The sequence below is a fragment of the Heptranchias perlo genome, chromosome 14 (genome assembly GCF_035084215.1).
Source record: "Heptranchias perlo isolate sHepPer1 chromosome 14, sHepPer1.hap1, whole genome shotgun sequence".
Taxonomy (NCBI): Eukaryota; Metazoa; Chordata; class Chondrichthyes; order Hexanchiformes; family Hexanchidae; genus Heptranchias; species Heptranchias perlo.
Window position 1 is genome coordinate 47,110,757 of NC_090338.1, and position 72,089 is coordinate 47,182,845.

General features: G+C 41.5%; 1 protein-coding gene across 3 annotated transcripts; it reads left to right on the top strand.

The window, feature by feature from the left end:
* Window positions 1–23,765: 23,765 nt before the first annotated feature.
* Window positions 23,766–41,577, top strand: slc26a2 (solute carrier family 26 member 2). Of its 3 annotated transcripts, none has more exons than XM_067996398.1 (3): window positions 23,766–23,902; window positions 32,961–33,587; window positions 39,411–41,577. In XM_067996398.1, exons 2-3 carry the CDS (start codon window positions 32,973–32,975, stop codon window positions 40,938–40,940), a joined length of 2,145 nt encoding a protein of 714 aa, XP_067852499.1. In that variant the 5' UTR covers window positions 23,766–23,902; window positions 32,961–32,972; the 3' UTR covers window positions 40,941–41,577. The 3 variants fall into 3 exon arrangements, with proteins under 3 accessions (XP_067852499.1, XP_067852501.1, XP_067852500.1); XM_067996400.1 differs by lacking the exon at window positions 23,766–23,902 and adding an exon at window positions 24,070–24,146; XM_067996399.1 differs by lacking the exon at window positions 23,766–23,902 and adding an exon at window positions 31,816–31,903.
* The last annotated feature ends 30,512 nt before the right edge of the window (window positions 41,578–72,089 follow it).

Here is a 72,089-nt window from a genome sequence, read left to right on the forward strand (position 1 = left end):
ATGAACAGTCCTGGATCGTGTGGAGGTGCTCGTATTGCTATATGGGTGCAATCGATTACACCCTGCACCCGTGGGAATCCAGCCATTGCGTGGAATCCCACTGTCCTCTCCGTGTGGCTGAGTTCATTCATGGGGAAGTTGATATAGTGCGAGGCCCTGCGAAACAAGCCGTCGGTGACCTGCCTTATGCACTTGTGCAGATGACTGAGAGACCCCGGCGATGTCCTCGGTGGCACCCTGGAAGAATCCGGTGGCGAAGAAGTTGAGGGCAGTGGTGACTTTGACAGTGACAGGTAAGAAGATGCTGCTCGGGCCAGCCGGGAGCAGCTCGACATGAACGAGGCTGCAGATGTCCGCGACTACCTGGCGACTGAGTCTGAGCCTCCGTATGTACTGCTCTTCAGAGAGGTCCAGGAAGCTGATCCTCGGTCCGTAGACCATGGCGAGGGTAGTGCCTCCTGCGACACCACTCTCTCTGTTTTTGCCCTCCGTGCTGTTGTGCAGGTCCGTGTGGTGCAGCACTGTGTTGTGGAGCTCCACGTGGCGGAGGTGGATGGCGTGCCTGGCGAGGCTGGTGATGTTGCTCGTCCTCAGATGTAGTGGTGAATGCAGCTATGGCGCCCCCCCCCCCCCCCATCCTGACGGTGTGAGGTTGAGTGGGTCTGCAAAGTAGGTGAATGTGTTTGCACGGCAGAGTTTAGGGTATAAATTAAAAATTTTGAGTGGAAAGACAAAGGTTTTGCAGCCAAAACTCTGTCTGAAGTGACAGTGCCCTGCTGCAATAAATGAGGTATTACCCCCAACTGTCAAATAATCCTTTGCATCTCCCACTGGCTGCTGGCTGAAACACGTCTGCTCCAACAAGGAATGTTTCCCACAGCACGGGAAACACACTGAGGATACTTGAAAATTGCACCCCTGCCAAAATCTCCTGTCAATGAGGTCAGTCAAGGACCTCAACTATCTAAATAAGTATGTGAATTGTCATCACGCCGGCTTTAATTGCCAGCGGGATGACAATTCTGTCATTGGGGAACCTGGAAGTGGGCGGGTTGGAGCCGGGCTCCGGACCCTCTCCGGGATTCCCCCATTTTACGGGCCCCCCCCGTCCCCAACGCACCCGCTTGGCCATCCGAAAATCGACCTTGTGGTGTCAGTATGTTTTACCGCTGTGCTTCCTGCTAGTGCTGGTGGATTGTGTGCCATGTCTAGCGACTAACCTACTGCTTCTTCAAAGTGATTTACCTGTGAATGAAGTAAGTGATGACTGGCTGCAGGGTTTCAGTGACAGGCGGCTGGGATTCTGGTGGCCCTATACTTTTTTTGCACTATTTCTTACAACGGCCCTGCAACTGATTCAGTCACATCTGCTGCTGCTTTAGATGACTGGTCCTGACTGCCTTATGACATATCTACTGTCACTTTCACAGGAATACTGGGTAGGCTGGATGTGGCATTGCCCTGAGAGATAGTCTCATCCATGCCTACTCCAGTCATACCACTGCTATTGGGAATACGTCAGCATGTCCACTGATCTGTATGGAACAGAACCTGAACAACAATGAAGATTGTGAATCTCTGCCTCAATGTTCTCTCAATACAATCTTGCAGCATGTTGAAGCCAGATAAGGAACCCTCTTTTACATTTGAGTCCGAGGCCTCTACAACAGCAATCTGATCATTAGCAGTGATACTCTCACTGTGCTTAAGATCTGCATCTCTAAGGGTTCTGCTGCAGATCACACAGGAGTTGTCATACACTCCATGGTAGAGTGCAATGTAGAAAACGCTTCATCCATGACTGCAGAGATCTAGCTAGTGGACTCCTGCATACTCTTCACCAGACCTTACACAGGCACATGTGATTCATGTGGACAATTCTGCTCAGACAGCAAGTTCTTTTTATAAGCAGGTCCTGTGATGCCTGAATCTTTAAGCTCTGCAACAGAGTCAGGAACCATGCTGGCCTTTTCAGCAACATGTACCTGCTCTTCAGCTGCCACCACCACTTGCTCCACCTCACATGTGCACTCAGGCTCATTGGGGTAGATCTTGACTTTGTGCGATAGTGTAAAATGGGCGATAGCGAGTTACAGGGTTGTAAAATACTGGTTTCATACTGATACAAAAGACTTTTGAGTTAATGAACATTAAAACTGTAGTAATCGGTTTCTAGGCTGTTCATCTTCTATCTGCGTAGACCAATTTTAAAACTTTGGATAAGTGAGATATTGATTGGGATCCATTCCTTACAAACTCTGACTCATCAGACTTAAGAGATGTGAACTGAACCACACAATCCCCTCATAAAAGTACAAACTGAACCTGGAACAGCTCCAAGTTTGTGATCCTCAAAAAGATGAACCTTGCAATTTTTCCACAAAAGAAAATCAAAATTTTATCTGAGTCATTCTCAGGGAGGAGAGTCATTCTCAGGGAGTCTAAGGCAAGTCATGGCAGCACAGCTCGCACCCGTGATATGCTCCTCCTGCACTATGTGGGAAGTCATGGACACTACCAGTGTCCCTGGCGACCATGTGTGCAGGAAGTGTGTCCAGTTGCAGCTACTGGCTAACCGTCTTTCGGAGCTGGAGCTGCAGGTGCATTCACTGTGGAGCATCCGCAATGCTGAGACTATCGTGGATAGCACGTTCAGTGAGGTGGTCACACCGCAGGTAAAGATTACGCAGGCAGAAAGGAAATGGGTGACCGCCAGGCAGAGTAAAAGGACTAGGCAGGTAGAGCAGGAGTCCCCTGGGGCCATCTCCCTCTCAAACAGATATTCTGCTTTAGATACTGTTGGGGGAGATGGCTTATCAGGGGAAAGCAGCAAGAGCCAGGTTCGGGGCACCACATGTGGCTCTGCTGCACAGGAGGGGAGGAAGAAGAGTGGCAGGGCTATAGTGATAGGGGATTCAATTGTAAGGGGAACAGATAGGCGTTTCTGCGGCCGCAAACGTGACTCCAGGATGGTATGTTGCCTCCCTGGTGCTAGGGTCAAGGATGTCACGGAGCGGCTGCAGGGGGAGGGTGAACAGCCAGTAGTCGTGGTCCATATTGGTACCAACGACATAGGTAAAAAAAGGGATGAGGTCCTGCAAGGTGAATTTAAGGAGTTAGGAGATAAATTAAAAAGCTGGACTTCAAAGGTAGTGATCTCAGGATTACTACCAGTGCCACGTGCTAGTGAGTATAGGAACAGGAGAATAGACAGGATGAATGTGTGGCTGCAGGGATGGTGTAGGAGGGAGGGATTTAGATTCCTGGGACATTGGGACCGGTTCTGGGGAAGGTGGGACCTGTACAAGCGTGAGGGGTTACACCCGAGCAGGACCGGGACCAATGTCCTCGCAGGGGTGTTTGCTAGTGCTGTTGGGGAAGGTTTAAACTAGAGTGGCAGGGGGATGGGAACCTGAGCAGGGAGTCAGAAGGGAATAAAGTTGAGAGCAGCAAGAGAGGGGAAGACCCAGGGGAAATCTACAATACAAATAGTACAAACAGTTGTTCAAGAACAAGTGAAAGGAAAAAGCGTAGAGCAGCGGAAAGAAAGTGTACTTTAGGCACGACAGATAAAATAAAAACTAGAAGGCGTAAGGCGATTAACCCAGCATCAAAGCTGTGGCAGGGGGTTGGGAACCTGATCAGGGAAACAGAGGAAAGCGTGTCAGGAAGGGACAAAAGGTATGGAGTAAGAGGTAAAGTGTAAAAAAAGGAAAAAGCAGGAACTAAGTGTCACAAAACATATTTGAAAGTTCTTTATCTGAATGCACATAGCATTTGTAACAAAATGGATGAGTTAACGGCACAAATAACTACGTATGGGTATGATCTTGTGGCTATTACAGAAACATGGCTGCGGGGTGACAACGACTGGGAATTAAATATGCCAGGGTATTTAACAACCAGGAAGGACAGGCAGGAAGGAAGGGGAGGTGGGGTGGCTATGTTAATAAAGGAAGGAATCACTGTAATACTGAGAAATTATATTGGGACAAAGGATCAAGATAATGAAACAGTTTGGGTAGAGATAAGGAATAAGGGGAAAAAAACACTAGTGGGCGTAGTATATAGGCCTCCTAATAGTTGCAACTCTGCTGGAAGAAGTATTAATCAGGAAATAGTCGGGGCATGTAATAAGGGAACAGGTATAATTATGGTGGATTTTAACTATCATATTAACTGGACAAATCAAATTGGGCAGGGTAGCCTTGAGGAAGAGTTTATTGAGTGTATTAGGGATGGATTTCTTGAGCAGTATGTAACTGATCCTACAAGGGGGCAAGCAACCTTGGACCTTGTACTGTGTAATGAGCCAGGAATAATTAATAATGTCCTAGTTAAGGATCCCCTTGGAATGAGTGACCATAACATGGTTACATTCCATATCCAATTAGAGGGTGAGAAGGTTGGTTCTCAAACAAGCGTACTGAGCTTGAATAAAGGAGACTATGATGGTATGAGAGCGGAATTGATTAAAGTGGACTGGGAAAATAGATTAAAGGGTAAGACGGTACATGAGCAGTGGTGTTCATTCAAGGAGTTATTTTACAACTTTCAAAAAATATATATTCCACTGAGGAAAAAAGGGTGTAAAAGAAATGACAGCCATCCGTGGCTAAGTAAAGAAATTAAGGATAGTATCCGACTAAAAACAAGGACATATAAGGTGGCCAAACTTAGTGGGAGGATAGAAGATTGGGAAGTCTTCAAAAGACAGCAAAAAGTAACGAAAGGATTGATTAAGAAAGGGAAGATAGATTATGAAAATAAATTAGCAAAAAATATAAAAACAGATAGCAAGAGTTTCTATAGTTATATAAAAAGAAAAAGGGTGACTAAGGCAAACGTAGGTCCCTTAGAGGATGAGACTGAGAAATTAATGGTGGGAAACATGGAGATGGCAAAAATGCTGAACAAATATTTTGTTTCAGTCTTTACAGTAGAGGACACTAAGAATATCCCAACACTGGACAAACAGGGGGCTCTAGTGGGGAGGAGCTAAATACGATTAAAATCACTAAGGAATTTGTACTCAGTAAATTAATGGGACTCAAGGCGGATAAATCCCCTGGACGTGATGGTTTACATCCTAGGGTCTTGAGGGAAGTGGCAGTAGGGATTGTGGATGCTTTGGTAATAATTTTCCAAAATTCTCTGGACTCGGCAAAGGTCCCGGCAGATTGGAAAACTGCCAATGTAACACCCTTATTTAAAAAGGGTAGTAGGCAGAAGGCTGGAAATTATAGACCAGTTAGCCTAACATCTGTAGTGGGTAAAATTTTGGAGTCTATTATTAAGGAGACAGTAGCAGAACATTTGGATAAACATAATTTAATAGGACAAAATCAGCATGGCTTTATGAAGGGGAAGTCATGTCTGACAAATTTGCTTGAGTTCTTTGAGGACATAATATACAGGGTGGATAAAGGGGAACGAGTGGACGTAGTGTATTTAGACTTCCAGAAGACATTCGACAAGGTGCCACATAAAAGATTATTGCTCAAGATAAAGAATCACTGGATTGGGGGTAATATTCTGGCATGGGTGGAGGATTGGTTATCTAACAGGAAGCAGAGAGTTGGGATAAATGGTTCATTCTCGGACTGGCAACCAATAGCCAGTGGTGTTCCGCAGGGGTCGGTGCTGGGTCCCCAACTCTTTACAATCTATATTAACGATTTGGAGGAGGGGACCGAGTGTAACATATCAAAGTTTGCAGATGATACAAAGATGGGAGGGAAAGTAGAGAGTGAGGAGGGCATAAAAAACCTACAAGGGGATATAGACAGGCTGGGTGAGTGGGCGGAGATTTGACAGATGCAATACAATATTGGAAAATGTGAGGTTATGCACTTTGGCAGGAAAAATCAGAGAGCAATTTATTATCTTAATGGCGAGAAACTGGAAAGTACTGCAGTACAAAGGGATCTGGGGGTCCTAGTGCAAGAAAATCAAAAAGTTAGTATGCAAGTGCAGCAGGTGATCAAGAAGGCCAACGGAATGTTGGCTTTTATTGCTAGGGGGATAGAATATAAAAACAGGGAGGTATTGCTGCAGTTATATAAGGTATTGGTGAGACCGCACCTGGAATACTGCATACAGTTTTGGTGTCCATACTTAAGAAAAGACGTACTTGCTCTCGAGGCAGTACAAAGAAGGTTCACTCGGTTAATCCTGGGGATGAGGGGGTGGACATATGAGGAGAGGTTGAGTAGATTGGGATTCTACTCATTGGAGTTCAGAAGAATGAGAGGAGTTCTTATTGAAACATATAAGATTGTGAAGGGGCTTGATCGGGTGGATGCAGTGAGGATGTTCCCAAGGATGGGTGAAACTAGAACTAGGGGGCATAATCTTAGAATAAGGGGCTATTCTTTCAAAACTGAGATGAGGAGAAACTTCTTCACTCAGAGGGTGGTAGGTCTGTGGAATTTGCTGCCCCTGGAAGCTGTGGAAGCTACATCATTAAATAAATTTAAAACAGAAATAGACAGTTTCCTCGAAGTAAAGGGAATTCGGGGTTATGGGGAGCGGGCAGGAAATTGGACATGAATTTAGATTTGAGGTTAGGCTCAGATCAGCCATGATCTTATTGAATGGCGGAGCAGGCTCGAGGGGCCGATTGGCCTACTCCTGCTTCTATTTCTTATGTTCTCATGTAGGAGAAAAACTTGTAATTTCACAGTACTGAATACAGTATGTTCAATGTCAGTTACAATTTAAAAAAAATAAAATGTATTTTATTTTTGGCTGTATAAATTGCGTTTCATAGCTGTCCACCTTTATATATTAAGACTCTGATGAACCTTCATTTGTAACATACCATATGAAACACCATTAATGCAATACGTTCCTTGTTCCAATACACCATTTCTTTGAATCCTAAATGTAACCTTATATAGGGAATCTACTATGTTTAAGACATTTGCCCCTTCATCTTGCTGATTGGACAAAATGAAGTGTACTGCACTTTAAATATAAGGAATCTTACAACGCCAGGTTATAGTCCAACAGTTTTATTTGAAAATCACAAGCTTTCGGAGCTTTTCTCCTTCGTCAGGTGTGTGAATAAATAAGCTGCTGTTCTGAGTGTGACAAGGCAATGCATTCACGTGCTGTAAAAGGAACCATGAATCACAGTGCTTTTCCTATACGCTCATTTATAAGCCAAAAAGACACGTCATATTTTGTCTGACTCTTGATAAGTTGTGAAACTGTAAAGGCTCTTGTTGGAAAATGGCCTTGAATTCAGGGCTTGTGGCCAACATAAACCACCACTCTGACTGAGCAGTTTATAATTTTCTCATGCCAAGAAAACCAGTGTCTACCACATCTACATTATATTTGACTTAATTCACTGTATTCAATATCTACCCTGTTGCTAACCTTTACTTTTTAACCAAGTTTACAATGGTTTAATGCTTAAGATGGAGAGTAATTTCTCCAAGTCATAGCTTTCCAGTTATATTAGCTATATTCACTGTATTCAGTGTCTATCCTGTAACATACTTCTTCTTGTAAAATAGACTATTCAATTTTTTTAAAATACATTTATATTGCAATCATTCCATAAACCATGCATTCTCTTACATTTACCTAACATTTAATGCCGCATAAATTAAAAGCAAAAGAAATCTTTGTAGTGACGATTATACTTAGATTGCCACAAATTCTAGAACCGGGGACAAGGGCTCGAGCTTAGAAGAGGGTAGGTGCACAGACAATTTTGATTTAACAACTTTACACAAAGGGTGGACAGTATGTATAATGGACTGCCCAGTTAGGCAGTGGAGGCAGATAGTGTGGAAATCTTTAAGGGAGAATTAGATTGATATTTCAGGGAGGGATGATGGAAAGGTATTAGTTTTTTGAGACTGGCCAAATGGACTTTTCCAGTCCTATACTTTCCGATGAGATTATGGAGCTCAAATGTTAGAGAAGTCATTTCAAAATTAGAATATACTGACAAATTTCTGATTAAAATATATACAGTAATTTCAGAGATCAGAAGATCAGATTCAGTTACAGTCAGTGGACAATTTCTGATGCCAGTGAACTGATTCTTCCTCCTCCATTCCCTGCAATAGCAACAGCATCAAAAACAGCAAGGCACAAAAGAAAGGTATTTGAGGCAAAGCTACATTAAAAATATCTTACATTTCTCACTCAGAATAGCTCAAAATGATCGCCCCTACAACCACCCTGGCTGAGATCAGCTGACTTAAATATTTGACCTACCCTGTCTGTCTAATAACGTTTGTTTGCATATTTATGCTAAGCGCCACTGCTTTGAATTCACAGGAATTTAATTAACCCATCACCTTGAACAGGGTGGTCCTGGAGGTGGTGCAGCCGACCTCCAATCACAATGGTGGGCAGCTACTTTTTGGGGATGATGGGTATCTTTACATCTTCACTGGTGATGGAGGCCACACCAGAGACCCCTTCAGGAAGTTTGGAAATGCTCAGAATAAGTAAATCAAAACTAGCAGCTCTCCGGTGGCATTACTCAAAGTAATCTAGGGCACAGTTATATCATTTAGCGGCTAGCCTAAGCCTATCCCTTTAAGGCCATTGCTCTAAACAGGCAAATTCAGGGAATTGTAGCTACTGGTAAACTAGTAGGGTCAATCACAGGTCAGGGTAGCTGTTTCTAAATTTCAGGCTGTAGGGAAAGCAATGGCTTTCTCTTTCCCAAGATTGTTTTGTATCTGTTTTGTGACACCTGATGCGTGACAGTAGGAGGGAGTTGCAAAATTTTTCAGTACAGAAATTAGTTTTTCCCATGGTGTTGCTCACATTAAAAAGTCCACTGGTGGCCACTCAAGAAAAGGTCCAAAAATTTAGGGAATTTGTGTGGGGCCAGGAGGAACAGGAGTGCTCCTACTGACTCCACAAAAAAATCTGTGGCCTGCTGCCAGCCCATGCTTGATTCTCAGTGCGGGAGTCGGCTAATTTCCTGCCCTCCCACAACCAGGACACTGCAGAGTTACAGGTGCAGCTAAACTACAATATGGCCTGTGTTGACTTTTAAGAATATGTGAAAAAGTCTCCAGAGTTGCCAGAAGCAGCAAGAAGCCAACTTAAGTACAGGCTTTAGAAGAAAGAAACAGACACTCAACTACAGAAAATCCAACCTTTATAAGTTAAATGCAATGACATTTGCAAATGACTAGCAAATGTCACATGACCAAATGTAATGTGATCAAACCTTCAGGATTACGTCCAACCATAGTTATCTGAGTTTGTTTTCAAGTTGATAATTACCTAAAGAAAAACCATGACAAATCCCTACTTTTTTGTGAGGTTTAATAGTTTTTATTTCTAAATTCTGTACCCTCCCTCAATTATGCTGTGCTCCCCAGCTCAAAATGTAACTATGCTAAACATCATAAACAGAGTCAAGATTACCTGTGAACAATGCCAAGGGAAGTCAGCTATTGCAAGTTAAATCTTTGTTACTTGTTATTAAAATCAGGCCAATTCTGATATACAGCTGTGTGAATTAGTTATATACCGTGAATTAAGAAAAGTTTGCTTCATTGATAAAATGAATAATTGAAGAAGTATGAAAAATTAATTGAATTGTAATGGCTTAGAAGAAAAAGTTAGATTTTAAGATTTGAAGAAATTGAATTTTTCAAAATAGCTACGGACTGAAGTGTATGGGTCTAACAACATTTCCAAACATACTGCTAATATGTTTAATGGTCTAATTTACAGTACAAAAAAACCAAGAAGTCTTATTGTTCTCAGTGCCAAGATGTCTGCAAAGCAAATGGGTTTGCCAATCCCTTCATCATTGCTACAGTGCTGGACTTTGGAAATGTACATTGGCGAGGGGCTGGTTAGGACAATCTTTGGAGGGGGGTGTCTGAAAGTTGGATTGTTATCCTTCAGGGCACACCACTGAGAATAAATGGCTATAATTAATGTAGACAATTTTAAACGGGGTCTCTTCCTTTCTCCTTCAGTTAGTAACAGAGTGCAAGACTTTCAGAAACCAGTCAGGTGCATCGTGCCACACAAGAGATGTCTGTGTGATTCTTCCATATTTCCATCAATAATATCTTGAGTGTAATTCTACCACTTAAGAACCCCCAAATCGCAATCTAATGTCTGCTAGGAGTGATCTCACATCCAGTAATTGAAATGGAGATTTTAACATCACTTCCAAATCACTATTTGCTTCAATCTGCAGATTACCTAGGATTTCTGAGATTAGGGTCTAGGTGGCCTGATTTAAAATGTTATACTGCCTGTGCCAACAAATACTTTTATACTGCTGTGTAGCTTCTTTCTGGTGCATCAATAAATTGCTTCTCTTTTATCCAACTGTATCAAACAGTACATTCAAACTTGGTAACAAAATAAGGGTTTGCCTTGACCTATAAAGATACATTGTAGGCTCAGGAGATTTGTTACAGAAACACAATGGTGTAGATTTTCAACCAGGCCAGAAACAGACACTGTGGATCAGCCACCCATTATAGAAACCGCACTATTTTTATTTCCATTGAAATCACCCCTTTATCTCAATTATCTCTTCCTAGATTTATAATGCAAACAGGAATATACAAAATTTTTTAAAGTAAAATTTTATACAGCAACTTTTAGTAAGTTCCCAATCTTAAATATAGCAATAAAATATTGATTAGAAAGATTCCTTTATCAGAATAAAGACATGCCAGTGATAATTTACAATGGGTTTAGTGCTTTTTTAAATTGGTATTTTTGCATGATTAATGCTAGTGTAGGTACAGCTGGTAATCCAGAATACTTAAGCAGTTTTGTCACCTTGGGCCTACACTCCCTGGAGTTTAGAAGAATGAGAGGTGATCTCATTCTGAGGGGGCTTGACAGGGTAGATGCTGAGAGGTTGTTTCCCCTGGCTGGAGAGTCTAGAACTAGAGGACATAGTCACAGGATACGGGGTCGGCCATTTAAGACTGAGATGAGGAGGAATTTCTTCACTCAGAGGGTTGTGAATCTTTGGAATTCTCTCTACCCCAGAGGGCTGTGGATGCTGAGTTGAATATATTCAAGGCTGAGATAGATAGATTTTTGGACTCTAGGGGAATCAAGGGATATGGGGATCGGCAGAAAAGTGGAGTTGAGGTTGAAGATCAGCCATGATCTGATTGAATGGTGGAGCAGACTCAAGGGGAATATGACCTACTCCTGCTTCTATTTCTTATGTTCTTACTTTAGCTGTTTTAATTCTGCTGCCTTACACTTTTGCATTTTAATATGAAGTGTATCATATCATTAGAACTCACTTGCCGGGAAATTCCTCGGATATGCTCCCACTTCGCTGGCATTAATTTGCCATAAGAGTGGCAAAAAGCCCGTTTATGCAAGTAAACAGGGTTTCCACAACATCTCTGACAAAGTAAGGTCAGCGAAAAGTGAGCAGATCCGAGGATTTTCCTGGTCACTATGATAGTGTAAGCAACTTCACTGAAAGGAAAACTACAGACATCTCCTCTCTTCAGAGAGGGGAGCAATCGTCCGCAGATGGAACTAGTATGGGTCTGTGGTCAGGTTGTTTGGGGGTGGTACAAGGAGTAATGATTAGTTGGGTTGATTTGGAGGAGGTAAAATATAAGTTTTTTTGTGCAAACATTGAAGATTTAGGAGTATGGATGTCATCATTAATTTTTGTGTTCTATTTAAGATAAGGCCAAGCAAGCAGCAACACAAAATCCAAGCAGGGCAAAATTAACTTTCTCAGAAACCTGATGTGCACTAGGCAATAAAGTGATTTTTTTAAGGCCAAGACAAGTTTTTACAACATGGCTATTTATTTCCTAGATTACAACAGTGACCAAACTTCAAATGTAGTTTATTGGCTGTAAAGCTCTTTGGGACATCCTGAGATCGTGAAAGACGCAACATAAATGTAAGTCTTTTTTCTTTTATTTCTTCTAAATATCAGGGGGCCCCAAGGGCACATGAGGACTTCAATGCAGGTACAAAGAAAATGGACAGTCTCCAGAGCTGCAGAACTTGGGGCAACGACCCTTTTAACAGATTTGTGAGAGTTGGAGTGGGGAGGGGGGGCGACACTGACTTACTGCTATATGTATTTATTTGTTTCTCTATGGCAATGGGGACCCCAAGGCTTATGAGGACATCCAAAAATAAATTTATGCTGCACAGAGGCACAGACCAGTTGGCAATCAACTTTTTTTGTTAACTGAACGAAACACATTTATACTGAGGAATATTGAAAATACCTACAAGCTGGAATGGTTTGCAGATGTCCGAGTTTCAAAAAAGAGCTGAATCAGGAATCAACCTGAGAAAGTTAAGGGGAGTGCTACAGCGCTACCAATGGAAAAAATATGTTTTGCAGGCATTATCTGTTAATGAGTTAGCTGGCATCCTCCTCTTTCGTTTGTTACAACGCCTCCCACCCCCCAGTTTGTAGAAGTTTGTTTTAGATCAATAAGAACATATCTAATTCTTGAAGCTTAGCACCAAAATACAATGAAAAGGTTACGATTTTACATCAATTACACAATATCCCCAAGTGCAGTAATTAATATTTTAAGATTCCTGGTCTTGTCTGAAAAATCCTACGCATCCTTGTTACAACACCAACAATTACATAAATGTTTCACATTTTTAGAATATATTTTGACCAAGGCCAAGGCAGGAATGGTTCACAAACCACAAAGTCAATTTCCTCATAAAATCGGATTAAAAATTGCAACAGACCAAATGAATCTGTTGAGACTTGTACAGAAATTTCCTCAGAGCTCAGTTCCCAATCCAAAATCAAAAGAGTGGAAGAATTGTATGCTGTTCTGGGTACCCTATTATCAAAAGTATATTAAAGCCATGGAAAAGGTAGAGCAAAGATTCACTAAAGTATGAAGAATAAAAGGTTCTATTTATGATGAAAGACATGAAAAATTGGACTCTTTTCACTGGAACAGAGAAGAGTAAATGGAGACCAAACAGAGATTTTCAAGATTCTGAAATGTTTTGAGAGGTTAGATAATGAAAGATTCTTTCCATTGGTTGGTTTGGGAATTGGAAACAAGAGGTATATACTCAGGATTATCACTAGTAAAGATGGAAGTTAGGAGAATTTTTTTTCACATAGAGTGTTATTGGAACAAGTAATGTTAGACTATAACACCATTTAAAAGAAATTTAGATACGTATTTGAAAAGGAAGAATATAAAACGACATGGGGAAAGGACAGGGAAATGGGATTGGTGTAGATAGGTTGAGTTAAAAAGCTGGCACTGGCACAGGCATGATAGACCGAATGATGCTATAACTGAAGAAGTCAGAACCTTGTTAAGAGCAGGACCAGAAGTGATCCCATATGGGTGCTAAGTATTCGACAACAAACAGACTGCATCATGGAACAGTAGCACACAAGTTTGATCGTTGCTCTGCTACTTTCCACCTCTTAGCCATATTACTATAGGGAAACTGAACAAAGGCAGACATTTTGCTTCAGGGAGAGAGACAAAAACTAATGGAAGAGTCCTTCTTAGGCCACTTGTACAAACGTCCTGATGACTAGTTCTGATTTGTACTTGTGAACGACTGAGTAGGTTACCCACCTACTGTGAGGTGGCACTTAATACTTGGCTCGGGGAGGCCATGGAAAAAAATGGGGAAACAAGAGAGAGAGTTAGCCCTTAAAAGAAAAGGTTTAAGTAAGAAATAGAATCAGGAACCAGGTAGCACCCCTTCATACGGAACAACCAATCCAGACCAACAAATTATGTAAAACAAGACGTAGAAATCCTCACTCAGGAGAAAATATCTAACAGAGATGGAATTAGCATCCCTCAACCCAGAGCCAGGGCCGTAGTAACGCCCATGCCCAGGGGCCCCGTGAATACAGCTCACCATAAACTTAAACATTGCTGCCTGCCGGTGGCGTTAGTGGCACTGCACGGCAGGCAGCGGCTGGAATTTGGGGGGTGAGGGCTGTTTAGTTAGCTGACTGTAGAAAGCACCTGTGCCATGGGGGCCACATGTGGTGCCAGAGTGAAAAGAAGAAGCCCTGTGAGCAGTCGGAGCCTCACAGCAGGGTGGGAAGATGCCGAAGAAACCAATGAGCAAAGTGGGAAGAAGAATTCGTAATACGGCCCTGCCCAGAGCAGGAGATTACGGCAGATGGTAGATTATACATCCACGACTCAGGAGGTAGGGAATACACGACGGCAGTGTTAACCAGATAAGAATAAAGTATTGCCATGAACAAGGTCCCCGGCACCCTTCCTCCAGCACTTTCCTTGTCTGTCGCATAGTGAAAACAGTAACTAAGAGTGTTTCACTTTATTAACAGGTTATTATTGTCAAACATCCAAAGAAACTTAGCAATGGTCTTAGTACAACCCAGAAATAAATCCATCTACTGTTAGAAAAAAAAGGCTGCCCATGTCTGAGAGAACCAGAGGCATGACTCCACCATGGCAAAACCTGAAGAATAGATTCTCTATCTGTCCACACCAGCCCCAATCACATCAGATTAGCATGTGCCTACAAAGGAGATTCAATTATTTTCACCAAAAGTTTCAGAATCTTCAAAAGAAAGGTTTATTTGAAGTATATATGAATTACAAGCTTGATGAGAGGGTGTGGAAAAATTACTGATGCAAAACTAGTTCTTTATTTATCCTGTTATATCTTGTTATTGGTGCTTGAGGGAAACCCTGATTTTTTTCTGCTCAAAGTTGGTCTAGTTTCATATTAGTTTGAAAAAGAGAGTAGGCCGGATCCAGCTTTCAAAGAAGTGTCAGGGCACCAAATGAAACTTACATACTAGACTAGAAGGCATGTGAAAATAATGAATTTCTGATTTTTTTTCCCATCTACAGTCAAGGGCCTAGAAAAAGGATTCGGTATCAAGACACCCAGCTTGGCATGTCCTTCAATTCAATCTATGTAGTCTTTTAGAGAAAAAATAAAAATGTGTACGTATAATTTGGTGTTCCAGACAGAAGAAAATATTTTGAAGGTGCTCCCAAGTAAGTGGATCCACGTTAATGTACATGGGTATAAGAATGCCATTCTGTAGATACTGGCTACAGAAATAGTCAACTGCCCAATAAAACTATGCGTGCTATCTCCAGGTCAATCTTGAGTAAATCTTCAGTTTTCTGTACATGTGACGCCAGCTGACTCTTGTTTCTTTTGGAGCAAGGCAGCTCACTTCCAATTGTTAGTGTAAATAGAGGACACATGAAGTTTAGTCATTGCATCCACACAAATAGACCGACCTGATAATTCACAACATACAAGATTACAGCTGAATTACGAACAGTACCACACCCTACACCTCCTCATCATATATTCAGTTTATTAAGTAATTAAATAAGTACTCATTAAGTAAGTAATTACATTCCAAAACTTAGATGTAAATTTTAATTTTAAAGACAAGTAAATACATGGATTGTGGAATGATTCTGGTGACATCGCTGAAGTTTTTCACAGTTGTTTCTGTTCCCATGAAATATAAAAATATTCAGATATGCATCATTATATGTGGTATAATCAATGGCTTTTGATTTTTGTACATCAGAGTACTGCCGCACTAAGGACATAAATCCAGCTATGTGGATACTTCCACTGGTCCTATTACCTTCATGGTCCAGATGAGAATGGGGACAAGCTATATGTGAAGCATGAACCCATGCCCCATCATTCTTTGATGCAGAGCACTGATACATCAGTGCTACTCTGCTAAGATCTCCAGAGTAGAATATTTACAATTTTATGGAATGGTTGAACTATTAATATTTTCCATGATTCTTGTATAGTAGTTTTGGTGGATTGAACCAAATTATAATCTGTGTTTTTCACAGTAATGGACCAATTATATTGTTAATGTGAATGTTGATTGAAAGTAGAGATCCATACATCTACAATAACACCTGTTTTTGCTAAGTAGCGAAATACAGACTTTTTTTTGCCTGTTGAGGAGTTAAAATGAAATCTAAAATTTGTTTTACTGTTGGGGCTAAATAAATCAGGTACTTTAGCTGGGAGAAAAATATACAGAAGATGAAAATAAATAAATCTTTTTAAAAATTTTAATCTACAAGGTAACAGGGTAACAGTTTTAAGCAAATTCAAGTTAACATTAAGGTAACCATGTTTAAACATTGATATTCATTGATTCTTAGCTCTTTTCTTCGTTAGAAGTTAAAATGTTCTTTTATTTTACTTGGGAGTAAAATAATAATACTTGCATTCATATAGTCTCTTTTCATATTGAAATTCCTCAGCACGTTTAACATATTGAATTGCTGAGTGCAATGACTATTATGCAGACCAACATGAATGTTGGTCTGCATCATAGTCATGATGTGGAGATGCCGGTGATGGACTGGGGTGGACAAATGTAAGCAATCTTACAACACCAGGTTATAGTCCAACAGTTTTATTTGAAAATCACAAGCTTTCGGAGCTTACCTCCTTTGTCAGGTGAGTGAGCAAAGGGTTCTAAAATCGCATAGCATATATTAGGCTGGGAGACGGTCACAGCAATCAAAGTTGGTGTTCAGACAGATTAGCCACGGAAAACATTACATCCCAGTATACTGAATACACAATGGGTCAGATTACACAGACAAAGAGAGAAAGAGACCCGAAAGGCAGAGAGAGAGAGAGAATGTCCAGTTGTATTAGAAACAGATAACTTTTTGTTCCACTGGTGGGGTTACGTGTAGCGTGACATGAACCTAAGATCCCGGTTGAGGCCGTCCTCATGGGTGCGGAACTTGGCTATCAATTTCTGCTCGACGATTTTGCGTTGTCGTGTGTCTCGAAGGCTGCCTTGGAGAACGCTTACCCGAAGATCGGTGGCTGAATGTCCTTGACTGCTGAAGTGTTCCTCGACTGGGAGGGAACCCTCCTGTCTGGCGATTGTTGCGCGGTGTCCGTTCATCCGTTGTCGCAGTGTCTGCATGGTCTCGCCAATGTACCATGCTCCGGGGCATCCTTTCCTGCAACGTATGAGGTAGACAACGTTGGCCGAGTCACAGGAGTATGAACCATGTACCTGGTGGGTGGTGTCCTCTCGTGTGATGGTGGTATCTGTGTCGATGATCTGGCATGTGTTGCAGAGGTTGCCATGGCAGGGTTGTGTGGTGTCGTGGACGCTGTTCTCCTGAAGGCTGGGTAATTTGCTGCGAACGATGGTCTGTTTGAGGTTGGGTGGCTGTTTGAAGGCGAGTAGTGGAGGCGTGGGGATGGCCTTAGCGAGGTGTTCGTCGTCATCGATGATATGTTGAAGGCTGCGGAGAACAAGGCGTAGTTTCTCCGCTCCGGGGAAGTACTGGACGATGAAGGGTATTCTGTTGGTTGCATCCCGTGTTAGTCTTCTGAGGAGGTCTATGCGATTCTTCGCTGTGGCCCGTCGGAACTGTCGATCGACGAGTCGAGCGTCATATCCCGTTCTTACGAGGGCGTCTTTCAGCGTCTGTAGGTGTCCATCGCGTTCCTCCTCGTCTGAGCAGATCCTGTGTATTCGCAGGGCCTGTCCATAGGGGATGGCCTCTTTGACGTGGTTAGGGTGGAAGCTGGAAAAGTGGAGCATCGTGAGGTTGTCCGTGGGCTTGCGGTAGAGTGAGGTGCTGAGGTGCCCGTCTTTGATGGAGATTCGTGTGTCCAAGAAAGAAACCGATTCTGAGGAGTAGTCCATGGTGAGTTTGATGGTGGGATGGAACTTGTTGATGTTATCGTGTAGTCTCTTCAGTGATTCTTCGCCGTGGGTCCATAGGACCCATGGACCCACGGCGAAGAATCACTGAAGAGACTACATGAACGGGATATGACGCTCGACTCGTCGATCGACAGTTCCGACGGGCCACAGTGAAGAATTGCATAGACTTCCTAAGAAGACAAACACGGGACGCAACCAACAGAGTACCCTTTGTCGTCCAGTACTTCCCTGGAGCGGAGAAACTACGCCTTGTTCTCCGCAGCCTTCAACATGTCATCGATGACGACGCACACCTCGCTAAGGCCATCCCCACGCCTCCACTACTCGCCTTCAAACAGCCACCCAACCTCAAACAGACCATCGTTCGCAGCAAATTACCCAGCTTTCAGGAGAACAGTGTCCACGACACCACACAACCCTGCCATGGCAACCTCTGCAACACATGCCAGATCATCGACACAGATACCACCATCACACGAGAGGACACCACCCACCAGGTACATAGTTCATACTCCTGTGACTCGGCCAACGTTGTCTACCTCATACATTGCAGGAAAGGATGCCCCGGAGCATGGTACATTGGCGAGACCATGCAGACACAGTGACAACGGATGAACGGACACCGCGCAACAATCGCCAGACAGGAGGGTTCCCTCCCAGTCGAGGAACACTTCAGCAGTCAAGGACATTCAGCCACCGATCTTCGGGTAAGCGTTCTCCAAGGCGGCCTTCGAGACACACGACAACGCAAAATCGTCGAGCAGAAATTGATAGCCAAGTTCCGCACCCATGAGGACGGCCTCAACCGGGATCTTGGGTTCATGTCACGCTACACGTAACCCCACCAGCGGAAAAAAAAGTTATCTGTTTCTAATACAACTGGACATTCTCTCTCTCTCTCTCTGCCTTTCGGGTCTCTTTCTCTCTTTGTCTGTGTAATCTGACCCATTGTGTATTCAGTATACTGGGATGTAATGTTTTCCGTGGCTAACCTGTCTGAACACCAACGACACCTTTGATTGCTGTGACCGTCCCCCAGCCTAATATATGCTATGCGATTTTAGAACCCTTTGCTCACTCACCTGACGAAGGAGGTAAGCTCCAAAAGCTTGTGATTTTCAAATAAAACTGTTGGACTATAACCTGGTGTTGTAAGATTGCTTACATTTGCATCATAGTCTGTAGCACCAACAAGGTTACACCTATATAACAGCTAACTGCCAATGTGTGAAAATATTAAATTACACTTTATTACCAATCAAAGGTAAAAATGTCTCCCACAGGCTAAAAATGGCAGGCAATGCAGATTGCATGTCACAGTGGGTTAGAACATTGTCCCTTCATCTTTGGGGCATTGGCATGAATTCAGTTCAATCTGAACTGTCCTTCTCTTTATTGGCTTTAAATTTTTTAACCTTGTCCACAGTGTAAAATCTATTATATACTGTTGTGATCTGTGACTTCTTGTACAGTCAGTACTAAAATGAAAGATGCTTTTAACACCTGCCACACCATATCCTGTGTTTAATGCACCAGCAAAGAAAGAAAGCAGTGACAATCTACTTAGTTATGGATCAGAGGCTACTTCTTATGAAGAATTACCTTCCCTCAACAAAAAACTATTGAAGCTCAACGTGTAACTGGTATGTGCTATTTGACATCACTGGAAAGGAAGGCCAATTCTAAATAACTTCTCTAAGAAGTAGAACAATGCGTTGCCTGATTAGAATGAATGAAGAAAAAACTTGCATTTATACAGCACCTTTCACAACTTGAGGATGCCCAAAAGTACTTTACAGCCAGTGAAGTACTTTTTGAAGTGTAGTCACTGTTGCAATGCAGCAACCAATTCGCACACTAACAGCAATGAGATGTTGGTTGAGGGATAAATATTGGCCAGGACACCCCCCACCCCTCTTTAAATAGTGCCATGGGATCTTTTACATCCACCTGAGAGGGCAGATGGGGTCTCAGTTTAATGTCTCATCCAAAAGACGGCCCCTCCACCAGTGCAGCACTCCCTCAGTATTGAGGTATTACATTACTGATATGAAGCACCAGCCTGGATTATGTGCTCAAGTCTCCGGAGTGTGGCTTGAACCCATAGCCTTCAGACTCAGAGGTAAGAGTGCTGCCACTGAGCCAAACCTGAAACTTGATAGCATCCTCTTTTAAATTTGTGTGGCTCTGCCTCTTATCCTCCTCGCAAGACCCCTCATCCTGGTACATTCATATTAGTAGGACTTCAATAATTGAATTCAACCCATCGCTGCAGTGTGATCCTTACAAAGTGCCCTTATTTCCATAATGATAGCTACTATGAGGACAGAGCTGATAAAACATGCTGCAGATGGTTGAAGTTTGCATTCTATTGAATGCTCCCATTCTACTTTTTTATCTAATGTCAAAACTGAGAATACACTAGGTAAATAATCCCAGTGTTACTAACAGAATTATATAATGAAGTTACTGGGGGAACTTGAGAAAGAGACACATAATTTAATCTGTTTCAATGATTAGATCTTCTCTGATGTAGAAGAGTCTCCTCATTCTCTCAACAACCCCCAGGCTGACACATACAGGAATAAAAACAGAACATGCTGGAAACACTCAGCAGATCAGGTCGCATGAGTGGAGAAAAGAGACTTGTTAATGTTTCAGGTGTGGACCCTTCAGCACAACTGGAAGATATTACATATGAACAGCATTTTAAAAAGAACGGAACGTGGGGAAGGGAAGAACAAACACACACACACACTAGGGCTGGCAACACTGATAGGTTTGATCACATGACGGCTTGCCTGCCATTTGCAAATGTTATTGCATTTACCGTATAAAGGTTGGGTCCCCTGTAGTTGAGTGTCTTTACTTGCAGTTTCTTTCTTAAACCTGTACACAAGTTGGCTTCTTGGAGATTATAACAATCCCGAGCTATTTTCCTGGGTCAGGATAATTTTGGATGAAGGATGGGCTCTAGCTGGAATTCCTACCAGCAAGAGGGAGCCTGCCGCTACATCATTGGAAGAGGCAACTGGGGCTTTAAAGGACTCCAAAGAGGAGTCCAAAAATTCTTTTTAGGCCTCTGTTGAGACTGAGGACTAAAAAAGATCAGAGCTGGATTAAGAATTCGTGGGGCCCTGGGGACCAAGAACATTCAGGGCCCCTCCACACCTCTCGCACACATCCCTCCCCACCCCCCACCCCCAATCCATTAAAACAGAAATGTGTGGTAAAATGCATGAAAAAAGGCCCTAGAATGTTTACACACTGCATTAATAATAAAGAACATCAGCAGTAGAAGGATGATCGATGGCATGATGGAAGAGACAGGTTTTGAAGTGGGGTGAGAAAGCCAGGCTGAGGGGCTGGGGAGAAAGTACATTAAAAACAATGAGTTAAAATCATTTCAAAAGTTACTGTAATTTGTAGTGTATTTCTAAAACAGCACTTCTAAACTACCTTGGGTCCATTTTTGTTCTTATTAAACCTGTCTAGAAGATTCATAAAAATCTAGAGTGGATTATTTAACAGACAGCTCTGAGACTATGGGGGTAATTTTCGTGTTCACTGGCCGCTTGGGCAGTAATCCAGACAGCTTCTATAATGGACGGGCGATCTGCTGTGCCAGTTTACTGCTTAGATGGTGAAGGCGAAAACTACCCTTTGTGTTTAACGAGAACTTTTCTTTACATTTCCCTCCTTTTAAATTTCCTTATCTCCCTCCAGCACTTGTGGGCAACCACCAGGCTTCTGCTCTGCACTTTACTGGTAGCTCAGGTTAGATTGGGAACACATCATGTAGGAAACTGCAGTATCACATGTATTCTGAAGAAAACTTAATGCATGATGATTTGGGGCTTTGGGCGTGTGAGCCATCAATACATCAAAAATACACTTCAACAGAAAAGAAAAGATTGCATTTCTATAGCAGGTTATCACAACTCCGAAAGAAAACTTTGTAGGAGTTTCTCTTGTTATGTAAGCAAACACAGCAGGCAATTTTGTACACAGCACATTCCCACAAGCAGCCGTGACATGAGCAGTTAGTTCTGTTTTTGGGTTGGTTGAGGGACGAACGTTAGTCAGGATGCTGGGAAAATTTCTTGTTCAAACAGTGTTAGTGAGATCTTTAACATCCACCCAAAGTGAGAGAAAGGACCATCTGAACAATGGCACCTCAACTTAGATTCTGTGCTACACATTGTGAAGTGAACCTTGAACCCACAATCTTCTGATGCAGAGGCAAGAGTGTTATCAACTGAACGAAGTTGACAGAAGTAACAGATCCGCCAAATTTAAAAGAAGTTAAAAAATCTTGAAGTAAGCACAGTTTTGGAAACTTTGGGGGCAGTTTTTGTCTCGCTATTGCCTTATTTACACCTAAATTTGGAGTCGTAGCAGGACCAATATCACGTGGAGGATTGACCCTCCAATTTACCGCTGGTTGTCCACCCATTTCTATTTTCGTGCTGACCTTGATTTAGAGTCAGAGTTTTCACCGGAACAGGCAGGGGCCTCTTTGATATATATAAATCGGAGTCAAATAGTGCAATTAACACCCCAACGCTACTTTCGTCTCGACCCGAATTGTTACCACCAGTTACTCAACCCGCCCCCAAACCATTGGCAGTACAAATCTGAAGGCAGCTATTTCCAGCGGTACTTAAATAGATCCTCAGCTCCAGCAAAGGAAAGCTCGAGGCAGGTCTGGCACTATTTTTTATTGAGGCGCTTCTGTGTTTTCAGCATTAAAGGTTTCTAATATTTGATCTCCTAGCTGCTAAAGGCGACAAAAATATCGCTACCATTATAAACTGCTACTCCCTTTCGGGTGCTGCTGTAGGCCCGTCAAGATCGATCGGCTTGCTTGATTTCCCACTCCCCCAACGAGCAAGCTGCAATTAAGGTGCACGATTAACGCCGGCAGCTTGCCAATTCAATATTGATGTTGCTCGACCACGAAAATTGATCAGGCATCAGGTGGGATACGCCCGAATCCAAAATTGCCCCCATTGAATGAGTGAAATCTTTAATTTATCACCTCAGTGTAATACCCATAGTGCTATCCAACCTATTGTGCAGGTAGGTCTCCCCTCGTAAGAGTCTCCATACACACCACTGAGCAGGTGTTCAGTTATCAATGTATGTCACCACATTTTCAAAGATAGTTTTATTACTACATAATTGTGCCTCTAAACGCAAAAAACCTAACGCTCCTTCTAAAGTTGTCAACATCGGTTAATTGATATTTATGACTGGCAATAGATTGCAAACTTATTTAAGCATATAGAGCTGCGTTTATTTTTGACTGTTCAATGACATGCACAAAAATAGATGACATTTCTTAACCAAAATGTGTAATGTACTGGTTACAGTGACATTAGGCAAGTGTCCTTGGAGGGAAACAAGTTAGACTCTCAACCAAAAGCAAAATACTGCGGATGCTGGAAATCTGAAATAAAAACAGAAAATGCTGGAGAAGCTCAGCAAGTCAGGCAGCTCTCAATTTTGCCGTTAAATGCAGGCGACAGTTTCTGACATGCATACATGTTGGGATTCAAATATTTCAAAATACACAGTGTGTATATCAAAGAATTCCCCAAAAAAAACAAATCAGTTAAGAAAATAACACCCATCATCAGCAGGGTTTGGATTTACAGTAATTTGACCAATCAGGGCGGTCCGCACAGAGCTTGGAGCGGCAGTAAGTGGGCGGGGCCCTGACCAATATGGGGCGGTCCTCACACAGGTCCGCGCAGTGGTTGGTTCTGCAGTAAGTGGGCGGGGCCCTGACCAATATGGGGCGGTCCTCACACAGGTCCGTGCAGTGGTTGGTTCTGCAGTAAGTGGGCTGGGCCCTGACCAATATGGGGCGGTCCTCACACAGGTCCGTGCAGTGGTTGGTTCTGCAGTAAGTGGGCTGGGCCCTGACCAATATGGGGCGGTCCTCACACAGGTCCGCGCAGTGGTTGGTTCTGCAGTAAGTGGGCGGGGCCCTGATCCACCGTCATCCCAGGAACTGCGCTCGGTCCCCGGCTTCTGCCAATGACGTTGCCTGGCGCGGGTTACGTGGCCAATGAAGCGCCGGATGACACTCTGTAACTGGGAGAAGTTTTGTTACAGTTTGTCTTATTATATTACTTTAGCGGCTTATGTGAGAGTGCAATTAACCGTTAAGCATTAACAGGAGCCTGTCAGTAGGTAAGTGAGTTCATTCTGTAGCAAAGAAAGAGCAGTTTAGTGAGTTTGCTGTATTGAAACTGCCTCAGCTGTACTAGGAGGCGTCTCCTGTTTCCACGTTGTTGTTACGCAAAAGTTTCATTGTTTCTATTTTTATGTGATCTAATGCACCTCTGTGGCTTTTAAAGTGGATTATTAGCTACAATTTCTGTTTCGCAGAGGGTCATTTCTGTCTTTTGAAAGATAAAGGCAATTTAGACTGCCGGTATGTCCCTAAATTTGAATCCACTGCTTGGTAATGTGACATTTAACAGTAGATTTTTTTTGTGAGGTGGCTGAAACATATAGGGAAACTGCGAGACAGTGATACTTGATGTCTGAAATTGACCTCTTACGTGGTTCTTATTTGTGGTTTCTTTTACTAGAAAGTGGATGGAAGTTCCGAATTAAATTTGTGGGCGCTTGTGGGAATTTGAAACTGACTGGGGGAGAAGGAAATCAAAAGTTACTTTGCGGTTGTATTTAAAATTGAAATAAAAACAGCATTAAAAATGCTGGAAAAAAAACCTCAACCGGTCAGGTAGCATCTGTGGAGAGAGAAACAGAGTTAATGTTTCAGGTCGATGACCCGTCGGCGTTTCCTTTGTAAATCAGTAGAAACGAGTTTTGCAAATTATGGCCCTTCTCGATTGAGAACTTTAGTAACTGGCAGAGTGCTGTATCTATATGCTGTACTACTCTTTCAACAAATTAATTGCTGAAGTTAATGCAGTTTTGTCGTCGCATGCATTCTTGAGTAAATAGAAACGTTGTGGATTAGCAGCCCAAATGGTGCTTAGTTTTTAAAGGATATAATGCAATTGCTGATCTTCCATAGGGTGGAACTATAAGTTTGTATAAGCAAGGATTTTTAACTAGATCCGTATTATAGGAGTCTGGTTTGAACTGAATGCTTATTGGACAAGGAGAATAGCGCCCTACAGTATGTACTATACATTGCAAATAATGGTAGTTAAATTGGCTCTTGTTGATGTTGTACAACTCCAGGAGTTGTAAATTCCTGGAACAGCTAGAAATCGCCCGCGCTTGAAAGTCTGCTATGTTGTCGATAGATGTTTGTATTCCATACATTTTATTTAATGCAAACTTTTTTGTTTTTAATGGTGCTAAATTTTAATAACGCTGTCGAGGTAGACATGTCATATCAATAATCACCTTTTGCTTTCAGACCTGGTAATGCCCCTTTAACATCTCTAGCCTGTATGTAGAGCAGAAGAACATAAACTTATGCCGTTAAAGCAACTGTTGTGTAATACTGTAAAGGACAACTGATCATAGTTAGATAAAACCAGACTAGACCAGTAGTGTCTATTGGGATTTGGGGGGGGGGGGGGGGGGAGACTTTTGAAGCACCTGATTAGTGTATAGAATATTTCAATCCTGATTTGCTTGTAATAGTACATCTTAATCAAATAACTACAGTCTTTAACTTTCTTTAGTTGCACGTGTTTGGGAAGACTGATGGGACATCAAAGGATATAATCTCAATATTTACGTTGTCATGTCACTTGGTGTTTACTGTAAGTTTGCTTTGCACAACTGTTGCTAATTCACAAATGTGGTTATAATTCTATCCTACACATTGTGAACCATTTGCTAACATTTTGGGATTTTCACAGTCCAAACTTTAGATCAGATGTTATGAGTTAATTTTTAGATTAATTGTTTTCAAACAGTGGGCCTGGATCGCACAAGACAAGGTAGCAGAGACATGCTTAGATGCATGATTCAGCAGTGCAATCATAAGCTAACAAGGTGATAATTCTGTGTCCGTGGGGTGCAGGACCCATCTGAAGCAGTGTTTTCTGCCAGCTTCTCTGGAGACAATAGTACCAGAGTGGCAACATAATACTGCTGCAAGTAGGATGAAGTCTGCACTTTCCCAAGCACTGCCCCATATGGAACATTTCACCCATTAGGGAAGGTCTGGTGAGCAAAGAATAGTCAAAATTGCGACTTTCAAGCAATTGGGCGTGTCCAATTGTTTGTCTGTTGCCACTGATATGATGGAAACAGCCTGCAATATAAATGGGGCTGCATCCACAGTACTGGGAACCAAGGCTGTTAGGTTTGTTGCTTCTTAAATGGGTTCTGTAATACAGTTAGAGCATTATTTTATGGTATGAAGTAAATTAAAGTAGCATTTCAACCTTCTACAGAATGAATTGACTGAGACTGCAACAACACCATAACTATTCACAGTTCCAAGAATATATTACAGCCTTGTGATGATTTATAGTCAACTGTTATTGTGTATAATATATACAACTGCCATAGTTTTGATAATTTCAGTCAGTTAGATGATTTGTAATTGCATTACTTGTGTTCTAGAGACTGACTGACTGTAGAACTTGTTAGTAAGATAGCTCCTTTTGATGTACAATGTCTGATAAACCTAAGTAACCCACAATTAAACTTTTCCTCCTGTAGCTGGATGCTAAAGATGAGTGTCCGCTTGGCTCAGCTGGTAGACTCTTGGTTCTAGGCCAAAAGACTGGTTTCAAGCCCCATACCAGGACTTGAGCACATAATCTAGGCGTATTGAGGGCGTAATGCATTGTCGAATGAGCAATTAAGTCAAGGCTCCAAACCGCCTGTTTTGATGGTTCAGGTATGGTATAGATCTTACGGCACAAGTTAAAGAGCAGGAAAAATTCTCTGGCCCACATTCTTCCCTTAACCAACAGCACCAAAAGCAGAATTAACTGGTCATCCATCTCATTATTATTTTTGGGTCCTTGCTATTTATAAATTGTCTGCTGTGTTCATCTATATAACAATAGTGACTGCATTTCAAAATAATTAACTGCTTGTAAAGTGCTTTATGATTAGGTAAAACCATTCACTGCACCAGGATCATCCTTGACAGTAAAGATCCTCCCCCTCCCACCATGGCTTCTTTGCTGCACTACTGACCATCTCCTTAAATCCCTGTCTCCTGCCTCCCAACAACAAGTATGAGGAGCTAAGGACTTCTCTGTCACTAAGATTGAAACCCTCATCCATGCCTTTGTCAGTACAATTTTGAGTTTTCACATGATCTATACCATAATCTAAGTAGTTTCATTTGTGAAGAAAAGTTTTTTTTTGCTTGTAATTCCTTTACCAACTTAGTGTCACTACATATAAGATTCTTTTTTATATATTAAAAACTGGGGTCATAGAAAATGTCAGCAAGGTTTGTAACTGGACATCTGTGAATCTCGTTACTAGAGTACAGTTAGCAAGAACATTACAAGCCCATATTATTACTCATCATAAAAGATTCAAGAAAAGTTTAATAAATTGGAGTTATTCTGTGAATGCAATGGCTCTTTTACATTAAAGTCCATTATCTCAGAATTGTCACTCTCAAAAGTGTTTGCTTATATATATTACTGAGTGCTGTGTAATATTGCATATATCATTTTATAGATTGAACTTGTTTCATGGTTATTAGTCCATTCCTATGTTGTTTCTTTCATTGATTTTCTTAATAACTTGCTGCCAGTTTGATAAAATGTTATGTCCCTATGTAAAACTGTCCCATTAAGTAGGTCAAATGCATTACGCAGAAACCAGTGTTGGAGCTGGATATAAAATGATCAACTGATCTGAAAAGAATGACTTTGAATTTGGCACCTAAATCATTAGGTTACGAAGGGGGAGAATTTAGGAACATCTCCAATATACGAAACACATCATCAGATTGTAGTAACAATGTAAATTCCTACATTACAACAGTGACTACACCGCAGAAAAAAAGTACTTCATTGGCTGTAATGTGCTTTGGGATATCCCGAGGTTGTAAAAGGCACTATATAAATGCAAGTCAGTCTTTCTTGCTTTCTTTTTATTGTTAACTTTACTGGTGTGTGTCCAAAATTCATTCAACATTACCGAAAGTTCTTGGCTTGAGTATTTTGAGGAGCAAATATAACTTGGACTGTGATGGATTTTTATCCCCAGCCAAGAACATTTGGTATTCTGGACATGTGCCAGTATTTCTAAGTTAATGTTTTACATTATTACTGCCATCTCTTAGCACTGCATGTACAATGTGTTGACTGTCGTTTTGTAAGCAAACAGAACAACCATTTTACACAAAGTAGCATCCTACTAACAGCAATTAGATGAATATGGTGACGTTCATTGAGGGAGAAATGTTGGTCAGGACCCTGGGTGTCCTCTTTGCTATTATTTGAATTGTTCCATGAGATCTTTACCACCCATCTGAACCATTAGAATGTGGCTTTGGTCCAAAGGATAGGTTCTCCAACAATGCAGCACTCTGGTTATTGCACCAGAGTGTAAGACTTGATTTATGTTCCCGGATCCTGGATGAGAACTTGAATCTACAAGTTTCCGACTCAGAGGAGAGTCCTACCTACCAACTGAACCAAGTTGTCACCTGCATTTCAGATCTCTGCATTTTAAGCACAGAAAATGGCCTTATTTCTACGTGTCTCAATGTTTGGATTTTATGGGGCATAACTTAAAAGATTATACTGTTCTGTTACTCGAGTACAGTAAAACAATCAATTGTTTCAGTTCAATCAGAGCTTTTTCCCCAGAATAATTTCATTCAATTGAGTCAAATTCCTATCATCTAAAGTCAATAAGCATATAATCTTTCATACAGTAGTTTTAATTACATTCCCTAAATTAGCCTCTAATTTGATAATTATGCAGATCTGATTTCTTGGCCAAATGACAGCTGGTTAAACATCTTCCACAAGTGGGCATTGATTCAGTTTTTTTTTTACATTTATTAAAAAATTAAAAGGGTTGTGTAAGGGTTTCAGCGGCAGAGGGGCTTAGGTAGGGGCAGAGGCAGGCAATGTTGCAGCAGTGTAATTCACCGATCTTAATGATGTATATGGGCTGTGAAGTTTAAAGTTCAGTCCCGGGTCAAATAGGACATCAAGAATGCAAATGGTCTGGTTCAGCCTGAAGCATGTGGCCTGGCAGGTGAAGGAGTCAGTGGTAAGGGTGCAGAGTTCGTGGTGAGGGTCAAAAACCATGGCTTTGGTCTTCCTGATGATCAGCTTTAGAAAGTTGTGACTCATCCAGGAGTTGATACCAGATTAGCAGCTGAGGGGTTGAGAGAAGAGGTAGAACTAGGTATCATCACTGTACATATGAAAGTTGATCTGTGCCTGTAGATGATGTTGCTAAGGGGCAACATGTCCATCAGCAACAAGAAAGGGCATTCAGAAGTAGTGATGCAGGGAAGGAGAGAGAAGCAATTGCTAGAGAAGCACTGGCTCTGTTTAGATCGTTGTAAATGGAACCATGAAAGGGTAGTTCCAGTGGACTGGCCAGTAGGGGAGGAGCATGGTGTGGTCAACTGTATCAATCACTGTGGGAAGGTTGAGGAGGGTTAATACATCATTGTTGCAGTCACAAATGATGTCACTCTTAACCGGCTAGGGTTTTTTCAGTGCTTTAAGTGGGACAGAAGCTGAACTAGTGAGATTCAAGCAGGAAGCTTCAGAAGAGATGGGCACAGAACTGGTATGGAACAACACATTTGAGAATCTGAGGAAAAGTAGGTTGGAGATGGGGCAGTAGTTGCAGAGGATAATGGGTCAAGGGTGAGCTTTTTATGGAGAAGGGTGATAAGTGACTTTGAGAGAGAGGGGCAGTGCCTGAGGAAAGGGTACAGTTGGCTATATTAGCTAGTGCGGAGGCCATGAAGGCAGTTGAGTGGGAAGGGGATCAAGGGAAGAGGAAATGGATCATGTGGGTCGAGAAAGCATGAGGGGGTGGGCAAGAAACTGGAGAGATGGATGAGAATGGGTGGGATGAAGTGGCCTCAACCTTGGAGACAAAGAAAACTATGTGCTCCCCACATTTAGTGTCTGAAGTAAGAGTGGGGGAAAGGAGTTTAAAAAGTTGGTTTGACATGGGTGGAAAAAAGTATAACAGTGGCAACGGAGAGCGAAACAGTGCAATACTTGATTTGGTTGAGCCAGATCTGGCAATTGATGACTAGACCAGTTGTCAGCTGGAATAGAAGTGGTTAGGTATGCTCAAACTTGTGTAACTTAAGGGAGGGTAAACCAGGGTTGCACCAGGAGGAGAGAAAGGGGTGGGAGATTGATTTTCTGGGATCAAGGCTATCCAAGGCAAGGGAGTAGTTAAGTAGGTTGACAGTGGCAGAGATGTCATGACAGATGGAGGACAAGATGGAGTGGGAATTTGTGTGGGAGCTAAAGAGGTTTTTTTTCCCCCCAGTGGGCGGGTGATGAAAATAGAGGGATTGGAGGAGGGTAAGGGGTTGTAGGTAGAGGATAAAGATAAAGTAGACAAGGAACCAGAGATTGCCTTGTCAGTGATCGAGGCCTCCAGTGTAGAGAAGCAATGAGTGATGACTAGGTTGGATGAGGGAGTTTAGGCTTGACAAGATGATGAAGTCATTGGAATAGAAGTGGTTAGGGAAGTTGAAGTGTAGGTTGAAAGGACAATTTAAAAAAAACAAAAATAAAGATTTTTAGCTCCAAATAAGTTTGGTGTATGCTATTCAAGTAGGATTGCAAATTTTTTCCAAAATGGGGCAGGTCTCTGGTAAGGGTGGGCCTATGACTTTAGATCTTGGGGCAGGTTTTTCATCTTTTGTGTTTGGGCAGAATGCATAGAGGAAAATCGGAGTGAATAGCGATGTTTACAGCCTGATTTTTTTTTTCTGTTTTGTTAACATAAATGGATGGAAGATCTGTGCGCTTTGGTACAGATATACAGTCCTCCCCACCCAATTTTCCTCTTTGTACCCTGCCCAGGCAATCATTTACGCTCAAGTGTAAAGAAGGTAATCTGCTCCAAGAACTCCCTCCTACATCTAGCCTGAATCTTTACTGTTTATAATTTATTGGCAACCATAACAACTAATGCTTATACATAATACACATAAGAACTGACAATTTCTATAATCGAAATTCTTTTGGTCTGCTTCATATTTGAGAAATTTCTGGACAGCCCACTCAAGAACTGGATGGGTATTAACCCTAATCTTCACCCAGGAGATTTGGCACAGCTAAGCATGTAGATGTCTCCATAGACAACTTCAATATGTCTCTCTTTGGTTAACCTTGTTTAGTTCACTGTGAAAGATACTTAAAATATGCGTGAAGGAATTGCTCCCCTTCTTGGCATGTGGCAAAGACTAGAAAACTCCAGTCATGAACAAATGAATAAGAGCAGCATCTAGGACTCCAGTTCAGTTTTCACCAATTAAACCAGTGGGCTACTTGGTAAAGATTGTAGATTTAAAAAATGTCCTTGATGAACCTTTTGAAGTTGATGTTGGCTTTGGTCCCAGAATAGTGTGCATCACATTTAGATTACTTAAGCACCTTTATGTCTGCAGTAAGACGTGTTGCATTTTGAACTTTATTTGAAGGAACATGTTTAATTTGGACAAAAGAAATAACCTTTTAAAGGTTTATCGTGGCTCATGTTGAGTTACAAAAAAAATCTCAATACTAGCAGATCTCAGTGAGTCAGAGGATGTGTTGTTTCATAACAATGTGGACGTTATCAGGAAAATCTGATGGGGAAAGTGTTATGGAACGTCAGTATGACACTTAGTGTGCACTATACACATAGCTTTTAGTATATATAATTCAGCTTCTTTCTGGTTGTTGTACAACTGAAGTTAATAAAAAAAAAAATCTTTGAATGCAGGAAATGGTGGGCATTGATAATGTTTGGCATCTCGGAAACCTGGCTGTAATTTGCACTTGTTTTTCGAAATGGAGCATTGTTGCGAAAGAGACAGCAACTCCAGGAATGAAATGCGGCTTTGCTTAAATATCCTTTAACTAGTGTGTGCTAGGAAACTGGAATTGTATCCTTGTTGTGAAATTCTGCTAGATTAAATAGACACTTCCCACTCTCCCTCACAGAAATCACAAGCTGGAGATGATTGGTCCTCTGTTGTAAAGTTTGGATAACCGCAGAGCAAAGAAAGCAGATTTGACTGTAATCCATTTTCACTTTTTTACTTTTTTTAACCACATTTTTAAATTATTCAAAAAAGACTTTTAAAATTTGTCTTCTTGAGACTCATGAGGAGAGGGGTATGGTAAGGGGAAGTAGTAACATCTATGTTGGGATAGTAATCTGTATAGTGGTAATGACCCAAGGATCGTAATATTTTCTAGATAAATGGTTATATACTTTGTCCTTGAAGTGTTTTTTCATAACCTTTAAAAAGATTATATACATATTGTCCATGAGCACTCTTGCTTATGTGCACTTTCTGTAAAAATAGAGCAGCAGTTAGATGGCCTGGTTTGTGGAGGGATTGGCATTTTGTATGTGATATGATTAATGCTGTTATATGCTACATGGTTGGCCTATTGCGCACAGCATATTCAATTGTACTTAAGTGAATATTGCTCAATTACTAGTAGAAGGCCACAAATTAGTTTCTATTTATATCTACTGTATTTACTACTGTTCAATGAATACCTATCATGTTTACTACTCAAATTTCACAATCTTCTGTATAGTTACAGTGTTAAATATTTTAAAGTATCCTTGCAGAGAGAAAAAAAATTACTTGTATGTATTTTGCTCATTATTTGCAAACTACAAAATGTACTGTCAAATTATTAACTATTAGTATGCAAATCATTACTTATGTTGGCTTTTAAAGTCTTTGAAGGGCATATTGCAAAACACAGTAGTTGTTCCTGGTGAGTGTTACAGATTTATTTTGTAGCGCATTCACATATCCATTTGCTCCTTTTTTTGTTGCAGGAATAGTCAGACTAGTTCAGATAAGTAAAATATTTCTATACAGCAATGCTATCTAAAAGAAATTCCAGGAAAGGAACAAGCCTTCCTGATAAATGATTCAAAGCTATGTAATACCACTTATGATATTGCTTGTGATGCTATTTTGACCAATCTTGATAGAGTACTTCAATAATGTTGGATTTTACTACAGATGTCATTTAGCTAAGTATATATGTTGAGATTCAGTTCATCAGTGAATGTAACAAAGACTAACCAACTTCATATTTTTGTTTAGACAACCTGCAGGATGACCTCTGCAGATGCTAATAACGCTGAATGCACATTGGTGCCCAGTAGCCCAACCTCTCTTGACACAAAGAAAAGGAAATATTCTCCAATTATTTTAGAAGAGCAAGAAAAGAAACCATTAGATGTGAAGAAGATTGCAGTGAAAAGGTTGAAGAAGCATTGCTCTTGCACCCCAACAAAAGCAAAAGACTTTATTGTTGACTTTTTTCCTGTCATACGATGGTTTCCAAAGTACAAATGGAAGGAATGGATTTTGGGAGATGTTATGTCTGGGTTAATTGTAGGCATCCTACTAGTCCCTCAGTCAATAGCCTATTCGTTGCTTGCAGGGCAGGAGCCAATATATGGGCTATATACCTCATTCTTTGCCTGCCTCATCTACTTTCTGATGGGAACATCAAGGCATATCTCAGTTGGTATCTTTGGTGTGCTTTGCTTAATGATTGGCCAGGTGGTGGATCGAGAGCTGCAGTTTGCTGGGTTTGACCTCACTGATGATACTAACAGCACTGCCCAGTCAGAAATGTTCAACCAGTCTGCAGGTGTTTGTGGCAGAAGCTGCTTTGCCATTCGTATTGGCTCAACGCTGACTTTCGTGGCTGGAGTCTATCAGGTAAGGTCAACCTTTATAAACCCTAAACCAACGTGTGCTGTATGCACAATACAAAGATGAAGTTATGGGCCTGGAATTTCTTCCATGGGCGCAACCAAAAAAGATCGAAGCGATTTCAGCGTATTGTACTTGGTCGCGTACTTGCGCTCAAAAGTCTGCAATCTTTTAAACCACATAATTGGTTTGTACCTAGGTTATGCAAATATGGAGGAAGTTCAAGGCCATTATATTAGTAAAATGATTAAACTAAGGATGAAAGTATTCAGATGTAAAAACCTCTAGGCCCAACTCTGGAGAGGCCCCGAGAAGTCCAACATTGTCTGTTTCACTTACCTCCTCTCCTCCCGCCCCCCCTCACCCAATCTAATGTAAACAAGAAGTCAAATTAGACTTCAAGCTGAATTTTTGTGTAGTTTAGGTTACTTCTCTAGTTTTTAGGGGATAAATGGAGACACTTGAGGTAGTGCTTGCTTTTCTTAGCCCACACACACATAATTTGAAATTGATATATTTCAGGTGTTGAATGATTCAAAAAGCAGACACAAATAACCTATGTACAGCCATATCTGAATTCCACTCAAAGTTTAAGCATTTGCTTACATTACTTCATGCTTCTGTACCTTGGCTGCTGCACGCCTTCCAGTTATCTATCGATTTCAGATAAGATCAGGCAATTCAAACTTTTTTTTAAATAGGAAAAGAAAGTGTAACAGTGAAATGTGCTTTAAAACCAACTTAGTTTTAAAATTATGATTAAAATGCTTCTTTTGGAATTTTGGAAGATCATAACCAATGCTTCAACTATCTCTGCTGCCATCTCTTTTAGAACCCTAGGATGTAAGCCATCAGGTCAGGGGATTTGATGGCTTTTAGTCCCATTAGTTTGTCCAGTACTTCTTCTCAAGTGATATTAATTGTTTTAAGTTCCTCACTTTCATTTACCCTTTGGTACCCCACTATTTTTGGTATGCTTTTTGTGTCTTCTACTGTGAAGACGGATACAAAATATTTGTTTACCGCATCTGCCATTTCCTGATTTTCCCCATTATAATTTCTCCTGTCTCAGCCTCTATGGGACCCATGTTTACTTTTGCTACTCTCTTCCTTTTTACATACTTGTAGAAGCTCCTACAATCAGTTTTTATATTTCTTGCTAGTTTACTTCCATATTCTATTTTCTCCCTTCTCACCAATTTATTGAATGGCTGAGCAGGCTCAAGGAGCCGTTTGGCCTACTCCCGCTCCAATTTCTTATGTTCTTATAATGAACTTTTTACTTATACGTAAGCAGATCTCCTGTGTTGTTACTTGCATTGAGTCAGCAGATATGCTGTTTTATAACAGTAGGGGTATTTATGCCCTTAGCCGATAACATCAGGGCCACTGCTTTAGTGACTCGAAAAATCAAATTTCCTTTTTATTACATGGCATTCTTGGCCCTTTTGGCATCATGGCCCGCAGTCCTGTCCACTATTTATTGAAAACTGTAAATGAACTTTTAATTTATATCTGTTCTTTTCCTTTGTATTTTATGTTTATCCCTTACCAGTTTTAAAGCTTAGTATGCACAGCAAAATGTACCATTTTGGATTTGATATCTGGTATTTAGTGCTGGGTAGGGAGAATGGTGGTTAGCTGCAGTGGGGTGGCTACCCTTTTGGTAGCATTGAGAAATGGCCCCGGGCTTTGGTAGCATTAGGAAATGGCCCTGGGCTTTAGTAGCACTGGGAAATGGCCCTGGGCTTTAGTAGCATTGGGAAATGGCCCTGGGCTTTGGTATCACCCAGGGATGAGGATCCTGGTGCTTCACAGCTGGAATGGAGCTACTGGGATTTGGCAACATGGGCAGATCTTTTGGTCTGGCATCATAACTGGAGGGGGAAACTGAGATTTGGAAGAACTAGGGTTTTGGCTCACTGGTGGGATTCCTAGGGCTCGATATTACCAGGGCTGCGGCGGGGGGGGGCTATTGGGCGCGTGGGTAACGTGCCCGGCGAAATCAGTCTGCCCCGCCCGCGATCGCAGCTTAATTGGATCCACTTACCTGGTCCTCCGGGTTCCCCAATGCTGAGCTGCACATCAGGCGGGCTGCGCATGCGCAGTAAGGTCTGTCAGCTGGAGGAGCTCTATTTAAAGGGGCAGTCCTCCACTAACTGACGCTGCAACAAATAGGAATAATTACAGCATGGAGCAGCCCAGGGGGATGGCTGCTCCCAGTTTAATGATGCCTCACTCCAGGTATCATTAGATGGGGTGAGGAGGAGGGGGAGGACAGAGATCCTCCCCCTGGCGGGCGGGAGGAAGCGGCCTGCCTCTGCCACCAGGAAGGCCTGGCTCGAAGTGGCAGAGGAGGTCACCTGCACCACCAACATATCGCCCACCTGCATACAGTGCAGGAGGCGCTCCAATGACCCAAGTAGATCAGCCAAAGTGAGTACACTTACTCATTTCCCTACACTCCATCTGCCACATCACCGCCCCCACCCCACATCTCCTTCTGCACTGCCAACACTACTCTGTCACATCACCCCTCACACCCACTCAAACCTCATCCTCATCTTACCTGCACTTACTCACCTCGCCAGTACTCATCCCGCCACTACCACTCAACCCAATCCTCATACAATCTCATGGCTCTATCTCATACTCACCCTCTCATGCATCTCTTTCACGGTCAGCCTCACTCAACCTGCCACTACCTGTGCTGTAGCCGCAGGGCATGCATCACATATGTGCAGTAGGAAGCGTAAGGCAAACGTGTTGTGAGCATGAAGGGGATGCACAAGAGTGTTTGAGGGTTTGTCATGGTTTTTACTTGTATTGAATTTCTGAGCAACTTACATTACATATTATATTGGCACCGCTACTGCCACGTCTTTGCGAATCTTGACTGGTTTGTGCAATAATGCCCTTTCCTGAGGATCACAATGAAGACCCACACCTGATGCCACCCATTGTGTCACTGCAGAGTGGGTGTAGGTGTATTTGCGGGGCTCTTTCGTGCAGACGACTGAGAGACGTCGGCAATGTCCCCGGTGGCACCCTGGAAGGATGCGGAGGAGAAGTTGTTGAGGGCAGTGGTGACTTTGACAGCGACAGGTAAGAAGATGGTGCTCGGGCCAGCCGGGGGCAGCTCGGCATCAATGATGCTGCAGATGTCCACGACTAAATGTCGAGTGACTCTGAGCCTCCATGTGCACTGCTGCTCAGAGAGGTCCAGGAAGCTGAGGCTCGGTCTGTGGACCCTGTGGCGAGGGTAGTGCCTTCTGCGACGCATCTCTCTCTGCAGTTGCCCTCCCTGCTGCTGTGCAGGTGGATGTGTCACAGCACTGTGTGGTGGAGATCCATGTGTCAGAGGTGGACGGCTTGGCCAGCGAGGCTGGTGATGCTGTTCGCCCTCCGAGGAGGTCATGACTGCAGCCATGGCGGCCCCCATCCAGAAGATGTACATCTGAGGGAGTCCGCAAGGTAGGTAAATGTGTCTGGACCCCGGGGTAAGTGTGCAAGTTGGTGAATTTGATTGTTAGGAGGAGGGTGCTGGAGGCCAAACTTTGTCCAAAGTGACAGAGTGGCCTCCTGCAATGAGTGAGGGTCTCTTTTCCCCCCCACCCCCCCGCACCTTTCAAATGGACCTTTGCAGCTGCCATAGGCTGATAGCTGCAACACGTCCATTTCAACTGGGAGTTTTTCCCCCAGTACGGGAAACAGTCCCAGTTGTTTCTAAAATCCCACCCCTCCTCACATATTCCTTTAATCAGGTCTGTTAATGACCTGAAATACCAAGATAAATACTGTCAAATGGCACCCCGCTGGCTTTAATTGCCTGTGGGAGTCCCACATACGGGGGCTGCGTGCGCACGTCGGCACGTCTGTGGGGAACCCGGAAGTGGGCGGGTTAGATCTGGGCTCCCGACCCGCTCCGGGATTCCCCGATTTTCGGAGCCCCCCTGCCAGGAACGCACCCGATAGCGGGTGCTAAAATGGAGCCCCTAGTGTCCTTCAGCAGTTGAGAGGGAGGGTATGGACCTAACTCTTCATTTAGCCTATCATAGAATTACCTTGAAATTACAACATTGAAACAGATCTTTCGGCTCAACCAGTCCATGTTGATGTTTTATCCTCCACATGAACAGTAGTCTTAATCCCATGTGACTGCTCTGTTCCCATATCCCTATATCTCCTTTGCATTCACTTATCTATCTAACTTATTTTTAAAAGTTGACATGATCTATTTTTCAATCACTAACTTTGGTGGTGCATTCCACAGTCTCTCAACCCCCTGTGTATAAAAAAAAGTTTCTCCCTTAAATCTTTTACATTTAATCTTGTATCCATGACCCCCTTGTTCTAGACCCTTCAACCACTGGTAACAGTCTGTTTCTATCTATTCTGTCCCATGCATCCATAATTTTAAACACACTATGAAATTGCACTGTAATCTCCTCTTTCTAACAAAAACAGCCTCAAGATTTCGAGGCTTTCTTTGTATTTGTATTTCCTCAGACCAGGCAGCATCCTAGTGAATCTGCAGTATACCCTCTCTATTGCCTCAACATCCTTTCTACAGTGTGGAGCCCATAACTGCACACAGTGCTCCAACTGTGGTGTTACCAAGATTTAATATTGATTCAACATTCTCTACTTTTATATTCTTACCATTAAGCCCAGCATTCCGCTAGCTTTTAAATGACCATGTTCGCTTATACTGCGGCTTTTAATTTCTTACGAACCTGAACTCCCAAAGCCCTCTGCTCTTTCGCATCACCTAGCCTCCCCCCATTCAAAGTATAAGTATTACTTTTTTTAACCAAAATTACCACTTCACATTTACTGACATTGAATTCCATCTGAACATAAATCTTAATCTTTAGTTTCGATGGTTGTTCGTTTTAAATTTATGATTCTAGTTGTGTGCTTTTAACGATGTCTGCATTGCTGGCAAGGCCAACATTCATTGCTCATCACTAGTTGCTATGGCTTTGCTAGGCCACTTCAAAAGGCAGTTAAGAGTCAACCACATTGGTGTAGGACTGGAGTCACATATAGGCTAGATTGGGGTAAGGACAGCAGATTTCCTTCCCTGAAGGACATTTGTAGGATACCCAAAAAATTGGTTGCCTGTAATTCCACTCATTGTTTTTCATAAGTCCACATATGGATTTGGAGAAAATACCACCAGGGCATTGTTTTGTACGACCATATTTGTGACTGCGGGATTCCTGTAAAACGCAGTTCAGGATAAACTGATCACAATCAATGAAGCCTTGGGACAGGCAGTGATTGTCATTGTACTGTTCTGGTGCTGGACAACAATAATACTGTTTGGATTGGACTCTACATTCTTACTTTTACAATCAAATAAAAGGCTTGGCTAGTAGTCCTAATTATAGTCTCAATTCCTTGTTTCAGGGAAATTTTAATACATTATTGTTTAACGAAGGTCACATTTCCTTGGCCCCATATAGAAGACCAGTACGCTTCAATATGTTCTGCTGAAGGGTCCACACCTGAAATATCAATTTGTCTGTTCTTTCCACAGATGCTAACTGAGCTCTGGACACTTGCAGCATTTTCTGTTTTTGTTTCATTTCCAGCATCTGGGTTATTTTTTTCTTTGTTTATACACTTCAATAAGGAGGTTTTAACAAAATATGACACTTAATTATTTAATTCAACAGTGTTACATTTAGACTCTTAGAGTACGTAATGTGTGCAAATGAAGGTGTTTGAACGTCAACCATTGTGAGAATGTAGAAACCCACACCTTTTTCAATCTCTACGACTTTTGTATTATTTACAATTGTTTTTTGAAACTGTTTGCAGGTGGCCATGGGCATCTTCCAAGTGGGCTTTATATCGGTGTACCTGTCTGATTCGTTACTTAGTGGATTTGCCACTGGAGCTTCGTTTACTATACTCACCTCACAAGTTAAGTACCTTCTTGGGATCAGTATCCCACGTGCCCATGGTCCTGGTTCACTTGTGAAAACCTGGGTGTACATCTTTAAAAATATCCATAATACTAATATCTGTGATCTTGTAACCAGCATTTTGTGCCTTCTGGTTCTAGTGCCTTTAAAAGAAATAAATGAATGTTATAAATCCAAGTTGAAAGCACCAATTCCTGGCGAGCTTCTGGTTGTAGTTGTTGCTACTTTGGTCTCGCATTATGGACGTTTGAATGCAAAGTTTAATTCTACTGTTGCTGGAAACATTCCCACTGGATTTATGGTTCCCACCCCTCCAGACTGGACCATAATATCTCGAATTGCTACTGATGCCCTTCCAATTGCTATCATTGGTTTTGCAATTACAGTTTCTCTCTCAGAAATGTTTGCCAAGAAACATGGATATACAGTGAGAGCCAATCAAGAAATGTTTGCCATTGGTTTCTGTAACATTCTGCCGGCATTTTTTCATTGCTTTACAACCAGCGCAGCCCTCGCAAAAACTCTTGTGAAAGAGTCCACTGGTTGCAAGACACAATTATCAAGTATAGTGACTGCTTTAGTGCTCCTCCTTGTCCTACTTGTGATTGCACCTCTTTTCCACTCGCTTCAGAAATGCGTCTTGGGTGTCGTAACTATTGTAAATCTCAGGGGCGCTTTAAGAAAATTTATTGACTTGCCTAAAATGTGGAAGGTGAGCAAGGTGGACACTGCCATATGGTTTGTTACAATGATATCGTCAGCCTTCGTCAGCACAGAGTTAGGACTATTGATTGGGGTTAGCTTTTCTGTGATCTGTGTCATCGTGCGAACACAAGTGCCAAGAGCCACTATGCTTGGCCATTTGGAGGGGACAGAAATCTATGAAGACTTGGGAAGATATAAAAATCTTAAAAATTTACCTGGTATCAAAATATTTAGATTTGAGGCTCCGTTGTACTATGCAAACAAAGAGATCTTCAAGGCAGCCCTTTATAAACAGACAGGAGTTAACCCCACCCTAGTAATAGTAGCAAAGAGAAAAGCAGGAAGGAAAATAAATCAGGAAATGAAACACAAAGTTATTGCAAATTCTTGTGCTTCCAATAAGACTGAGGTTACACTGCAGCTGTCGCAGCAGCAGTTTGAATTCCATACTGTTATCATTGATTGCTCAGTTATTCAATTCTTGGACACTGTAGGTATAGCTACAGTGAAGGAAGTCTTTAAAGATTACAGACAGATTGGAATCCCGATTCTCCTCTCAAGCTGCAATGCCTCTGTAATTGATAGTCTTCGCAAAGGAAGCTATTTTGAAAATGGTAACATCAACACATTGGTATTTTACAGTGTTCATGATGCCGTCATGTTTGCTTCAAACGTACACCAAAAGAATGGTGACTATGAAGCAAACAGCCTGTGTTAATGTTCAACTGTGACCCTGGGACAAAATACAAGAAAACTGCTACAGCATCAGCTTGAGAAACTTGAATGTGTTGTTTCAAAGTAGTCTGAAATAATTTCTCCATTTTAACTCAACTAATTTTTTATGCATTTGTTTTATGCTTTTATACATAAATGTGTTTCTGTACATTTCTAATCATGGTGTTTATTATGAGATGGAATTTAGAACTTGTAGAGATTTATAAGCATCATCATTAATAGTATTTGTTTAAATTAACTTCACTTGGATTTCATTTTTTAATGAAAGATGCTCCTGGTTCTTAAACACTTAGTGTGGGAGAAGTTTAATTTTGAACAAATTTTTATAAACATTTTTCTGGAGGCTACTTAGTTGAGAAATGGGTTTTGCAAAAGATGTTTTACAAAAAAAAATTCCTTCATGCAATCACTAGATCTGCCTTTCATAGCCGGTTAAAGATGGAGCTGATTAAATTGTATTTTACCTTTTAACTGAAAATGTGCTTTTGGCTTTATTTTACTGGAAATGTTTTATTTGAGGATGGAATATTTAGTTTCAATTTTACTTGGTTTTACTGATTATACGCTATATCTAGGTGCAGTAGCAAACATAATGGGCTCAATCTTCAAAGTAAAAAATGGGTGGGTTGGGGGCAGGGGGGGGACATTAAAAATTGCCACCATTTCAGACCCACCCCCAACCCACCCATTTCCAGTTTTCACCAGGGCAGGAAAAGGGGCGGGCGACCAACCTGCTCCCGGGGGCGGGGCGGGCCTTAAAACCTTTTTAAGGAGGCTTCAGGCCTCCATTTTTCTCCAATTCCCAATTTCAGTTCCGGGAGGCTGAGATTCCTGGGCCTTTTTGTTTTACGCCTCATGAGGAGGAGGAGCAGGAATGCGCCCCCCCACCCCCCGCACACAAAGACTTATCTGAAGACATCCTCTCCCTGGCTGGTTTCCCGTTCGTCTGAGACCAGCCTGTCAATCAGCCAGTCAGTTGGACGGGAAACTGACAAAAAAAAAAGACGCCCTTACGTCAAAATCGTAAGGATGTCCAGGAAACCCGTACTAATGGGTTTCCCAGTCCCAATTTGGCCCCCCGCCCCCTTCCCGGCTCTGTTTTAAAATTGAGCCCAATACATCTACATACCATGCAACAACTGGGAAATTAGGGTCAAGCTGCCTAAGACAAAGAAACATATGCTTTGGAGTCTCTGTGCTGATCAAAGACAGCAGCCACATGGAGGTAATTGATCCCATTTAAAATTGTTAAATTAGAAATGTATTAGAATATGTAATTTGTAATATATTGAGGTTTTTTCTTCCACATTTCTCTTCTGTTCTCTTCACATTCACCCACACCCCCCCACCCCCCCCAACCAAAAAAAAATGCTGAGTCTTGCCCATCCTCTTGCCCATGTGTGAAGCCTGAGTATCAACTTGCTATTCAACTATGGAGCAGATCAAAGCTGAGCCAGATCATGTTCCCCTTTGATATTCACACATGCTGTAGAGCAATCAAGTGAGGGGACCCTGACTGATTTGATTTTACATCCCCTCCCTAGTCTACGAATGCTAAAGCCAAACTATTATGCTTGCTGAGATCCAATAACTTGCCATAGTCCAGGAATCAAACATGGCACCTTCTGGTCTGTGTGGCTTAGTAATACACCGTGGTGCTTTAGCAACTAGAACCAGTTTTACTAATCTAACCAGTAGAATGACTACACTGGCAATTTCTACTGTTTGAAAAAATGAAACCAAGAAGGACTTGCATCTTTAAACTTTGGAAGCCCATTATAATATAGTGAAAGTCAACTTCGTAGAAATAAAAACCTGAAATTTAAATTAAGTACAGTAGCAAATCAGTTCTATCAAGATCATAGCACTAGCAATATATCTATCATTAAACGCTTAGTCCTTTATTACCAACCAGCCAATTCCTCCAGGTCAACTTAGAGATTTGTGTATTGCTAGTCACTGTGATATCTGACATGTAAATTATTTATTGTACATTTTAGAAAATTTTAGAAACATCACAACATTTTGTTTCAATTGTAAGTTTTCATTTTCCTCTTATTTCTGTTGGGTTCTTAGTTTAAAAATCTGCTTTAAACTTTTTTTTCATGATTTGTATAAACCTACTAACAATGGGAAGCTGTAGTTCAAATTGCAATTGAAGTAGTCCTTATACAATGCACCTTAAACAATGATTAATTCTGCACTAAATTATAGGTTTTATGAAGGATTATTAAGCTGCTTACTAAATGCATTTAAACATTTTCATTGAAGAGCAATATGGAAGTGCCAGGTAGCCAAGCTGGTCAATCAGTCAAACAGAGTGGCATTGATTGCACAAGAGTATTTACTCTGATCCATTGCTCAAGATAATTCATCTATATAGACTCAAAATGCTAGTATACAGTATATAAACTCATTGTAAGGTGTTTATGCAAATAGATGAAATGTACATCTTTAGGTCGAGTAGAAAACCTTGATGGTATTGCAAATTATGAAAATATAGAGACCATGATGATTTGCATTGCTGTTTAATTTCTATTGGATGATGAGATGAGAGTCCAGATGCAGTATCTTATAATAATTATAACAGTGTGCTCATGACAGTTGAAAATGTGCACAAAATGCTTTACAAGCATAAGGCCTGTAAAATCATAATGTTTTATTGGAATTGTGTGTGTGTGTGTGTGTGTGTGTGTGTGTGTATTTAAAAAAAAAAATGAATTCCTCCCTTTGCCTTTTCTACAAAGTTCTAGATAAGAATCATTAATTGGATTTGTGAAGATAGTTAAGAAATATTGATACTTTTAGTAAATACAATTGAATGTAAAGACCTCATGTTAAAGTAAAGCACTGACAAATTGAGGGTATTTGCTGTTTCGAAGTAGTCCATCCATTTTGATTGTAGAATCTATTTTAGCTTTTTAAGTGATTTAAGTTCAAGTTGTTTGACAGAAGTGGACAAAACAAAATATCAACTTGTACTGTTTTACAGTTTCAATCCAGTTTTTGTTTCCATCTTGTATTTTTAATATTTTTTTAACAAAGATAAGCCTTTTTGAAAAGAAGTGACCATCACAAATAAAGTAACCTGTTGTGACTGTGAATTTTAGTACTTTTAATTATGCAATATGACCTTGTAGCATAAATGAATAACAATTTTTATTATAGCATAAATTTGTATACATTTACCACATTGATCATAAACATTTAACTCCATATTATCTTTCACTGAGTTTAAATTCTTTTTGCAGATTTCTCAGTTACAAGTGCAATATACCTTGTGAAAACTTCCAGTTTCAGATTTGTAATATCATGAAAAAAAACAACTTGCATTTATATAGTGGCTTTAACATAGTAAAACGTCCCAAGATGCTTCACAGGAGTGTTATCAAACAACATTTGACACTGAGCCATGTAAGGACAGGTGAGCAAAAGCTTGGTCAAAGAGGTAGGTTTTAAGGAGTGTTTTTAAAGGAGGAGAGAGAGAGCTGGTGAAGTTTAGGGAGGGAGTTCCAGGATTTAGGCAGCTGAAGGCATGGCCATCAATGATGGAGCGCTGAAAATCGTGGAATGTGCAAGAGGCCAGAATTGGAGGAGTGCAGAGATTTCAGAGGGTTGTAGGGCTGGAGGAGGTTACAGAGATGGGGAGGGGTGAGGTCATGGGGGGATTTGAAAACAAAGAGAATTTTAAAATCGAGGCATTGCCAGACTGGGAGCCAATGTAGGTCAGCGAGCACAGCAAGTAGTTAGCTGCCACTTTTGTTGTTTACTTTTTTGACAGTTTTTCTCTAACGCCTCCTGATTTGACTTTTCTCCTTCAGAGAGATGGGAGACTGGAACAGTCGAAATTGTGGACATCTTTACAGCTGGTCAGAGGTATGCATTTCAAGGCAGAATAGATTTCCCCCTACTGATTCTTTTTTTTTCTCTTTCTGTTCCCCCATGATGTCCATCATCACAAGACTCCATATATTTTTCTCCTCATAAACCAGTAAGACTACTGTGATTAAGGCCTTAGTTTGATTCTGAATATTAAATAGTTAAATCTACACTATCCACTTAGCAAGCAGCTTGTCTCTGCTCCTATGTGGAGGTTATTTAGCAACCCCATTTAGGACTCGGGGAGCTCATCGTACGTGGATATCCAAGGTTTGAGCTTCAACACTTAAACGTGATTGTGGAGTAAGCAGAGAAATGGAGCTGCTTTTTCTATCTGTGATTCAATTAAGTTCAAGAACTCCTAAGTAATGCAGTACTTCATATAATTTAGATTGCCTGCACCATAAGAATATTACACTATAGACTGTAGAAATGCACTGTGGAAAAACTCCAAATTCGTAAAGGATTCTGAAAAAAAAAGTACTGAGCCATGCTTGCAGTATATTTTACTGCAAGCATAAAGTAATTAAATGAAAGGGCTGCTTTGCACACAGTATTTTACCCATTGTGTAGTGCAAACCTGTGTCCATCATTAATTTTCATCTGCAGTCAATTTTGAATGAACTATGTGGTGACTACCACCAAATGAGGAAATACTGTAGTTGATAATTTACTATTGAACAACAACAACAACTTGCATTCATATCATGCCTGTTAACATGGTAAAACATCCTAAGGCACTTCACAGGATTGTAATCAGATAACAACAACAAAAATTGACACCAAGCCAAAGAAGGAGACATTAGGACAGGTGATCAAAAGCTTGGTCAAAGATGTAGGTTTCAAGGAGGGTCTTAACGGAGGAGATAGGGGCGGAGAGGTTTAGAGAGGGAATTCCAGAGCTTGGGGCCTAGATAGCTGAAAGCACGGCCACCAATAGTGAGGCGAAAGAAGTCAGGGATGTAAAAGAGGCCAGAATTGGAGGGATGCAAAGTTCTCGAAGGGTATTGAAGTATTATTTATCTATTTAAGTCTGATACCTAGAACATTTATCAACAGCACTTTTTCTAATGATACCATGTTTTCATATTGCCTGCACCCTGATTGCAAACTTTTTTTTGCTATATATATATATATATATATATATATATATATATCCTTACTGAAGAAGATAATGCCACATAATATTGCATGGGGACTTCTAGTATTGCAGTAATTGATCATAATGTTCAATACCTACTATGTTCCTCCTGTCTCACCATGGAAAAAGAAGATATTGTGTGTGTGTGGTGCTGAAATGTTAATTTTATAATGTATTGTTACTGTGAATAGTGTTGAACTCTATGGCTAACATTCTTTATGCTATACTCAATATGGGGGGTTTATTTTTTAGTAGGGAAATCATATAATAAAATGGAATGCTGTTTTCCTAAGTTGTCTTAAGATTACAAACTTGAAATGCTGAGGAATTGTCAAATATGTGCCTACTGTCTCAAAAGATTTTATTTTTCTTGATTGTATAATGCACACCTGTTGTTAGTAATTATGGCATGTAGAAGTTTATATGTGGCTAATTTTGATAATTCATGGAATATTCCAGTTTTCTTAAAAACTTAACTGAATAATTGAAGTCAGGAACATTTTGCACATTTTTTAATGTTTGAGGTTTATAAATGCAGCCTTTGTAACATTTGATAAATACATGTGAACCCACCTTTTTAAAGGAGCATTTCCTTATTTTACTGCATTTATTTTTTTCATATCCATTGAATGTTTGCCTAAATGTTTGCATTAGTATCATAACCTATATTTAGCATTAATGATCCTGCTGGTTTGTTTTTAGTGTATCCTTGTTTTTTTTGGTTTTTGTTTGTTCATGTTGTCATGGTACAATTTTCTTGTTTACTTTTGCTTATTGCTATTGCACACTGTGCCAAGTGTATTTGTCTTTTAAGGAACAACATGTGTCCTTCCATTATCAGCTAAAGATTAGTGTTTTTTTTTTAAAGCTTAGGCCTTTTAATCTTGTGTTTATTGTGGAACTTCTAAATGTGTTGGTTCATCTGAACATCTACTTAGAATTACTTTGTGTGCCATTTGGCTTTTAACAGAATGATAAAATGATGCAAAAAAGGGAAGCTTATGTCAGACACCAAGAGCTCAGTACAGCAGAAAGTCTAGAGGAGTATAGAAAGTGCAGGGGTGAAATTGAAAAGGAAATTAGGAAAGCAAAGAGAGGGCATGAACAAATATTGGCAAGTAAAATTAAGGACAACCCAAAAATGTTTTATAAATACATAGAGCAAGATGATAACTAAGGTTACCTTTTTGGTCTCTAATAGGCCCTACTCTTTCCTACGTATGGAGGTGGAAGATGTGGGTATGGTTCTTAATGAATACTTTGAGTCTGTCTTCAAGAAGGGGATGGTGCAGAGATTTTAATTAAGGAGGAGGAGTGTGAAATATTGGATGGGATAAACATTGTAAGAGAGAAGTATTAAGGCGTTTAGCATCTTTGAAAGTAGATAAATCACCAGGCCCGGATGAAATGTATCCCAGGCTGCTAAGATAAGCAAGGGAGGAAATAACGAAGACTCTGACCATCATTTTCCGATCCTCCCTGGCTACAGGTGTGGTGTTGGAGGATTGGAGGACTGCTAACGTTGTACTGTTGCTTAAAAAGTGAGACAGAGAGAGACAAAGTAATTTTAGGCCAGTCAGTCTAACCTCAGTGGTGGGCAAATTATTGGAATGGATTCTGAGGGACAGCATAAATAGTCATTTAGAAAGGCATGGGTTAATCAAGGACAGTCAGCATGGATTTGTTAAGGGAATGTTGTGACTGACTAACTTGATTGAATTTTTTGAGCAGGTAACGAGGAGAGTCGGTGAGGTTAACGCATTTGATGTGTACATGGATTTTAGCAAGGCTTTTGACAAGGTCCCACATGGCAGACCGGTCAAAAAATGCAAAAGCCCGTGAGATCCAAGGGAAAGGAGCTAGTTGGATCCAAAATTGGCTCAGTGGCAGGAAGCAAAGGGTAATGGTTGATGGATGTTTTTGAGACTGGAAGGCTGTTTCCAGTGGGATCATGCAAGGCTCAGTACTAGGTCCCTTGCTTTGTAGTGTAAATGATTTGGACCTTATTGTGGGGGAGCTTGATCAAGAAATTTGCAGATGATACAAAAATTGGCCATGTGGTTGAGATTGAGGAGGAAAGCTGAAGACTACAGGAAGATATGAATGGACTGGTCAGGTGGCCAGAAAAGTGACAAATGGAATTCAGTCCAGAGAAGTGTAAGGTAATGAATTTGGGGAGTGCAAACAAGACAAGGGAGTACACAAGAAATGGGAGGATACTGAGATGTAGAGGAAGAGAGGGACCTTGGAGTGCATGTCTACAGATCCCTGAAGGTAGCAGGACAGGTAGATAAGGTGGTTAAAAAGGCATACAGGATATTTTACTTTATTAGCCGAGGCATAGAATATAAGATCAGGGAGGTTATGCTAGAACTGGATAAAACATTGGTTAGGCCACAGCTTGAGTACTGTGTGCAGTTCTGGTCACCACATTACAGGAAAGATGTGATTGCACTAGAGAGGGTACAGAGGAGATTTACAAGGATATTGCCAGGGCTGGAGAATTTTAGCAATGAGAAAAGATTGGATAGGCTGGGGATGTTTTCTTTGGAACAGAGGAGGCTGAGGGGAGATTTAATTGAGGTATATAAAATTATGACTGGACTAGATAGAGTGGATAGGGAGGACCTATTTCCCTAAGCAAAGGGGTCAGTGATTAGAGGGGAGCGGAGAAGAATTTTTTTTCACCCAGAGCGTGATTGGGGTCTGGAACTCACTGCCTGAAAGGGTAGTAGAGGCAGAAACCCTCAACTCATTTAAAAAGTACTTGGATGCACACTTGAAGTGCCATAACCTACAGGGCTACAGACCAGGTGCTGGAAAGTGGGATTAAGCTGGATAGCTCTTTTTTGGCCATCATGGACACGATGTGCCGAACGGCCTCCATCTTCTGTGCCGTAACTATCTGATTCCATGAAAATAACGCAGAGCTGCAAAAATCTTAGACATCCAAAGGTTTGAAAAACTTTTTTTTTAAAAGAACACAACTGGATTTAAAATGTCCTCGCAAAACAGGGCCTATGTAAAAATTCAATCTTGTAATTATGTCAAATTGTAATACATTTAGTGTACAGAATAGTTTTGTATTACTGATGGTTTGTTTAAAAATTGACAACCTGATTTTATGATTTCAATACAAATTAAATGAAGTGGCATAGAAACTTAGTTTTATCTTTTAATTTTTGTTATTAAATACACCCAAAATTAAATCTAATGGTTTAATTTTGACCACAGCAAAACTTTGTGTTGGAAAGTGTATAGAATATTCAGTTAAAAGTTAAACACTTTTATTCATGGGCACCAGGATGAAATTTTGCAAGCCATGATTTGTCTGAGTACAAAGTTCTAGTTGCTTCACATCCTGCTTAAAAATCCTGAAGAATCTCTGTCAGATAATGTGATGAACTTTAGCATTCAGCTTTATATAATCTTAGTAGTTAAGTGTTTACAGTAGGTTTTAAATCTACCAATGGGTCTTCTGACACATTGTTTGAAGGCAGAGTGAATTTAGCTGGGAACTCATGGCCACTTCCTGCTTTTGGTTGCAAATTTGATCATCACTAACAATGTGACTGCTACCACAATGTTAGCATGGTCCAATCAAAGGAAAGAGGGGCTCTGCAATGCTACAGGCTTATATTTGTAAGTAAGATTTTTTTATCGTCAAAATGATGTGCCTTACCAATTATGTTTTGGGAAGCATATCTGAAACTGGATTGTTAATTATTTGTAAATGTACATGCTTTATGGCTACTGTGATTGTTACTATTCCATTCAATTAGATTGACCTATTAAATTTTTAAAAAAGTACTGTGATGCCAAATTTTTTTTACTATTAACTGTTTATAAATGTCTGTTATTTTTAATAGTGCTCATGATATGCTCTAAATTATTCTGACTTTTAGGTATTTGTGTTTAAAACATATATAATTAGCAATTGGAATGTAACTGAGATTCATGGGCCAACTTAAGAAAGCACTCCCTTTTGCATTAGTGTGACATTTTTCCATTTCCCACACCAAACATCTTTAGGGTTTCTGGGAAACAATGCCAGATTAGAGCCGGTTTTGTGCTGTAGGCTCATGATATGAGGAAATGGATTGATACTAGTCAAACTCATTTCACATAAGACCTTTACAACCAACACATAGCAGACTTCCAGCTATCATATTAACCTGTGCCTGATTTGAACCAAGGATCCAGAGGTAAAAGGCCAGTGACTGACCCACTACACCACCAGGATTATGGTCTTGCATTGTGGGAATTGCCCATTGTGAAGCTTTAGGCAGGGGGTGGGGCACGTCTCTCAGAGTAATGGATTTTAAAACATAGTGCTCTTTTTAATTTCCTACTGTCATGTGACTTAATTAGTTTTGATGAATTTGAGCTTTGTTTAACATGTATATGCTCCTTTCTATATGGTAAAATTAAAGATGTTTGTTCTCTATGAAACTACCCTCAGTGACAAATTGACTCCTTTATTTTGGGTAGTGTGAGAATGGGAATTTAATATCTCTGTTGCAATATTTTGATTTATTTTTGGAGCGTGAGACTTTCATTTTCAATTCGGTAAATTGAGATGGTAATTTTTTTAAAAATGCACCCCCCTCCATTTTGAGCCTTTTTTTCTACTTTTCCATCAAAAGCTAATACAGGCAGCCTGTGTCAGCAGTACTCAGCTACCAGAAGGTGCAAGGAAGAATGAGGCATTCAAGATTGCTGCCTCTAAAATTTTTATTTTGAATCCAAAACAAGAATGTAAAGCATAGTTTTAGGGTAAATGCTATCTTATTAGGATGGTGAAATCTGGGGGGTGTGGGGGAAGTAAGTCTCCTCCACCTTAGATTGGATCAGAAAATTTTGGAAGATAGCCTAGGCACAGAAAGTTATGTATTATGTCTGTCATCGTAAGTGAAACTTTTCCAAATGTGGTTAATTTTTCTGGACTCCACTTTCTCAATGCAGCTGTTGTGGGCAGAAGGCAAAGGATGGGTTGGATTTGGATATTACAAAATTCTGAATTGCACCTCTGTGTTTGTTTTCTTCAATTTTTCTTTAACTTTCCCTCCCTCTTCTCTGCCCCTTTTTTTCCTTCTAGAGATTGGTTATGTTTCAGCTAGGTCTACGGACTGTGTCCCTTGTATTTTTCAGTTTTTTTCTCCATCTTGGTTTGTACTCGTCCTGGGCCTCAATTGGCCCTTACATCCTTGTTGCTTGTAATTCCGGTGCAACTCTGGTGTAACTTGAGTGTAGAAACTATTTTAAGATGCTGGCTAGCGCACCGCCCCCCTCCCCCCCCCCCCCCCCCCCCCAGAAACATCTGTGCAACAACGGTATAACTCTTTAAAAGCTCTCTACAGACTCCAGGCAGCAGCAGAACACTGTCCTGCAGCAGGGTAAGTGGCTGACTAGTGGCTTTGCTGGCAATTTCCACCAATTTATTTAATCGCCTCTCGCCCACAGTATCGGTCCAAGGTGCCAGCTCCGCCAAGGTGCCAGCTCCGCCAAGGTAGCAGGCAAAAGAAACACAACCAACTTCTCTGATGATGATCTCCAACCCCTGCTCCAAGAGGTACAAGACAGGAGCTTCACGCTCCTAGGTCTTTCTTTCACCATGCTGGAAACCCAACATCAGTCATTCAGTGCCAGCTCCCTGCAGGCAGATTCCCAACTCTCTCCAACCCAGAACAGATCAACAGTGCAGCAAGAAGTGAAAATATATCATGCCAGTAGGCATGTAGCATGTCACCACACTCTCCCTTTCCTCTCTGCCCACCCTGGCACCATCACACTACTAGCCTTTTCATACTACAATCTGACCAAGGGTGCCTACAACTCCCCTAACACACACCAACGGCCTTGTACAGCTCCAAAACACTGTCCTCTGCTCTAACAGCCTCACATCTCTCACTTCACTTCTCCCATCACAATTGCCATACGCTCCTTAACTAACAGGCTTATGTTCATACACACAACCTTCCACCTGCTTAGCTTGCAATAAAAGAAATGTTTGCTTTGAAATACATTGGGCACTTGTCTCATGATTTGCTATTTATGCACATTACAGTGTCAGGTAATGGAGCATTCAGTGGGTTTGGACTTCCAACACACAGACCTGGCAAGGTTCTGCTGTGGTGTCATCTGGTGGGGCCCATAGCAGAATGTAAGGCTGATGCCCCTTGCAGTAGTGAGTGAGGACATAGTCTGGTTTCCATCACAGAGGAGCTGGATCTGCTAGGAGTGGAACCCCAACATAACAAAGGCAGAAAGTAAGCTTGTGACACAATGCTGTCTATCCCCTCACTGCTGTCACCTATTATAGCTGCTATACCCTCCCCCCCCACTGCCATTAGCTGCTGCAGAAATTCTCTTCCCCCACCCCCCAATCCTCATTATCCTTGCTGGAACATCCATGATGCAACCTGACCCCTAAGCTATTGCAAAGAATAAATGCAGAGATAAGGGTGGTGGCCAGATTCACCATCCAGTCCCTTTTTAATATTTCAACTCCATTTCCTTTGCATCTTTTTTATAATAAATAATTGTCTGAAAAATGAGTTTTCTACATATTTCAGGAAAGACTTATAGAAACTCACAACATTTTTAATTTACAATATTTACTGACACAAGCAAAACATGCAAGATTGGGATGATCAGGAGCTGTAGTCAGTGTGTCAGGTGCGTTAATGGAGGTTGACGACTGGGATGAGGTGCTTGTGGTAGGTATGGGTTAATCTGGAGCCCAGGTAAAATGTAGAGGAAATAATAATTAAAAAATATACCATTGGCAAGTCAAAGTCTAAAACAAAATTCTACAATGCTCACCTTTTTACTAGCCTCAAAGCAGAAAACCATATGATGATCCACTCTGAGGAACAGATCAAAGTTCATACAACATCATCACCCAGTGGCCAGACCCCATAACTGCAGTCAAGCACATACTTGTGGTCTCACTATATATGCTAGCTTTAAAAAGAGCACGTAATCTACAAACGTAACCAGTTCTACACTACAGGGTACGGTAGGTTATGTTAGAGGCCTGGCCTAATAATCTGGAGTCATGAGTTCAAATCCTGCCACAGCAGCTGGTGAATTTAAATTCAATTAGTTAAATTTAAAAAATCTGGAATTAAAAAAACTAGTATCAGTAATGATGGCCATGAAACTACCAGATTGTCGTAAAAACCCACCTGGTTCACTAATGTCCTTTAGGGACGGAAACCTGCCTAAATGTGACTCCAGACTCACAACAACGTGGTTGATTCTTAATCGCCCTCTGAAATGGCCCAGCAAGCCACTCAGTTTTACAATCTCGCTACAAAAAGTCATTAGAATAAAACTGGACAGATGACCCGGCATCGGACCACTAGGTACCGGACACGACACAGGTAAACCAAGCCCAGTCGACCCTGCAAAGTCCTCCTCACTAACATCTGGGGACTTGTGCCAAAATTGGGAGAGCTGTCCCACAGACTGGTCAAGCAACAGCCTGACATAGCCATACTCACAGAATCATACCTTTCAGCCAACGTCCCAGACTCTTCCATCACCATCCCTGAGTATGTCCTGTCCCACGGGCAGGAACGACTCACCAGAGGTGGCGGTACAGTGATATACAGACAGGAGGGAGTGGGCCTGGGCGTCCTCAACATTGACTCTGGACCCCATGAAATCTCATGGCATCAGGTCAAACATGGGCAAGGAAACCTCCTGCTGATTACAACCTACCGCCCTCCCTCAGCTGATGAATCAATCCTCCTTTATGTTGAGTACCACTTGGAGGGAGCATTGAGGGTAGCAAGGCCACAGAATGAACTCTGGGTGGGGGACTTCAATGTCCATCCCCAAGAGTGGCTCGGGAGCACCACTACTGCCCGAGCTGGCTGAGTCCTGAAGGACACAGCTGCCAGACTGGGCCTGCGGCAGGTGGTGAGTGAACCAACATGAGGGAAAAACCTACTTGACCTCGTCCTCACGAATCTACCTGTCACAGATGCATCCATGACAGTAGTGGTAGGAGTGACCACCGTACAGTCCTTGTGGAGACGAAGTCCTGTCTTTGCACTGAGGAGACCATCCAATGTGTTGTGTGGCACTATCACTGTGCTAAAGGGGATAGATTCAGAACAGATCTAGCAGCTCAAAACTAGGCATCCATGAGGCGCTATGGGCCATCAGCAGCGGCAGAATTGTATTCCAGCACAATCAGTAACCTCATGGCCTGGCATATTCCTCACTATTATTACCAACAAGCCAGGGGATCAACCCTGGTTCAATGTAGAGTATGCCAGCAGCAGCACCAGGCGTACATAAAAATGAGGTGCCAACCTGGTGAAGCTAGGACTACATGCATACTAAACAGCAGAAGCAACATGCTATAGACAGAGCTAAGCGACTCCACAACCAATAGATCAAATCAAAGTGCTGCAGTCCTACCACATCCAGTCGTGAATGGTGGTGGACAATTAAACAACTAACGGGAGGAGGAGGCTCTGTGTTTGCAACCATCTTCAGCCAGAAGGGCCGAGTGGATGATTTATTTCGGCCTCCTCCCGATAACCCCACCATCACAGAAGCCAGTCTTCGGCAAATTAGATTCACTCCATGTGATATCAAGAAATGGCTGAGTGCACTGGATACAGCAAAGGCTATGGACCCCGACAACATCCCGGCTGTAGTGCTGAAGGCTTGTGCTCCAGAACTAGCCACGCCTCTAGCCAAACTGTTCCAGTACAGCTACAACACTGGCATCTACCAGACAATGTGGAAAATTGCCCAGGTATGTCCAGTCCTCAAAAAGCAGGACAGATCAAATCCGGCCAATTACCCCCCCCCCCCCATCAGTCTACTCTCGATCATCAGTGAAGTGATGGAAGGTGTCGTCGACAGTGCTGTCAAGAGGCACCTACTCACCAATAACCTGCTCACCGATGCTCAGTTTGGGTTCCGCCAGGACCACTCGGCTCTAGACCTCATTACAGCCTTGGTCCAAACATGGACAAAAGAGCTGAATTCGAGAGGTGAGGTGAGAGTGACTGCCCTTGACATCAAGGCAGCATTTGACCGAGTATGGCACCAAGGAGCCCTAGTAAAATTGAAGTCAATAGGAATCAGGGGGAAACTCTCCAGTGGCTGGAGTTATACCTAGCAGAATGGAAGATGATAGTGGTTGTTGGAGGCCAATCATCTCAGTCCCAGTGCATTGCTGCAGGAGTTCCTCAGGGCAGTATTCTAGGCCCAACCATCTTCAGCTGCTTCATCAATGACCTTCCCTCCATCATAAGGTCAGAAATGTTCGCTGATGATTGCACAGTGTTCAGTTCCATTCACAACCCCTCAGATAATGAAGCAGTCCGTGCCCGCGTGCAGCAAGACCTGGACAACATCCAGGCTTGGGCTGATAAGTGGCAAGTAACATTCGCAACAGACAAGTGCCAGGCAATGACCATCTCCAACAAGAGAGAGTCTAACCACCTCCCCTTGACATTCAATGGCATTACCATTGCCGAATCCCCCATCATTGCCGAATCCTCCACCATCAACATCCTGGGGGTCACCATTGACCAGAAACTTAACTGGACCAGCCACAGGATACTGTGGTTCCAAGAGCAGGTCAGAGGCTGGGTATTCTGCAGCGAGTGACTCACCTCCTGACTCCCCAAAGTCTTTCCACCATCTACAAGACACAAGTCAGGAGTGTGATGGAATACTCTCCACTTGCCTGGATGAGTGCAGCTCCAACAACACTCAAGAAGCTCAACACCATCCAGGGCAAAGCAGCCCACTTGGTTGTCACCGCATCCACCACCCTAAACATTCAATCCCTTCTTCACCGGCGCACCGTGGCTGCAGTGTGTACCATCTACAGGATGCACTACAGCAACTCACCAAGGCTTCTTCAACAGCACCTCCCAAACCCGTGACCTCTACCACCTAGAAGGACAAGGGCAGCAGGCACATGGAAACAACACCACCTGCACGTTCCCCTCCAAGTCACACACCATCCTGCCTTGGAAATATATCGTCACTGGGTCAAAATCCTGGAACTCCCTATCTAACAGCACTGTGGGAGAACCTTCGCCACACACACTGCAGCGGTTCAAGAAAGCGTCTCACCACCACCTTCTCAAGGGCAATTAGGGATGGGCAATAAATGCTGGCCTTGCCAGTGACGCCCACATCCCAAGAACGAATTAAAAAAAACACGGAAATGTTTACACTTTTATAATGGATTTTGCCAAAGGCAGAGTAGGACATGAATTCTCCGTGCATTTTGAAGTGGAATATTGCAACCCAATAATATATATTTATATAAAATACCTTTAAGCAGTTTGAGGTCATTTTAGTTTATGGAAATTTATCTTTATTAAAGACTGTACAAATCAGCAAACTCAACAATAATGCACCAAATGCTTCACTTCTGTGCTCCTGGCACATGCTGGGAGTGCATATTAAGGAATTATGAACCCCCATTCAATGATTTTTACTTTGATTAATTTAACAAACAGAAAATTTACACTTCACTGCTTTAAAGCAGATGCATAAAGACATGGAAAATACTGATAATGATGAAAGTCCTGGTAGGGAGGGGTACCTAAAGGCACACAAAGGGTTGCAGATGGTTTGAGGGGAGGCTAGACTAGTGGTATGCAGTGAGGGTTGAGGTCCGTTGGCTTCTGACAACATGGCTTGATGTGTCAGGCATTGGGATAGCAACTCTTATGTATGCTGATGACACCCAGCTCTACCCCTTCATTACTTCTGTTGACCCCAAGACCATTTCCATGCTGCCGAACTGCCTGCCTAAATTTGACTCTTGGATGATATATAACTTCCATCAGCTGAACATTGGGAGGACTGAAGTCATAGGCCTAAATTTTTACTCGGAGCTGGGAAGACAGTGGTGGGGCGGATTTCCTGACTGGAAACCCGGAAGTATGGGTTTCCCGGACATCCTTACGATTTTGACGTAAGAATGTCTTTTTTATGTCGGTTTCCCGCCCGACAGGCCAGCTCGATTGACAGGCTGGCCTCAGTCGGATGGGAAAAGAGGAAGGAAACGGATGCTAGAAGGTAAGTATTAGATGGGGGGGGCACAGGGTCGGAGATCGTGGGGGGGGTCGCTGCAGGCAAGCTTGTTGGGCCTGGGGGAAGCACTCCTGCTCCTCTGGGCCCACAAGCTGTACTATAAAGGCACTTACCTGCAGTTTCAGACCTTCTCGCCTCCTCTCACGTGGCGTGAAGCAGAAGGCCCAGGAATCTCAGCCACCAGGAGTTAAAAACAATAAAAGCTGAAAAAATGGAGGCCTGCTGCCTCCTTGAAAGCTTTCAATGACCGACCTGCCTCCTAAGAGTGGGTTGGTCGCCGCCCCTCCTCCTGCCTCCGTTAAAACCGGAAATGGATGGGTTGTAGGCGAGTTTTAGATTTTAACATTTTTTACTGCCCCCAACCCACCTGTTTTTCCGAGTTAAAATTTGGGCCATAGTTTTCGGTGCCCACCATAAGTTTTGTTCCTTTGCTACTGAGATCAGACTCCTCCCTGGCCACTCGTTCAGATTAAACAAAATTATGCATAAATTCTGTGTTATGCTCGACCCTCAGTTGAGCTTCACAGTCCTATCACCAAGATCACTTAATTTCACCTCCCCAACATTGCTGGCTACCATCCCTACCTCAGCCCCATCTCCCCGGCGTTACTCCAATACTCACCTTGTTAGCTTTCCATTGTCCACTCTCCATAAAGTCCAATTTATCCAAAATGCAACTGCATATCTTGTCCCACCCTATGCCCTGTTCACTCATCACCCACATCTTGCTGACCTACAATAGCTCCCTAACCCCCAATATATCCAATTTAAAATCCTTGTCTTCAAATCTCTTATTAGCCTCACATCTCCCTAACTTCTCCAACCATATATCCCTCCCATACCTTTCAGTCCTCCAATTCTGGCTTCTTTTGCATTTACCTTCCCTTTGCCTTATCATTAGTGGCAGGGCTTTTAGTTGCCTTGGCCCTATTCTCTGGCACTTTCCCTGAACACACAGGTCTCTCTACTTCTCTGTGGTCCTTTTAAAAACCTTCTCAAAACCCATCTTTTCAACCGAGCCATCAGTCACCTGTCTCCCTCAGCTTGGTATCCAGTCTTCTTGACGTATCGACTTATGACGTCTTGTATAAATGCAAGTTGTAATTGACACCTCAGAAAAATTGTAAAGGCCTTATTTATCTGGGTAGTCTAATTTCTGGTCCAAAGCACAAGAAAAGACCTTCAATTAATTAAATTATATCATAATTTGTCAGCTTGGAAAAAATTGTGAATGAAGAAGGTCGAAAATGGAAGATAATATTGGTGTACTGACATAATGCTCTTCCCAAGAAGGGATTAAGTTACATTGTCCCAACAATGAACAGGGAGCCCAGCACTGTATATAACCTTTTATATCCGATCTGTACGTACTTTACTCTCACTATTTCTCACCTTATTGAGTTCTAATAGGATTTTCTGCATCGGTAAAATGGATTCTAATTTTCTATTCATCTGAAGAAGTATTATATAGTTGTTTGTAAAATGTTTTCTGCAATATTGTTTCTAAGGAAATTTGTTTAAAATTCTAGAACCTTTGTTAATTAAACTATTGGTGATAACTATTTCCATTCCTCACTTTTTATTTCTCATCCACAGTAACTTAAGACAAAGGTATCTATCACATCTGACAATCCGGAACAAATTGAAGAATACAACAGTTCAATTTCATCGCGGCATCTAGCAGCGAATTATAAATATATTAAATTGGACAAACATGCAAAAACAAATATAAGTGCAAATTGGTATTTGGGAAAAAAAACCAAAGCATATATTCAAGTGCAATCCAAAAAGATTAGCTAACTTTTTTAGACTCCTCCCCTTATTATACCAGCTGCCTCATTACAAAATTAATGATCAATTATTAGGAGACTTTATGCCGGGACTAATTGTTCAACTAGTTACAATCCCTTCTTTGATAGCAAATATCCTTCTGCCAATCTATGGACTTTACACTAGCTTTGTTGCGAGTATTATTTACTTTGTAGCAGCAATTTCCTACCATAACTATGTTGGATGTTTTGTAGTGCTCGCTCAGGTTACAGCTGGTGTTGTAATCAAGCAGCTAAGTATTGCTGAATACAATATTGGGCCAGAATTTGCTGTCAAAAAAAGCGATGAGGTTAATGGTGCTCACCGTTATTTATGCGCAAATGGTACTACAACCTCAGGCGAAGGGGAGATGCATGGAAATCCAAAAGTTGCTGTCTGAGATGCACCACTCCACCATTAGCTTTGCGAAAACGGCATCTCACTGTCTGCCTCACCATTGAAATGCATTGAACGGCGTGAAGTTGCTGTTATTGCGCGGTAGGTACGAACTAAACCCACCACAGAAAGTTAAGTCTTGTCCATTCCAGTCTAAGTACCCTTTTAATGATGTGATAAGTGTTAATTACTGCCAGTCAACATCTCTGGCACTGAAAATTAACTATTACAAGTGTAGAGTCTCATTCCTTCAGCTTTTAATTGTTGTTGGAGATTTAAATTTTTTTAAATAACTTAATTTTTTCTAACCTTTTCTTTCTGTCTCTTTTTTTCTCTCTCATTCTAATCTTTCTTTCCCTCTCTTTATTTCTCTTTCTGTACTTGATTTAACATTGAATTCACCCACTCTAATTTACACTTCCATCTCAGTCCTTGAGTTGTTAATTTCACAATTCTTCAATCTGAGTGATTAAGGAGATACACATTTGCTTGCCCTGTTCACTCAGGTCCCAGATGCCCTGTTTCCCTCGCTGTGCTGTTATCAGCTCGCACTTTCAGCAACTTGCCACGCAAAAAATTTAAAAACCTAAACATGCAATGGCAAGTCTAACCAACGGCAGATGCCGCTACAGCAGCTACAGCAAATTATGGCCCATTGATGACCACTGGATCACTGGTCCTCACAAATCACATTCTGCCAACCAACAGTTTTATTATCTGTGATAAAACCTGTTATGCTATTGCAGTTGCTACAGCTCTGGGCATCCTTGGTATTTTTTTCAGGTTTGCTTATCATGTGTCTGACTTTTATTCATTGAGCTACTGTTAACGTGGAGTCAAAAAATTACAGTTATTGTAAAGACATTTTTTTATAATCTCTACATCATTTACTAAGAAACAGCAATTTAGACAGTCTGGTTTTATTCTTGATTTTTCAAAATATCTGAGCTTATTTCTAAGATTATGTTGTTATTAGTTTATCAGTATTAAAAAAGATTTCTTCTAATGGTGTGCATTGGACTTACAACCACAAGAGGGTGAGTTTGATTTTGACAGAGATTAAAAACTTATCTTCAATGGGGAGTTCACCAGTTCTTAGGCGGGCAGTTTGACGATGCATTCTACTGAAGGGAGCGTTGCATGTCAAGGGAAGGAACAAGTTGTCAGGGATCATGATCAATAGGAAGTTATGGTCATATTTCTAATTAGAAAGTTTATATATTTTAATATCAATATATAAAAAGCTGGCAGTCATTTTGACTTTTGGTTGCTACAAACCCATGGATAAATTAGGGGAAGAATACACTTCCTCAAGGTATGATTAGAAATTGCATTCCAAAAGTGTAATGCATACTGGTTTCTGCAATGAGGCAAGGTGACTTTAATATATTTAATGGCCAAGTCTGATGGAATGCCTTCAGAACAAAGCCAGTAGCTAATAAGGTGATCATTCTATAGATAAGAGAAGTCTCAGTCCTTACAAATATCACAACAACAACAACAACAACAACAACAACAACAACCAACAAACAAACAAACAAACAAACAAACAAACATTTATATAACATCTTTAACATAGTAAAATGTCCCAGGGCACTTCGCACATCGAGCCACATAAGGAGGTATTAGGACAGATGAAAGAGGTAGGCTTTAAGGCACGTCTCAAAGGAGGAGAGAGGGGTAGAGAGGCAGAAAGGTTTAGAGAGGGAATTTCAGTGCTTAGAGCCTAGGCAGCTGAAGGCACGGCCACCAATGGTGGAGCGATTAAAATTGGGGATGCGCAAGAGGCAAGAATTGAAGGAGCGCAGAGATCTTGGTGGGTTGTAGGACTGGAGGAGGTTACAGAGATAGGGAGGGGCGAGGCTACGGAGGGATTTGAAAACAAGGATGAGAATTTTAAAGTCGAGGCATTCCCGGACCGGGAGCCATTGTAGGTCAGCGAGCACAGGGGTGATGGGTGAACGGGAGTTGGTGCGAGTTAGGATAAGGGCAGCAGAATTTTGGATGAGCTCAAGTTTATGGAGGGTGGAAGATGGGAGGCCAGCCTAGAGACCATTGGAATAGTCCAGTCTGGAAGTAACAAAGGCATGGATGAGGGTTTCAGCAGCAGATGAGCTGAGGCAGGGGCGAAGATGGGTGATGTTATGGAGGTGGCAGTAAGCAGTCTTGGTGATGGATCGGATATGTGGCCGGATGCTCATCTCAGGGTCAAATAGGACGCCAAGGTTGCGAACAGACTGGTTCAGCCTCAGACAGTGGCCAAGGAGAGGGATGGAGTAAGTGGCTACGGAACGGAGTTTGCTACTAGAAACAGTTTAATGTGATCCTAGAAAGGCGCCAAGCTTTAAATTTGGATCTGCTAACCCACCAGGAGGTGCAGGCCCAGGCCAGCAAATATCCTCTGTTTTATATCCTGTGAATGTTTGACAGCCTGAAGCTATTGGGAGAGATACATGTCTTGATTTCCTTTGTTCTTGGCTGAACTGCAAACAGGATGGATGGTATATTGCAGGGAGTGAGCTCCCAGTTTACCATTTCGCCTGAGGTCAAGATAAGCTTTGGAGATTCTTTGGGTCCAACGATTCCACGTTATGGCACTCTGCAGAACTAAACCGGGTTTAGTATCAGTAGAGTTAGCAAAGTGTTGCTCCTTTTGTTGTTTTGTATCCATGGAGGGAATATGAACTAAAACTTTTAAAAGTAGTACTGACTGCTGAATTGTCTTTGCTGCTGCTTAGCTGTTAATTTAATTAATTTGTTCTGTAGTTTATGGCTAAGCCAAGGTCTAATAAAAGGTCAATTATACCACTTTCGGAAGTCTAGAACATCATAAGAGGGCTTATGACATATCCCATAAACTAAATGTTGTGACAAGGTTCAAGCCCTGTGCTCACTGCCGCTAAAAGATATTGGGCACTGAGTGTTCACTGGTTCCCAGTACTCCACTGAAGGGTGTGCTGTATCTCAAGGGAAGGAACAAATTGCCAAAAACCCTTAAGTGCCAGTCACAAAACAACATTGTTTGGCTGCTTTGAAGAAGCCTATTGCCTTAATTGTTCTGTCTTTCTTGCTAAGGGAGAAAGTGGCAGCAGTGAAACAGCATGGATAAAAATATTAAGTATAAACGATCAGCAAAAAGAACATTTCGCCATTTCAAATTTAAATAAATTTCTAGATAATCTCCCGTGGCATTGCACACAGGGAGTCCAGACCAAGTGTATCTTTCAGGTCGAGCAGGGTTAGACGGTGGAGAGATAATTGAACTGGGGCTGAAAGATGACGGTGACACTTGAGAACAGAACAGGCCCAAAGGAGGTGGTTGAATTGGTGGGGGAGGGGAAAGATAGAGGAGTGTTAAAGATTGAGGCTGGTGAAGTTGGAGCAAGGTTAAAGGTTGGGGATGGAAGGAGGTGGGGCAGGGTTAGAGATGTGTGGGGGGGGGTGGTGGTGGGGTAGGGAGGACGGGGAGGTAGAGCATAATTAGTGATCAGAGGAGAGTTATAAGTGACCAAAGGAAGGGGAAGTGACTTAAAGAATGCTAAAGCCCAGAGGAATCAGCTGCACTGCTACAATTAGTAACGTCAGTACAGTAAGCAAAGCTGTTAAGGGATAGGGGGAGGGGAGAGATGATAGATGTAGGGGAAAAGAAGGGGTGAGGAAAGGGGAGAGGTACAGCAGGATTATAGTTGGGGGAATGGTAGAGTAGGGTTAGAGGGTGGGGGGAAACCAGGAGGAGGCAGAGAAAGGTTTGTGACGTAGAGCAGAGGAGGCAGAGGAAGTGGTGGAGGAGGTAGAGTAGGATTAGAAGGCAGGGAGTGGTGGAACAGGGTTAGAACCTGGGTTGAAGTGAAGATAGAGAAAGGTTGGAGGTCCATAGGGCCAAAGATCATCGGGGCCAGGAGGACAAAAAATTTAAAAGGGCTTAGGACTGGAAGGCAGCAGTGTTGTGAGAAGCGGCAAAGAGCAGCAAGTGTTGGCCTCAAAAAAAGGAACCAAAGCTTAGTGTAGGTGGAAGCACTGCTTGTAGGCGAGAGAAGGTGCAGTGACAGCACCAAAATTGCACGTAAGAGTGCAGAAAAGGCTTGCTCTGAGTGGGTTCAGGGCTGCTGGCTTCAAAAAGGATTTGTAAAATTGAGCCTGAAAGTGAGTAGGCCCATGGGCAAAAGAAGCAGGTGGTCAGCAGGACAGTAAGAGGCTGCAAGAGGTGGTAAAGAGAAAAGGACAGTTGGCAGTGATCAAAGGCCACAAGGGGAGTGGGGAAGGTTTCTGAAGAGTATGGCAGAATGGGAAACGCAGCTAGGTGAAACCAGGGAGTGGAGGAAAAGACAGAGAAAACAGAAGAGATTCAACAGTCAAATAAGATATCAGAGTCAATAACAGCTGGCTAGGAGGGCAGGACCAAGAGGTGAAGGAAACAGCAGAGGGTAGGAAGGGCATGAAGTAATAAATGAAAGTTAAAATGGTGAATTACAATTACTCACAACACCAGAATACTTGTTGCAGCAATGAAACTGTATAAAAACATCATCACATGATCAGGAGGCTCCACAGCATCATGTATTGTTGTAGTCAGGTGTCACTGAAGTGTCAAAAATTAAACTGGGAATCCTTTGTAGTTGCCACTTACTGGCATCAGGGGGAAAGCATCATAACTACCTATGGATTTCTTAAAATGAGAATCCCCATAGGACCCCATTGCCAGCATCGACTACATCCTGAGAACAAAAAAAGACAGCAATGTTATGAATGGAATTGGTCACTTTATTGCCCACTCCAGTTTGTGGCCATTTCTTCCTGGCGCTCCAGGCAAAATATACCATCAAGACAGAAATTTGTCATGTGTATTGAAATAAATATTTAACTAACTATGTGGTAGCGTAAGTTCCAAATTCTTAGCATTGAATAGTATCATAGTAGGGTACAGCATAGAAGGAGGCCATTTGTGCCTGTGCTGACGCTTTGAAAGAGCTACCAATTAGTCCCATTCCCTTGCTCTTTCCCCATATCCCTGTAAATTTTTTCCCTTCAAATATATATCCAATCACCTTTTGAAAGTTACTGTTGAATCTGCTTCCACCACCCTTTCAGGCAGTGCATTCCAGATCATTCCAGATTTTTAAAAAATGCTTCCTCATGTCGCCTCTGGCTCTTTTGCTGATCACCTTAAATCTGTGTCCTCTGGTTACTGACCCTTCTACCACTGGAAAAAGTTTCTCCTTATTTACTCCATCAAAACCATTCATGATTTTGAACACCTCCTTCAAATCTCCCCTTAACCTTCTCTGTTCTCTGGAGAACAATCCCAACTTCTCCAGTCTCTCCACATAACTGAAGTCCCTCATCCCTAATACCATTCTAGTAAATCTCTTCTGCCCCCTCTCTAAGGCCTTGACATCCTTCCTAAAGTGTGGTGCCCAGAATTGAACACAATACTCCAACTGCAGTCTAACCAATGTTTTATAAAGGTTTAGCATGTCTTCCTTGCTTTTATACTCTATAGCTCTATTAATAAAGCCCAGGATCCCATATGCATTTTTAACTTGTCCTGCCACCTTCAAAGATTTGTGTACATATACACCCTCGGGTCGCTTTGTTCTTGCACTCCCTTTAAAATTGTGTCATTTAATTTATATTGCCTCTCCTCATCTTCCTACCAAAATGTATCACTTCACACTTCTCTGCGTTAAATTTCACCTGCCATGTGTCTACCCATTTCACCAGTCTGTCTATGTCCTTCTGAAGTCTGTTACTATCCTCCACATCGTTTACTACATTTCCGGGTTTCGTGTCATCTGCAAACTTTGAAATTATACCCTCTATACCCTAGTCCAGGTCATTAATTTATGTCAAAAAGAGCAGTAGTCCTAATACTGATTAATAGAGAAAGATTTAGTGCTGAATGATAAGACATTGTCTTTATTTGTATATATTAACACTGAATTGATTTGTGAGAATAGGATCTATTGCTTAGTTGATTAATTACTCTTAATATATGGCTAATATTAATTGCCACAATAATTTTTAAAATTTAACTTACCAATATTTTTACAGCATATTTAGTTTATTATATTTTCTTTCCTAATTTAAAAAAAATCATGAATACCTTTCACAAAGGTAAAATATGAGGTAGCTTTTTTTAAAAATCAGACCATTCAAATATTTCTGAAATATATATCAGTTTTATCTATGTTTTCTAACATACTTTTCTACAGATGTAATAACAGAGTATTGTCACTGGGTGGTGACATAGATAGCACCTTCAGTTGAACCAACAACAGCAAAACTTGAGGAAAGGTTTCTTGACCCTGTGCTAAAGACTTTGCTTCTGCAGGTTTTGATGGGTCTCCTTCAGCTCGGTTTCATTGCTGAATACTGGTCAGAGCCTCTCCTGAGTGGATTTGTGACTGGCGTTTCCCTAACTATTCTCACTACTCAAATCAAGTATGTCTTTGGACTGAAAATTCCACACTGTATTGGAGCAGGCACTTTGAGCATGACATGGGTTGCGATCTTCCACAATATCCATAACACTAATCTGGTTGACCTAATAACTTATTATAGCTCTTGCCCATATCCTACCAATAAAGACATAAATTAGAGGCTAGATAACAATCTCACAAGACACAACCTTGCTAAGCAGCCTTGTGTGGTACCTTCATTGAACAGCACAAGTCCATAGCATAAGCAGACAAAAATGCATCATGCATGAAATATTCACTTATTTCAAACACATTTCCATTCTCTTATATCCCATTAGGATAACTGTAATATTCCAGTTGAAATGTCCAGCACAGAGCTAAATGACAGGATGAAAAAGGGAGAGATGATACTCATTTTGGATTACTGGATCCAGTTCCAGTGCAAAGTTGCTTAGAAGCGAGAGAAATGAAGCATCAGGGTAGAAACATCTGAGCGAGTCAGGCTTCCTGTAGTATCATCCTCTGGAGCCTTTTGGGTGCATTAATTAGACTTTTTTTTTTAAAATGGCTTTAAGCACTTTGCATGGTGATTTTCTTTCTAAAGATGCATCATTTGAACTTCTTCAAATCAAAAACAAGGGCTGATCTTTTTTGATCTGAGCACAATTTGTGTCTTTTTCCAGTTAGAGATCTTGAGGCATAAACCACAGATTGACCTACTTGCAATTCCATATGGTTCCAGTCCTCTTTCAGATGTGTCATAAGCTAGAAGTACATTTTTGATGATTTCAAAGTGTTTTGGTACTGGTACTTGAAAGGTGATTTTCTTGATCTCAACCAAAGATTTCTCATGCTGTTAATCCCATGTAAAATCAATTTCTTTCTTCAGTATGTCATGAAGAGGAACAGTTACCTCTAATAACTTTGGAGCAAACTGATGCATATTGTGATTTAAAGAATTCATTGGACACCTTGTTCATCAGTGGGTGAACCATCTAAACGTTGCTTTAACTTTAGCAGGCTTTGACCCAGCTATTTAACTTTGCATCCCTTGAACTTCATTTAATCCTTATTCAGTTTGATATGTTTTTGCTGGCACCATTTCAGCAGTGCTTTCAGGTTCTAATCGTAGTCCTGCTGGTCTGTACTATGGACTAAAATGTCATTTGCCATGACAGTAACTCCTTCCAGATTTTCATGTACCTCATGATGTCTTTCCTGAAATATTCAGATATTTGGGTAAGGCATACTCAAACATCTTTATCTTCTAAATGGCATTGAAAAGTTAGTCAGCAGAGTCAATTCTTCATCAAATTTAACAAACCAAAACCCATTCTTTGCATCCATAGTCATGTGTAATTTCACTTTCACTATTTCAATCAGACAATGGTTTGAAGTGCGTACTAATGTTTGAGGCTGTTGTTAAGTGCCTTTGGCTGAATGCACAGGTGCAGTTCATTATTTTCTTTCATTACCATCAGGAAATGAACTGCTGCAAGAACTTTCTAATCAATAAGCTCATTAATGTGCTTCTTGATAACTACTTTTATATCTGAAACTAGTTTCCTGGTTGACAACTGTGCAGGTAAGATCTTGGGATTTATTTTGAAGATGCAGAATGCCTTCTAACTTCGCCTCTTTTCTGAAGACATCTTGGTAGGTAACCGCTGTATATTCATAGTAGGTACAGCCCAGGAGGTCTTTCAGCCCATCATGCCTGTGCCAGCTCTTTGAAAGAGCTATCCAATTGGTCCCTTCCCCTGATCTTTCCCCATAGCCTTGAAATTATTTTCCCTCCAAGTATTTATCCAATTCCCTTTTGAAAGTTACTATTGAATCTGCTTCCACCACCCTTTCAGGCCGTGCATTCCAGATCATTACAATTCGCTGCATAAAAAATGTTTACTGTCCGTGTTCTACTGAGAATGAATACCTATGCTAATCTAATAAATTATAGGCTGCATATAGTGACACCACAAGTCCCAGCCAGAATGGAGATGATTGGGTAATTCTCCCGTCACTCATGCCTGGAGACCGCACTGTTGTAAGTAACTGAGATTGATTTTACACACATAATTTGTTTTATGTGATTATTCTCCACTCACTGCAATTTGCTGGAGAAATAATCAATTTGTATTGTATAATTATCCTCCACTCACTGCATTTTGCTGGAGAAATAATCCTGCTGTACACGGGTGACTCTGTTGCTGTAGTTTCAGTCATGAGTACGGAGACTCTCAAGTCCCGCCCATCTCCAACTCATTGGCTGACACAGTGGTATCAATATTGACGGTGTTAATGATATTTTTATTGTTGACTCATTCCATTATCTGTGATATGCATAATTGCTTAGGGAAAAAAGTAAGTTTCAAAATAATAGGGATGTTCAAACTTATCTGAGAAAAGAAAAGAATTGACTTTACCAAAGAGACCACAAACCGCTCTAATCATCTGATTGGCAAGTACTCGGACCAGAGCCTCTTGTTTTCAGCGCTGAAAATGGTAATGGACTTTGGAAAAAGTAGCTCTGAGGAAAGAAACCAATGCCGGTGGGTTGGGCGCAGGTGGGAGGTTACATCAACAGATTTTTGGAGCGCTACGGCAATCTGGCTCCAACTCGCCCACTTCCGGGTTTAACCCAGGCACATGTGGATGCACGCGCATCCGAATCCAGTAAGTCCCGTCCCCACTTAATGCCGGCGGCCAGATTGTTAAATGGACAATTTACCTCATTGAAATAGTTGAGGTAATTAATTTTTTGTTGATTTTACGTCTGAAACTAATTTAATCTCACCTGCATGGGTGTCCCATGGCTTCTGAATCTCATCAGGTGAAAGGAGGCAAGAAGGGCCAGATCCATGAGGTAAGTGCCTTTATTGCACTGCTTATGGGCCAAGAGGAGCAGGAGTGCTTCTTCCAGGCCCAACAAGCTTACCTGTTGCGATCGAACCCCCGCCATCGGCCCACCCCCTCCCCACCCCTCCAGATGTTGGACCCCCCCCAGATGTTGGACCCCCCCCAGATGTTGGACCCCTCCATGGTAGGTTCCCCCAAGATGGTAGACCCCCCCACCAAGTTGGTAGACCCCCCCAGATGGTAGAACCCCCTCGACCTCCGACTCCTCCTGACCTCCGATCTTATCCGATCTTCTGAAGATGAATCTGATGTTTAATTTTCTGATAATTACAGCTGACAAGTTTACCAGTTCACATTTGCTTCTTGGTGATTTCTCACATTCACGACCTGATTTCAGCTTTGCTGTGACAACAACGATCTTCATAATCAAAGCTTTTTACAAACTGTAAAGCTGGGTTTAAAACCGGTTTTCAGCCAAAGGATACCCTTTGATAGCTTCTAGGATTGCATCCCAAGTTGTTACTTTAAGCAACTCTTTAAAATAATTCCTGGGTCTGATTTTTCTGTTGGGTTCTAAATGCATTCGGAAGTCACCATACATATGCTCTTGAAGGTAAGTTCTTCAAACAGCATCACAATGTCCTCTCTTTTCCCCACACCGCGCCCCCCCCCCCATTCTGGGAAACGACCTAAGCCCAAATTGTTATGCTTACATTTTATTGTGCTTTCCAGAAAGGCCCCTCACAGCAAAGTTAAAGATACTGCTGTGGCCTTCAGGTTAATTCATGTACAGTCGCCAGCTTCCTGCCAAGTATGTGACCTCTTCCAGGCAATCAGAATAATCCAAATTGACTAGTTGATTTAGAGGGGTTAATTATGCTCCCACATCTGGTAGTAAACACTTCATTTCTGCCAGAACCTCTTCAATCGTTGTACAGTTCATGATTATGTAATGGTGAGAGTCTCCCAAGGACATGTAATGGTCTGTGTCTCTTGCCAAAATCTTCTGTCAATGGTGGGGTGATCAAGTTAATAAATTTCAGCAGCCTGCCTGGCACATAAAACAGGTTTGAACTCTGCATGATGTGATTAGCTGCATAGCATTTCCTCAGAGACTCGATCTTCTTCCTGATGTGCGAGGAAAAGCTTGCAAACTTTGAAGCCGGAGAAATTCTGGTGCCTTCCGGCTGCTGCTTTATGATTGACAATCTTATTATTAAGAAGAAACATGGATCTTTTTGGCATTACCCACTCATGTTACTGCACTGCTGGTTTTCTAGGAAGTCCTCCAAACAAAAGATGTAGCTGACAGCTTTGAAAAGTTTGTACTGTGGAGTCTGGATTAGAATGTAGACTCCAGTTTGTAAAGTAGTAAAATTCCTATGTTGTTTATAGGTCCTGCAAGTGCTAGTATTGCAGGACCTATGATAGAGTTAGATAAAGAGGGGTGAGAGGAGGCACATGTGCAGCATGAAAGCTAGCATAAACAAGTTGAGCCGAATGGCTGAAATAATTACCTTCAATTGTGTTGCGATTGCAAATTCCAACGCACTCAGCTCACTTCCGGTTTTCCCAAGTGAATATTTACCCACGTGCTGAGTTCCTGGCTCCAGGTGAAAATCATGCCCCATCTTTCAGCGGGATGGTCTATAGAGTTTGATTAGCAACCAATTCTGACTAAGGATCCAAATGGAAAAATTAAGCTTTCAGATACTAATTGACCATCTGTGTACCAAAGGAACTTTCTATTTTTAATTTAGTAACTAACTGAAACAGAAGTATTTGATTCAGATTGCTTGTGCTCAGCTGTATGCAAATTTAAAACTGCAGAAACCTAATTATTTTCACTGTTGAAGTTTCTTCCAGAATGGTATGTGGATTGGAGTGCTGACTAACAACCTCTTCTTGTGTATCTCAACTGCCTTTGTTATTATAGCACTTAATTGAAATTTTGTCAAAAAAGGTCTAGGTTAAACTTGAGATATTGTGGCAGGAGACATGAGGAAGACCCGCTATGTAAGTGTGTGAATCTGTGTATGGGTGTATGTGTGCACACATTGTGAGTATATGTTCTAAGTTAGGTTCTCTTAAACTTTTTTTTGGCTTGTCAATGAAATCTCTACATTTGGTGCTTTGTTTGCTATTATTACCCAAATGCATTGTCATTTTCCCTCGAATATGAAACAGCAATTGCCTTTATTGTCATCACAAGAAAGAAAAAATAAAGAACTTGCATTTATATAGCGTCTTTCATGGCCTTAGGATGTCCCAAAGCACTTTACAGCCAATGAAGATCTTTTGAAGTGTAGTCACTGTTACAATGCAGGAAAGTATCAGTAATAAAATTATTTGTTTAATCAATACAATGTTCCACCATAGAAAAAACAATCACAAGATTTATTGGCAAAATATCGTAAACCCTAGTTCAAACAGCATTAAAGCAAGTTGCATAGAATTGTTCAGGATTCATTTTACATTCAAAAGTTGGAACTCCAAGTTTAAAGTTAAAATGGCCATTTGGTAGGGGAAGAGGAAACAAAGGGAAAATGGCTTATACACTAGAGTAGAAATTTCTCATGCTATTGTATGAAGGCTTAATGTAAATAGGTTCATACCTCTGTTGAAATGCCAAAGAGATTAATTTGATGTGAATGCAATAACATTGCTAAAGTAATTTCCATTTTTATCAATGGATGTCTAGTGCTGGGATAATTCAGAAATGTTTCTGCTCAAGAGGTTATACCACCGATGTTAAAATATTGCTTCATTATCCATAGTCATGAGAAAAAACATCATTCTGTAAATGACAGAGAAAGAACCTGGAATGGAAGTAATAAGATCAGCATCACACAAAATTAACCATCTTTGAGCGAAACTACTAGTGGATTAGAACTTTTTTTCCTACACAGTAGTTAATGAGGTATCAATTAAATGCTTTAAAGAAATTGGGTAAATATCTGGTTAGGGATGAGATTGAGGATTATAGAGCGAAAATGTGGACAGAGATAATCAAACACACCATAGAACCTCATGCCTCCTGAGATGGCCCTGAGCTGTTGTATCAAAGAAGTGTCATCAGTGGAAAGGAACAGGTCAGAATAATATAGTTGGGGGTAGATGAATATTCTAGCGGTTTCGTTGATTGCCTTAGAGGCCAGGAAGATTTTTTTGTAAGATGGTCCCTCAGGACATTGAATAAATGGGGTAAAATCCATAAGAACATAAAAAATAGGAGCAGCAGTAGATCATATGACCCGTCGAGCCTACTCTGCTGATCTTCAACCTCAACTCCACTTTCCCGCTCTATCCCCATATCCCTGGATTCCCTTAGTGTCCAAAAATCTATTGTTCTCAGTCTTGAATATATTCAACGACTGAGCATCCACAGCCCTCTAGGGTAGAGATTTCCAATGATTCACAACCCTCTGAGTGAAGAAATTTTTCCTCACCTCAGTCTTAAATGGCTGATCCCTTATCCTGAGACTATGCCCCCTAGTTCTAGACTCTCCAGCCAGGGAAAACAGCCTCTAAGCATCTACCCTGT

Bases quoted from the DNA above. Each gene is read 5' to 3' on its own strand.
- slc26a2 (XM_067996398.1), top strand. From the start codon at position 32,973: ATGACCTCTGCAGATGCTAATAACGCTGAATGCACATTGGTGCCCAGT. The intron at 33,588-39,410 runs GTAAGGTCAACC...AACTGTTTGCAG, and splicing joins TCGTGGCTGGAGTCTATCAG to GTGGCCATGGGCATCTTCCA.